Source organism: Piliocolobus tephrosceles, chromosome 8 (assembly GCF_002776525.5).
Source record: "Piliocolobus tephrosceles isolate RC106 chromosome 8, ASM277652v3, whole genome shotgun sequence".
NCBI classification, from domain to species: domain Eukaryota; kingdom Metazoa; phylum Chordata; class Mammalia; order Primates; family Cercopithecidae; genus Piliocolobus; species Piliocolobus tephrosceles.
In genome coordinates, this window is record NC_045441.1 from 43,605,204 (window position 1) to 43,677,292 (window position 72,089).

General features: G+C 44.1%; 1 protein-coding gene and 1 pseudogene across 1 annotated transcript; both read right to left on the reverse strand.

The window, feature by feature from the left end:
- Positions 1 to 19,921: 19,921 nt before the first annotated feature.
- On the reverse strand, positions 19,922 to 20,406 carry LOC111555728 (annotated as a pseudogene).
- A 27,491-nt stretch (positions 20,407 to 47,897) lies between these two features.
- LOC111555734 (40S ribosomal protein S27-like) lies at positions 47,898 to 48,128 on the reverse strand. The gene has a single exon (XM_023232069.2). It carries the CDS (start codon positions 48,108 to 48,110, stop codon positions 47,952 to 47,954), a length of 159 nt encoding a protein of 52 aa, XP_023087837.1. The 5' UTR covers positions 48,111 to 48,128; the 3' UTR covers positions 47,898 to 47,951.
- Positions 48,129 to 72,089: the final 23,961 nt, after the last annotated feature.

Here is a 72,089-nt window from a genome sequence, read left to right on the forward strand (position 1 = left end):
TCTCCTTAGTACATCTTGTCCACTCAGCAGTCTGAGCCATGGGCACACAGGCTCAAGCCACTCCACAAGTCAGACAATACTGCAAACCATACATAATAGTATACTTCATCAATCTATAAGTGTTACAGGTTCAATATTCTGCAAAAAGCAGCAACATTTAACAGCAAGAGGAAAACGAAATAATAAAAAGGGTTAATGAGCCAGTCCAGGGGAAGCGAAGAAGACAAAAAAGAGTCCTGTTCTGGGCCAAGTGGTCCATCAGTCTTGGAAGGAAGAGTCTCAGAGGTGGCAGAGCCTTCAGTGGCAGATGCCAAGTTCTCACCACGAGTGACTGCAAGACAGTGTCAGTTAAGATGACCATTTGGAGCTGCCAAAGGCTTAGTGTTTGTGCCCTTATCTGGTTGGATGCAGTCTTTATTTTTTAATTTGTGTATTCATGTTTTTGTTTTATTTATGTTGCTGTTTTATTGTCTATTGTTTTTTATTTGTTTATTTAGACAAAACATCTTATCCTTGTTGGTACAGTGTTTGTGAAATATGAAATGGAGTGTTTTCTAGGCTGGAGTTAGTTATGTCAGGGATGCTCTATACAGCAGTGGGGAAGAAGCGGATATCAGGCCAAGTGCCTTCCCAGGACAGAACTAAGCCACTGGCTTCCAGGGTGGTGCTAGACCAGCCACCTAGGGTTCCAGCTGAGACTGTGGAACAAGGTTGAGCTTTATTAGCAGATTTTCTGGAGTCAGAAATGTCTTGGCAAGGTGACAGGAGAGCCAGGTGGCTCTGTCCATGGAGATGCGGGGGGTAGGGAGGGGGCCGCAGGTGTTCAGTCTTGCTGGACGGATGCCAGGCTTGCGTTCGTTGTGCTGTGAAGAATTGAGAAGCCCACTGTCAACAGATCAATCTGCTCGGCCCTCCTGTTGCAAGCCTGAACAGAGTAAATCATGAAATGCCAGGCAGAGATGCGTGCTGAAGCCTTTTACAGCACCACACCTGAATTCATGGATGAGGAAGATCTTTTTCTTCACCTATGAAGGCAAAGAAGAGAGACATGACTTCTGGCAATTTCTGGCCAGTCACCCAGACCCCCTCATTTTCATGTTTTCTTGATTGCTCCTCTTTGTCCTCCCTGCCACACCTGCTCAGGCCTTTCTCCTTCTGCCTCTTCTTTTCAGTTTTTCTCTCTTTTGAATCTTCACTGGCATGATCCAGTGAGAACGCTGGCCTTGGGCACACATGGGCTGGAATCCTGACTCAACCCGAGGCAGTCCTGTGATCACAATTGACTTACCCTGATGCATTGTGGTTTTCTCATGTACGAAATGAAGATAATGCCACCAATGACTGGTGTGACAGACTGCAGATTTGTGAGAGACATTACTGGCTGCGTCACCACAGGGCTACCACTTGCACCTCCTCAGTCACTGGTGCTACAGCAGCCAGTTCCCCACCAAAAGCCACCGCCCTGTCCTTTGCTCCTACTGGCCACCTGGGATGTCTCTCCCACCTGTCCTTGAGCATGCAGAAGAGAGGTGTGCCTCCTGCTGAAGTAACACGTGGTCCAGAGGAACACGGAGTCACTGCATCTGATCACACACCCTTGAAAGCAGAGGTTTCCTGCCTCCTGTTCAGCCAGTCATGTTCCTATCACAGGGACAGGTTGCCTGATGTTGGCCAACCCCACCAGGCATGGCGCCTCTGCCACTGTGAGTCCCAGGAGCAGTTGTAAATACAAATTTTAGTCATTGCCATGTAGGTTCTTATTTGTGACAGGAAAAGCTGTAAAAGCAGGGGGTTAGCCCTATGTGGTTGTAAGGAGGGGTCCTGGGCACACACCTCGCAGGTTCACAGTGAACACCGAGTGAGAGAGAGTGTGACAAGGCCAGCATGAGGCCTGGTCCCAGTGAGTGCTGGTCAGTAGTGCTGTCCCTTCCCTATTGTCATTACTTCTTTGTCCTTGTCCATTCAGATGTCAGTGAGGAATACATAACAAAAAACAAACAAACAAAAAGGGCAAAATCAGAACAAAATCCAATGTCGTCCTCTTCATGAGGATCTACCGTATCTCTCGTCCAACTTACAACTTGGACTCCACGAAGGCAGAGACTGCCCTTCTGGCTTGGCAGCTATAGCAGTCAATATATTATCAATGCCCTGTCCAATGTCAGTGCCAAGGAGACTTAAGGAGTGACCCTGAGAGTCCTGCCAGAGAGTGTCTTCTAGACATGCATCTTCATTTTTGTTGAGTCTGTGGAAACAACTTTTGAAACAACTTTTCAGTAGTACATGGGCCAAAATTGTATAATATTATAAATATTGTTGAATGTCCTGAAATGAAAATATTGCACTATGTTACCAACTCATCCCATTCCAGTCAGAGACCAAATGAAACTGAAGGCAGAGAAAATGCCAAGTGAGGGAACAGGACCTGTTCCCTCATGGCTCGGCTTTTCCAGGCTGGGTACAAGGGGGGCTAGCAGCAGGCCCAGCCACCATATAGCCCTGTGGCTTCAGAGCCTGACGCCCGGGTAGGAGCCAGCTGGTGACAGGCACAGGAGGCCTGTCTGCAGCCAGAGGCAGAAACATGGGGCGGAAAGCAGCAGACAAGGGCGAGCTTCACAGGACTTTCTGGCCAAATTCATAACAATCTGAAGAGCCAAATAAATGATGATGGCGAAAGATTATAACCCAGTGCATAAACAGGATTCAGGAGTCCATAGTGACAAACAAATGAAAGTGAAAGCACTTCCTTCAAGTTGAATGCCAACTAGTAATTACAGAATAAAGGGCGGAAAGGTCTCATGTTGACCCTCACCCTGATGGGCAAGGCCACCAGGGCCTGTGCACAAGTCAGGGCCTCGGTGCCGCTGTTCTGATGGGCACTGCACTTTTCGCCACACACGCACCATAGTCAACAATCAGATAGCAACAACAATAGTAAAAAAGCTCAGTCCACTGAAGAATGTTCTTGACAAAGGGCCAAAAATCATTAATTTCATTTTCTTATTTTAAACCATTTTATGGAGGGCTGATGGACTTGTGCAAAGCTATGCATATTTCATGCGTACATTGCAGTGAGTCTGGGGACATGCCTGCAGCCCAGAAACCATCACTTCCACCAAGGCCATAAATGCATCCATCCCCTCCCCATGTTCCTCCCACCCCTTTGCTATTATTATTACTGTTTTGTTGGGGATTTCTTTGTGGCAAGACCACTTAATGTAAGATCTACCCTTGTAGTGAATTTTCAGTACTCAGTACAGAGCTATTAGAGAGAGGCGCCTTGCTGTAAATTAGATCTCCAGAATTTATGCAGCCAGCACAGCAGAAACTGTGTGCCTTTGACCATCTCACCCACACCCAGTCCCAGTAACCACCATTCTACTCTCTGCTTCTATGAGTCTCACCACTTTAGACTGCGAGATCATATGGAATTTGTCTTTCTGTGCCTGGCTTATTTCACTTAATATAATGTGCTCCAGGCTCATCTGTATTGTCACAAAAGATAGGATTTTCTTCTCCTGAAGGATGAGTCACATTCTCTCGTGTATGTGCACCACATTTTCCTTTTCCACTCTTCCATTGGTGGACACAGGTGGATGCCGTATCTTTGCTGTTGTAAGTAGTGCTGCAGTGACCGTGGGAGTGCAGGTGTCTCTGGACACACTGATTCCATTTCCTTTGGGTGTATAGTAGCAGGATTGCGGGATCACATGGCAGTTCTATTTTTAATATTTGGGGAACCTCCATGATGTTTCCACAATGGCTGGACCAAATGTATTTCCACCAACAAAGTAAAGAAGTTCTCTTGTGCTGCGTGCTTGCAGCACTTACCTTTGTTGTTTTTTTTTTTTAATACTAGACATCTAACAGGTGTGAGGTGATAGTTCCTTGTGGTTTTGATTTGCATTTCCTTGGTGGTCAGTGATGCTGAGTATCTTTTCATATACTCCTTGGCCATTTGTATATCGTCTTTGGAGAAACACATGCAAAAGTACTTCTACTGAATACTGAGCCGTGACAGTCATCCCAAGGAAAAGTGCTTGTGCTAATTTTTTTTTTTTTTTTTTTTTTTTTGAGACAGAGTCTCACTCTGTGGCCAGGCTGGAGTGCAATAGCACAATCTTGGCTCAGTACAACCTCCACCTCCCAGGTTCAAGTGATTCTCTTGTCTCAGCCTCCCGAGTAGCTGGGACTACAGGCACGTGCCACCACGCCCAGCTAATTGTTGTATTTTAAGTAGAGACAGGGTTTCACCATGTTGGCCAAGATGGTCTCGATATCTTGACCTCGTGATCCACTCACCTCGGCCTCCCAAAGTGCTGGGATTACAGGCATGAACCACCACTCCCGGCGGCTAAATTTGATTTACAAGCGAAGCTAGCCAGCTTTTTCATGGAACACCAAATTCACTTAGTGAATGACAGACAAATATGCTATTTACACTTGGGTATTAGGCAGACGTGCTCAGAAATGAACAAACTGGGCCTGTTGCTTTAAAGAAAATCACTCTAGTTCCCAATGAGAAAATTCAAGCTTTTTAATGAACACTAAAATGTTGGAAAACCTGCAGTTCACTAGAGGTTCAAAGATCAGAGGCAGCCTCAGGCCAAATTTAGTTTGATTTAACAATTCTCACCCCTTGGAGACTCCCAATTTATTAACAAATTAATGTTTTTGAAGAATCTGGCAGGAAGAAAACAAATGTTTTCCTCCAAGCATACTTGTCCAATGCAGCAATTCTTAAACTTTTTTATCGCAAGATCCCTGTTCATTTTTTAAAATTATTACGTGAAGGAGGATGAGAGATTCCAGCAAGAGAAAAGGGCATTGGGTCTGGGATTTGTAGCAGCCAGTAGCCGGAAGGAGCAGAAATTGGATCTGAAGGCAGAAAGCCAGTCCTGATTCCAGAAAGAAAGAAACTCAAGGCATGGAAGAAACAGCTGTGGATTGTTTCAGAACTTTGCCAAGCAATTCCTCAACGTATCCCACTATGCTCCTCTGCTTACTCAGATTGTTCTCCATGACAAGACCCCTCAGAATCATTCCTTATCCTATATTTATCTGGACCAAGGAAAAACCTGAGCACAGAGATCACAGATGAGGTCCTTCCCGTTTAGACACACTCTGCTCCTGGTGTCTGTCTTCTTGAGTTGCCACAAGCCCATCACCCTCTCATAAGGGGTCTGCTTCATCATTCCCCAGCTGCTGCTCTTGTTGGACTAAGGGATGAAGACCACACAGGCTGTCGAGTTCTCCTCCAGGATACTCACCACCTCCCAGGTGGCCTACTGTATCAACACATGCAGCATGGTCAGCCCTGAGGCACTGCCAGGAAGTGAGAGATCACCATAGGAGTGTCACGCTAACAGCCAACACAGAGGCCCCCATGAAGGCTGACACTTGGCATCCCTGGAGAATGGGTCACACTTTTACTGCATCACATAGCCATAGTCTTTGCCACCACAGGCTTCATTTTCTCACTTTTTCTATCAATGCCCAAGAAAAGCATGTTTTTCCATGCAAAACCCAGCAAAGAAATAAAGAAGTCCCCAAGCCTGTGTTCCAGATTAAAGGAACCTCATGAGAGTGAAGCACTAGACTGTGAAGGGGAGAAACCCATTTGGGAAAAGCCCACCACTTCAGGGAACCTGGATGACGGCCAGCAGAGCATAGTGCCACAAAGAGTGACTCTGAAAGTTTGTGTTCCGTGGTTCCAAGATTTGAAGTACTGCTGCTCCTCAGAGGCCTTTGTTACTAATCCCTACTGCAGACTTTTACCACCACAGGTTTTAACCTCACTTTGAACTATGTTCAAGTCCTATGAGGTTGCAAAGCACCACCCCAATATTCTTATACCCATAATGGGGCAGAGAAGCTACTGCAGCATTTGGTAGGGCTGTGGCTACCTGTGCAGTGGGCTATGTGAAAATCAACTGGAGTCTCCTGGAGAGTGGGCTCTGGAAGTCTCCTCAGTCATCAACATAGGCTCTTGACCTCTCGCGTACTACATGACCAATGTCTGCGCAGGCTATGTGGGCTATTTGTGATTCAAGTTCAACTATGTGCTGCTTCCAACCCAGGCAGTATTCCAGACTGCAGTCAAGCTGAGTGTGGAATGTGTATCCTGGTGTCCGGATTCCATACCTCACTGCCTTGGTGATTCAGCAGACCCTCATCACTGTGCCTGCAGTTCATCAGAGAGGGCTCAGCCTGTAATCAGCATTCAGTTTGTAGTTTACAGGAGTTATTTTGCAGTCATTTCCAAAATTTTCCTAATAAGAAGAGTATCTAATACTATCAGCCAAATGCCAAGAGGAAGGAGCTCAGTCCTGCTATGAGTCTGAACCCAGACAGGCTGCACCCAAAGGAGCTGAGCAGTATCACGCAAACAAAGTTCTAACCCTACAGCATCAACTACTGCAATGCTTTGCAAAGTTACTGAAAGAAAATGCAGGGTTTTGAGATGGATGGCATATGTTTTGCCATAAGTTGGCATGCTTTGCAAGTCTGGATTCTAATGAATCTTTTTTTTTTTTTTTTTTTTTTTGAGATGGAGTCTTTCTCTGTTGTCCAGGCTGAAGTGCAGTGGCACAATTTCGGCCCACTGCAATCTCTGCCTCCCGGGTTCAAGCGACTCTCCTGCCTCAGACTCCCAAGTAACTGAGATTACAGGCATGCACCACCACGCCTGGCTAATTTTTGTATTTTTAGTAGAGACAGAGTTTCACTATGTTGGCCAGGATGGTCTCAAACTCATGACCCCAGGTGATCTGCCCCCCTCGGCCTCCTAAAATGTTGAGATTACAGGTGTGAGCCACCACGCCCAACCTGGATTTTAATGAACCTTTGCAAAACCACAAAAAAAATCTCAGTTTTAGACCAGACAGCTTTGTGTCCGCCTGAACTAAACTCAGTTGACAGGGCCCATTATCACAATTCAACAACTCATGTTGGGGACCCTGTGAAGAGCAGTAACAACAATTCTAGTTGTGATGACTTGCAAGGGCATGCTAATGGCACAGAAACCAACCATGAGAAAACTCCAGCGCTCCTGGAGTTGACGTTCTCCACCTGTCAGCACAAATACGAACTGGACCAACCCTGTTGCTTGGTTTCTACACCTGTTTGATCTTACCAGAGTAGGCAACACATGGACATTTTTGTCTCATGAGCCATTTTCCTCTGTTGAACTTACGGTTCTCTGAGAACCTGAGAATTACAATAACAGCATTATTTACAAGCTGTGATTTGATAATGTGCCACTTAATGTTTTACATGATTATTTTGCATTTTGTGCTTTGCCGAGCTTTGTTGCTGAAGCTCCATGTCAAGAATAGCTCCACACGCCTCTATGTGTCTGCAAAATGACAGCCCCTGCAATTCCCTGAGGCCCGGGAGGGACAATGAGCCTTCTCCCCACATGACCCCAGATGGGGGTTTCAATGCTATGTCAGTGCAATATGTCTACAGGAAGACGCATACAAGGAATTTCCAGAGGTTTCTAGGAGTATTTGTAAGTAAAACAGTAATAGAGGTGAGGATGGTGGGAATAAAACACCTAATTTTTAAATGGCAGAGATTGTGCTAAATAAAATGTATTCAAAAAATTACTAAAGACTCCAAAGAGCTTTGGTTATGTGGTTTAAATCTATCAGTACTCACTGAAGTAGAAATTAAAGGTAAGAAACTTTTCAAGTATTTATTAATTCATTTAAAATAATAATAAACTAATTACATGTAAACATAAATGAAAAAATTATTTTAAAAAACAATGATTTTCAAATGAAAATTTAGTAAGGATAGTGGCACTTTTATGTTTTCACAAATATCTTTAATCTGTTGTGGTATGCTATCATGGTTGAAATATTTGCAGAAAATCCAGAAAAGGGAAGAGTATTTATCTTTTTTGGGTAATTGTGGATATTCTTTTTGATATTACACCAAAATTCAAAAATAGTAGTTTATCAAAAGTTCCTTGCAATGTTGAACGTGAAACTATGTCAATTAAGGCTTCTTATTCTGTCACATTCATATCCATTGCAGCTTGAAAAGATCTTTTACTCAAGCAGCATTTTGTAGCAAAACGCACTGGTCCTTTGGAAAATACTGGATCTTTGAGTTAAGAATTTTTCAAATGTTGTCACATTTCATTATACCATACTCCAAATCATCTGTTCATGCCACTGCTTATCTCATCAGAGAAGTCATTAGGTATCGGGAAACTGTCAAACTCATGCGGGCAGCCATAAGTTTTCCAAAATCGAATTTATTTCTTTATAAAATATAATCACTGATGTTTATTTATTAATCAAAGTCAAAATGGGAAATAAAATATTTACCACATTACTGCACTAATCCCTTTTCTGCTCTGATTCATAATTTAGGATTCCTAGCTGTCAGAGATAGCAGGCAGCCAGCTGGGGTCAGGTTTTCTTTCCGTCTTAGCAGTTCTGTGCTGAAAAATGTAGTTTCTTTACATGGTGTGACCTTTTTATGAGTCCTAAGTATAGACTGGCCATTTGGAGTTGAGCTTCTGTACGGGAGCCTTCTGGTATCTTCAAATACCTGTGTTGTGTGTTTGGGGGAAGAGCTTTCCTTTTCCCACATCGAGGAAAACTCGCTGCTTCCTAGGACTGGTGCATTACTGTCTTCCAGGAACTTCTCTTCAGAGCTCTCTTGGTTTGGATCCACTATTTCCTGCATCGCACAGCTTTTTAAAATTTGCTATTTGTTTTTGCCAGGTTATAGCCTTGCAGTTTTCAAGAAGTTTACAAGTTTTCAAAAAAGATACAGAGGAGTAAAGGCAGAGGTTTCAAGGCCCTCACTTGCATGGGTAGCTTCCAAGCCCTTGGCCTTAAATTAACATGATGAATATTTTTGTCAAATTTGCAAAAATAAAATCATTCCTTTTCTACACTATCAATAAGAAATAAAATTTGGGGCTAGGCACAGTGGCTCATGCCTGTAATCCCAGCGTTTTAGGAGGCCGAGGCAGGTGGATCACAAGGTCAGGAGCTCGAGATCAGTCTGGCCAACATAGTGAAATCCCATCTCTACTAAAAATACAAAAATTAGCCAGGCATGGTGGCGGGCACCTGTAGTCCCAGCTATTCAGGAGGCTGAGGCAGGAGAATCACTTGAACCTGGGAGGTGGAGGTTGCAGTGAGCCGAGATTGTGCCACTGCACTCCAGCCTGGGCGACAGAGCAAGACTCCATCTCAAAAAAAAAAAAAAAAAAAAAAAGAAACAAAATTTTGGTTAATCTTGGTAAAGAAAGGACTGAATATTTCTACTCTATAAAAATATTACAAACTGTCACTATATCAAAAGCAATCAAAGAGTGTGCGAGGAAAATGCTGGCTGCCCTTTTTGGTGGAGTGGGGTCGGCACAGCAGGGCAGGATCTCAGCTGGTCCACACCACATCATCGCTGCACCTGCTGGCCAAGTGCGGAAAGTCTTCTGCACGTCCTTCCCTTGTGGTCTCCTTTGCACTCACCAGCAGGATTAGGGTACTTCCTTCCTAAATGGTCTTTGCATTTTCCTCTTTCATCTGCACACAGATGCCTACATGTCACTTTTGTTTTCTGGAATTATACAGAATTATCCTTTGCATACACTGTGGTGTTTGAAGCCCCATCTGATTTCTAGTTTTGTGTGATGACGTCCACCACCATCATCACTCTTCACGCACCTCATACCCCAATATCTGCTTGACTATTTCCAGAAGCTGTTTCTGCTGCCCATAGGACTTGGCTCACAACCCCTCCTTCTCTATAAAGCTTCCACAGACCCAAGCATCCTCCTCCCCCCAACCAAACTAGCCACACGCCGCCGAACTCTGCTAGCGTATCTGTGGTAGCTACTGCCCTTACATTCACTCATGTGACTGTCTCTCTGTAGGTCATGAGCTTCTGCAGACAACAAACTCTTTACCCTAGGCAACTAGCACAATGGTTTGTAATTAAATAATATTTATCATTTAACTAGAGAGATTAGCAAGAGATAGATATGCTTCTGTGAAAATGACCTCCTTGGATAGAAAGATCAAGAAAAGCCAGAGAACCAGAACTAAGCAGATTTTTTTCCTAGGGAAGCTCAATTATATTTTGAGTTTGCTGAGACTTTGCATCTTTGAATTTCAGAATACTGGAGGAGGAGAAACTAGAGCAGTAGGAGCCTCTTTCCTCTGGTTTCATCATTAAGAGTGACACAGAGCTGCCTCCTTCAGACGATGACCCGAGTTTCAGGTTAAGTGAGGAGGTTCCAGCAAAGCGATCTCTCCACATTCCTCTGAGAGAGGACTGCACAGATTGCAAAGGCAGGAGGCATGCCTGGCCATCTGAGAGCCGTGACTACAGCTCCCTCCAGATGATTTCCAGTGGAGCAGGCCTCATAATGTGGAGGTCGGCATATAGTACAGTCTGCCTCCCCCACCCCAACTCCCACTCCTGCAGTCAAAGAGCCTGCTGGACCTGGGCCCTGAGCTCCATCCAAGGATGAGAAGCAGAGGGAGCACTTTAGGTTTTTGTCCAGGTTTGATCATGAATGAGTAGAAGGCCCAGTAACCACATTCCCCCTAAACAAAAACATTGTATTGGCTCCTCAAAAAGCAGGAATGTAGGAGGAACTGACTCTTCTCTCTCTACCAACACCACCCTTTGACTCCCCTCACTTTGTCTCCTTTGCTCTTCACATGTTGCAGTGAAGGGAAATCCTAGGGTCAAATAGTTTGCAGGAGCGCAGGGCCAGTAGATACAAAGCTCAGTAAGACTTGAAGACTTGGAGAGAGAAAATCAGGGGCAAATCAGGGGCCCAAATGGGACCTCTGCTGTCAGCATTCCAACCTCCTATTGTCAAAACTGTAAAATATTTTCAGAATCTATCAATTATTTTATTTTTTCTGTGATAGGAGAAAATCATGGAAGTCGATAGAGTAAAATTTAAAATAAGTCTCAAATGGTGGAATTTTTTTATGGATGGTAAAAAAGTAATGCATGTAGAAAAAAATACAACACAGAAAACTTGGAAACATTTTTTTCAGTTGAAATAAAAGGTTGAATCATCCATCAGGGGCCCATGTTCTTTCTCTCTACTTTCACTTTGAGACTCAGGCACAGAGCTTCAGCACACAGCCTCCGGGGGGCTGTCCTGATTCTAACCACAGTATTCCCAGAGAAAGGAGGCAAGGGCTGAGAAAGAGTGTGTCGTCCCCACTCTTCAGAGCCCTTCTTGGAGGTGGTGTCCACAAGTCACTCGTGTCCCATCAGAGTGCTCACATGGTCACACCGCACGGAGAAGTAGAGTCTACTCTGGGTGGTTGTTCACCCAACTAAAAATTCCAAATGCATTATTGTAGAGAGAAGGGAGGGCAGGCATGGGAGAGTGCCAGCGGCCTCCAGCTCAGGGTCAAATCCCAAGGACAATCTATGTTAGGACAGCAGCGAATGAGGATGAAGACACAAATGGGAGAGACTAAGAGGAACTGTGCAGGGAAGTCAGGGGCTGCAGCAGCCCAGCCAGAGAGGCCCAGACACAGAGACTCTCAGGAGGAAAACAAGGCTGCTGACTCCAGGAGAGAATTCAGGGGAAAAGATATATTTGGAGGATTTTTAAGTGAAGTTATACCATAGGGTTTGCAGCATAAACCCTCTACACTGAACACCTACAAAATCCCTGATAAAGGCCTCGTGGCTTGTTAATATGGTTTGGAGTGGACCTGTTTGGGTAAAGATTTGGGGAGGCCCATGTCAGGGTGGGCTGAATCGTTGTGCTTAAAACACACCAGAGATTGCATATTGTACTGCAGCGGGTGATTGGTGGGTGAAAGAAAGAGGTACTCATTCATCTCTGAGTGGAGAGATCTCTTTGGGCTGGTCACAATGTATGAAAACAGGGCATGAAGAATGTCTCCAGACCACATGGGCTGCATTCTTGCTGGTTGGGAATGTGTCCCCATGTTCTCCACCTTCCTCATGGCCCTCCTGTACTGGTTAAGAAGGAAGAGCCAGGTACAGTGGCTCGTGCCTGTAATCCCAGATATGCAGGAGGATGGCCTGAGGCCACGAGTTCGAGACGAGCCTGAGACACATAATGAGACCCCCATCTCTAAAGGTAGTTTGTGCCTGTAGTTCCAGCTACTCAGGAGGCTGAGGTACACTTGACGATTGGTTACCATTCACGGTGACATCAGTGAAAGTTTCCTTGGAGACTGGGGTGTGGTTGTCTTTTGTTTCACCCTACTTTGCCATTGCCCATGTTTGTCTTTCCTTGATTCCGTGGTTTTCTGTGGAAACTGAGGGAAGCATGAGTTTGTGCTGCTGTTTGGCATCACAGTGGCCTGAGGTCTGAAAAGGTAGTCAACCTGAGAAATTGTCGGGCAATGAGGAGAGCATTCTAGGCAGAAACAACGACATGAAAAAATACAGAGTTAGGAGCACAAAGCCACAAATCAGAAATCAAGAGTAAAGGGAGCTGGAGAAGACAGGGTGGAATAAAAACATGTCTAGAAAGATCTAGGGTTCAGTGGGTCAGCGCATCTCCTCTGAGGCGTCAGCTCCAGTCAGCTGGGAACTGCAGCCTGGGGGGGGGGGGGGGGCGGGGAGGGCGGGCCTCTCGCACATTGGAAAGAGCACCTGGATTAGTCAATGAGGTTTGCCTTCAGGGGCTGGCTCTCTTTAGGAAGACCAGCAGACACAAGGATAACTCAAGACAAGTTTAAGTTAAGGGCATAGAGGGCCTGGGACGCCACTAAGAAGTCTGAGGTCTGTCTAAAGGGGCTCGTTTCATAACTGAATGCCAAATACCTTCAGTGATCTCAGGGTCCCAGGACCTGCTCTTGACTAAAAATTAAGCTGAGACACCCTCTATTAAAAGTTGGCCAGAGGAGATGGTGGGTTGCATATGGTTCCTGGGCCAAGTTTGCCTCTGGAACAGCAGTGCAGAGCAGCAGGGACAGGAAGAGCCCCAGGGACATCCAGGCTGGGAGGAGAGGCTTCCAGCTGCTTCTGAAAGGGAGCTTTCCTCTTTCCAATGTGCTGTTCTTTCTGTGAAAAGTCCTTCCGGAGCTGGGCTGATGGCATGTGAGTGTCACCATATGTCATTCTGCAAGTGCTCTGCAAATTCCCAGAGATTCTCCCTCACAACCCAGGGGAAAAGCAATTTTTATTGTCCCACTGTGATCCACGAATCTTATCCCCAGTGTCTATGAATCCTGACTGTTGGACTTCAAACCCTCTGGGCCCTTTCTCAAAGAGCTCCATGGAAAGTGAGCTCCTGATGGCTGCACGGACGTCTCAAACTTCCTGAAGTGTCTACTCAAAATAGTCCCTAACCTAATGGCATGACTTTGGAAATGTATGTTTTAAGCTTCCACATGTCAAATTCCCCCATCCACCCAAAACAATTTCCTAAGGGTTAGCTTCCTGGGACCCGCATATTCCCCATCTTTCTGCCTAAGCCCCCATCTGGACATGGCTTGGTTCATTGCTCACAAACGCTCCTACCCTCTCTCCCCACCACCCCCTCATTTGGGCCACGCATCTGTGTCATCTTCCAGCAGCTCCTGGATCTGACATTCATCTGCTGTTTAGGTTACTATTCCCTCCATGCCCATGATGCCATTGTGTTTTGTGCTTCTTCATGTGAAGTTAAAGGAGAAGATATGTAAGAACATAACCTTGAGAGCACTAGCAACCACGGGTGGACTGTGAGGAGGAAGCCAATGAAACATATTGAGGAGAAATAAGCAGAGAAGCAAGCAGGTGGTTTTGCAGGAGTCAGAGGAGAGGAACATTGCGAGGAGTGCACGGTCTGGGTCAAACACCAGAGGGATGGCATGGAAGACAAAGACTGAAAAGTGTCTACTGGATAATTCTATCAAGTGGGGCAGCTGGGCACAACCACAGAAGAACTGGCTCAAGGGGAAATTGTGCAGCCAGTAGTCAGGTGGAATCCAGATGTCAGTAGGACCTAGTGGAAGGGGCTTCAATTTTTGAATCGCTCAAGCTTGGTCAGAAGCTGGCTCTATGGTTTACTAGCTCTGTGATCTTGGACAAATATCGACTTCTCTGAGCCTGTTTCTCTTCTGTAAAATGGACATAAAACACCTTCCTTGCAGAATGTGATGGTTAATACCGAGTGTCAACTTGATTGGATTGAAGGATACAAAGTACTGCTCTGGGTGTGTCTGTGAGGGTGTTGCCAAAGGAGATCAGCATTTGAGTCAGTGGACTGGGAGAGGCAGACCCACCCTCAACTGGGTGGGCACCATCTAATCAGCTGCCAGTGCAGCTAGGATAACAGCAAGCAGAGGAAGGTGGAAGGACTAGACTGGCTGAGTCTTCCCGCCTCCATCTTTCTTCCGAGCTGGATGCTTCCTGCCCTCAAACAGTGGACTCCAAGTTCTTCAGCTTTTGGACTCTTGGGCTTACACCAGTAGTTTGCCAGCCACAGACTGAAGACTGCACTGTCAGCTTCCCTACTTCTGAGGTTTGGGACTCAGACTGGCTACCTTGTTCCTCAGCTTGCAGACAGCCTACTGTGGGACTTCACCTTGTGATCGTGTGAGTCAATATTCCTTAATAAACTTCCCTTCATATATAGGTCTATCCTATTAGTCCTGTCTCTCTAGAGAACCCTGACTAACACAGAGAAGAGTTGTGAAATGACCGTTGGTCTGCCCTCACCCTTTCCCTTCTGCTCCTTTAACGGCATGCGCTCAGTGTTACCTTCTGTGGCACCTGCTCACCGTCATCCCGTGGTGACTCATGTGGGTAACTTCATCAGACAAGACCCTCCCTGCCTGTCACCTCAGGTACAGCCCACTAAGTAAGGTGGCTGCAAGCGCAGATCCTGCACCTGCCAAAAGTGCAACAAATCAGTTCCCAGAGCCTGAGGTGCAAAGGGCAGGAAGCTCCCTGCACACCCCTGCGGCCCCGGTGCGGCTCTCCCAGTCCCGCCGCCTCCCACTCCGAGTCTCTGCTGTCTGGGACCCGCTCCACCTCCCGTTCCCCCTCCCGCTCCCGGGCCCTCGGGGCATCCTGTCTCCATTCCCAGCCCAGTGCCCTCCACTCCCACGGCCTCGGGCACAGCTTCCACAGGGAAAACACCCACATTTCTATCTCTCTCCCTGTTCCCCGTCCTGAGGGTGACGCGTGGCCACTGAGCATACAGACCCAGGACAGCGACCCTCGCTTCTTCGCGCCCGGAGCAGAGGATGAGCCCCAGGCCAGCCCTGTACTCGCGCCGGCAGCCCTGGGCTGGCTCCGCACCCGCGCCTCGTGCTTCCACGGTGGACCCAGGAGACACCCCCCCTCGCCCAGCCCAGCTTCCCTGACGGACTGAGAGGGAGGAGGAGGGAAGGGTCGGGGAGCGAAGGCGGAGGAAGAGCTGGGCGGAGGGAGGAGGCGGGACAGCGGCACCAGCGGGCTGGAGTGGCAGCGTCCCGCGGAGACCGGGCGGATGGAGTGGCGGACTGCGCCCCCTGCCGGCCGAGGCCCCCCCGCAACAGCGTCCCCAACCCGCCAGCCACAACATGACCCTGCGTGGCCAGGAAGGCTGGACCTCCGTTCCCTGCCCCGGGAGCCCGCGGTTCAGCCCGGCCCCGCACGCATCGGCCCCGCAGGGCCAGGTCCCTGACTCCAGGCCCACTCGCAAACGTCCCGGCGGCTGCGGCCCGACCACCATCCAGGCCTCGCCCGCCGGCAGTTGCCCGGGTTCACACAGGAAGGAGCTCGGTCCCCGCTGCTTCCCGCCTGAGCTTCGCCCGGGCCCAGGTGACCCCACGCTGCACGGGGACAGAGCCGCTCCGTGTGACAATGCAAGAAGAAAGGGCGAGCTCTCTTTTCCACCTGTCTCATCTCAATGTGAACCGCGGCCTGGATAACAACTGTTCAGGGATTTCTGAGGAGCTCGGCCAACGCTCGTGCCTGCCTACATTTTCCCGAAATCTGCCTTCAAACAAACTTCCTCTTGTCACAGACGAACTCATCTCCACGTTACAGTGCATCGTGGGGTTTCCTATTTTCATAAAAGCCAGCGCCCTGGAATCGTCGGTCTGTTTTTATACTGAGTGTAACGGCCCTCTGTTAAATCTCAGCAAACACTGGCGCGCCAGAAAGGCCTGCCCCACAGCCGGCGTCCCGGAACGCGACGGACCGCCAGTGCCCTCTGCGGGTGGCGCGCGGCCTGCGCAGCGCAGCGATCAGGCCCTCAAGTCCCGAAGCCCCAGCACCGGCCTTCTCAGAGCTGGCCCAGCAGGAAGGGGCCCAGCTCCTGCCCACTGCCTTCCGACGTACTGTAAGTGGACCCCGCTGCCCGGGCCTCAGTGGTCTGGCCTGGAATGAAGAGTCTGAGCCAGGTGGTGCCAAGCGCTGCCGGGCTCCCGCATTTTCTGACAAGGAAGTAATCAGTCAAGTGCCCTTGCCAAGGTTTGGGCACCAGACTCTTTGACACCTGGTGTAGACTCAGCAAAATCCCATGAACCACTATGTCCTTCAGATCAATAGACTATCACCTACTTCATTTGGAATTTTCAACCTCAGGTGAGACTGGAGAGAAACCCAGAACAGAGGAGACAGCTGACCGAGATTCCCGTTCCTGCATCTGAAGGTTGGAGGGTATGGAGAGTCCCTAGACAGTGGCACTCACCCCTGCCACGCCCCGTGCTGCAGGTTGTACACGATATAAAACATGACACTGACTGCCCGTGAGGATCTTGACAAGTTGTTCTGAAGACTGCACTTTGCTAAGTCCCTGAGGGTCACAGGGCCTCAACGCGGCATGACGGCATGGCGTGGCTGGTTCTGCCACATGCCAGCTGTGTGACTTCTGAGTCTCCACTTCTTCAGTGCTGACAATAAAGGAGTTTTACTAAGGACACAAACAAGATAATGAATGTGAAACTACTCAACGAACCCCAAAGAATTATGCATAGATGCGATCATTAATATGCAAAGCCATCAAGTTACCACCTGGCATGCTTAAACTGTAAAGAGTGGGTCAAAGTAAACTGAAGAGGAGAATCCAAAGTTATGCAGAAAAGAAATAAAGAGGTCTTACGTAGCAATACCAATCTTAGGTCAGGCACTATTTCTCAAAACACAACTCCACTGAGATGCTCCAAGGAAAGAAAGGATTTTGTGGGCAAAAGCTTTATGCCCCTCTAGGGCACTCACAATGCTCGTCAGCACACAGAGCTACAAAGAGTTCAGATTTTGCCACCCAATTTGTTACTAAAAACACTCAATTTTCAGCACTGCTTTGGATTTCAGAATTGCAGATTCAAAACATTGTAAACCCTGTATTAAAATCCATTAAAAGTTTCCTGAGTTGCTCCAGTCTCTGGTCTCTCCAGAAGAATTTATCTTTCTTTTTTGGACAATCATTATTTTATAAGAATTGGTCTTTCAGCCTCCTTTGAGTTCACCTAGTTGTTGGAAATTTAGTAGGAAAAAAATCTTGCCTTTTAGGGTTGACTTAGGTTAAAATGTCTAATCATGTAACAAGGCACACGAGGGTTTATTATGTGGGATACTGCTACCACCTGTGGTGGAAGGGGTTTCTTGTGGCCTCATGCTGGTCATGCTGGAGGGATGCCACCCCGCAACTGCTCCAAAAAAAGCACCCATGCCACAACCTCAGGCCAATATTCTGAACCCCACAGTAGTTACCTAACAAGTGTAAGTAACAGTGAAAATCACAGGACTAGTTGAACTCAGGACTGACCTAGAACATATGATATGCCAGATGACATGAGAGATGTAGATAGATGACATGAGAAAATTAGATCAATTATCTAATAGTTGATTCATCCTTTATATGATTCATGAATAGTTGATTCATGATTTATATGGCAGATAAAAATGCCAGATTTTTATCTGCCATATAATTCTTACTGATTATATAGGCTGAAAGGCAGAGGGGGAATGATGAGTCTATCCAATGAATATAGAGAATGGCTCCAAATTTTAACTCTCTAAAACATCACCACGTGCTGTGTCTTTTCCTATAAATCAAGATCTTTTTTCAACCAGTACATACCTCCTTGACCTGACAACACTTAATATAGGACAAAAAAAAAAACCACTGTTCCCAAGTTGAGTATAATCTATTTGTATTTATATCCATAATCACAAGGATAACCACTGTTCCCATATTAGGTGTACTCATGTAATAGCAGGCCCAGTTCTGGGCTCTCTATGCTTTTCCTTTTATCTGTTTGTTGGTCCTCATGCCTGTGCCACACTGTCTTGACCGCTGTAGGTTTATTGGCTTTCTGTAAGTTTTGAAAGCTGGCAATGTAAGCCTGCCAACTTCTTTTTCCTTTTTTTCAAGATGGCTGTGCAGACTCTAGGTGATTTGCATTTCCATATAGATTTTAATATTTTGTCAGTTCCCACAAAAAGTCCTGCTGGGCTTTTGTGGAATGTATACACCTATTTGGGAAGAATTACTATCTTAGTAATACTGACTCATGGTATATCTTTCCATTTATTTAAGTCTTCTTTAATATTTTCACCACCATTGTGTAGTTTTCAGTATAGAGATCTTACACATTTTTGTTGATGCATTGCAAAACATTGCATGTTTCTGTTATAGTAAACATAATTTTTAAAATTTCATTTTCTAATTCTCTACTGTTAGTATACTAAATTTACATTGATTTTTGCTTATTAATCATATAGACTGCAACTTTTTATTAGCTCTAGTGGTCATTCTGTAGATTCCTTAGAATTTTCTTTTTAAGTTAATGGTCTTTTTATTGGGGAAAAACTAGCATTCACAACTCGGAATGGAAGTAAACTGTAACTTGTTGAACAGCAATGTTGATGACTGTGCTGAAGCCCACAGCCACAGCCTACTCTGCTGGCTCAAAGTCATGGTTCAGAGGGTTTAAAAAACAGAGTCCAAAGATGCTCCCTTGGTAAATGTTTCTTGTTAAAAAAAATTGTGTGAACAGTGACATCCATTTCACTCTAGAACAATGCAGACAACACTAAACCAACATACATGGGCATGCCACCAGGGTATGTCATCATCACCATGGATCACGGCACACAGAAGTACAAGACGACCATCCCACTAGTCGGGCTATGTCTCAAGAGTTTATCCTTCACCCCGTTTTTCTGCACATCATCCTAAGATAAACCAATTTTAAATGTTTGTTTTCCGTAAACCAGTTATGACAATTTATACTAAACAAATTGAACCAGAACCCATTGAATAGGTTTGGATTTTTCTTTCTTTTTTTTTTTTTTTTTTTTTTAATACAAATGGCTGACTGCTGTCAGTTGTCCAGCTACATGCATGAAAAACTGGCCAGCCCAAACAGTGTATTAATCATGACTAAATGGAACTTTAAGGAGTCCTTATTATTAAGGTAGTACATGTACTTACATTGTAAAACTGATGTGTAGCTTGGTCTTTAGCGGACAGGACCACCAACAAATACACGCAGATTTTGTGTGTGTGGATAGAAGGTACTTTTGACATTCAGTTTTGCTATATAGAAACAGAATGAATCAGCTGGGCACAGTGGCTCACGCCTGTAATCCCAGCATTTTAGGAAGCTAAGCTGGTCAGATCATTTGACTCCAGGAGTTTGAGACCAGCCTAGCCAACATAGCAAAACACCGTCTCTACTAAAAATACACAAAAATTAGCTGAATGTAGTGGCACACGCCTGTAATCCCAGCTAATTGGGAGGCTGAGGTATGAGAATCGCTTGAACCCAGGAGGCAAAGGTTGCAGTGAGTCAAGATCACACCACTGCACTCCAGCCTGGGTGACAGAGCAAGATTCTGTCTTAAAAAAAATAAAATAAAAGAAAGAAACAGAAACAGAAAATTATAAACTTTTTTCTTTTTTTGCAAGAGGTAAGTAAAATATTTCATTTGATTCTTCTAGAACAGGGAAAAGGGGCTAGAAGTAGGTCTTCATTTTTGCAGTCATAATCTGTATTAATTTTTCATAGTCAACTTGTCTGTCTCCATCAATATCTGCTTCTCTGATCATTTTAACTACTTCTTCATCTATTAGTTTTTCTTCTAAGTTTGTCATGACATGATGCAGTTCTGCTGCACTGATGTAATCATTGCCACTATCGTCAAAGACTTGGAATACCTCATGATTTCTTCTTTACTATATGTGTCTTTCATTTTTCTAGCCATCGTGGTCAAAAATTCGGGGAACTAAATGGTGCCATTGCCACCATCATCCACTTCATTGATCATGTCCTGCAATTCAGATTCTGTTAAGTTCTGACCCAGTGCTCTCATGATGGTTCCAAGTTCCTTTGCTGTGATGGTGCCATTACCATCTTTATAAGATAAAGATGCGATTATCATCTTTATAAGATAAGCTTCCTTGAATTCAGCAATCTGCTCTTTGGTCAGCTGATCAGCCATGGTGCCAGCGAAGGGAGGAAGAGCAGAAGGGGTAAGGTGGCAGCATTGGCCCAGAGGCTGGGACTGCGGGGAGCCTCCTCTGCTGCTGCTGCTGCTGCTGCTAAGGGCATGCTGTGCACTGTGTACTGTGCCACCACCTGTGTCCCCACCTACTGTGAGTAATGGCACCTCATCCATGACATTCCCAGCACCACTGCACAGAATTTTTTAATATAAGCAATAACAAGTCATGACTATAGATGACTAAAACCCAGGCCAAGCTGTACCCACAAAATTGTGTCTCTCTGTGGAATGTGTGGACCCTGGAGAAATGAAAGGGGGGAAAAACTTAAGATGTTTCATTAAGGCACTAAAACTTTATGTTTACATGACTAACAGAAATGAATACAATAACACAAAGAAGGTGAACCAGATTAGCAAAATTTTTGCCTCTTGATTGCTATTTCCTTCAATTTCAGGGGAGAGGGATTGATAGGATGAATCCCATTCCATCTACATTTGGATAAATCATCTACTCCTTAAACAGCGTTACTGTAAGTAAAAATATTCAGAAGGTCAGTCAGTCTCCCAAGCAAGATGGTGGAACAGGATTTTCCATAGCTGTCCCTTCTCAGAAACATCCATTTGAACGACTATTCATGTGTGAAAATACCTTCATAAGAGCAAAGGAATCCAAGGGAGAGATTTCAGCACCTGGGTGCAGCAGAGAAATAGAAAAGAGGGCAGGAAAGACAGTTTCAGATGACCCACATCACTCGTCCCCCACACCCAGGCAGTGCAGCCTGGAAAGAGATACCCTCCATGTGGGGAAGGGAGAGTTAAGTGAGCACCCAATTTTGCTGTGGACCTTAGCAGTAAAACCCTGGTGTCAAGTCAGACCCCAAAGTCCAAGGCTCCAGGCTGACCCTGCAAATTAAGGCTTCAGGCCCAGCTCAGATTCTGGACTGGCCCCAGCACCAGACCTACTCCCATAGTCCCAGACTTCAGGAATGCCCCAGTGATCAGCTCCTTTAGTGCCAGACCCCAAGTGCCCCCCACCATGACCCTAGGCTCCATGTCTTCTCCAACACCAGGCGGGCCCCTCTGTGGGAAGGAAACTTAATATGTAGCCCTCAGGCTACAGACTTCAGTGGACTCAAGATCCAGGCCCTTCCCTATAAACCCTAACACCAGGCCAGTCACTGTAGACTCAGGTTCCAGGACCACTCCCATGGAACTAGGCTCCAGGCTGGCCCCAGTGGAACCAGGCTCCAGGACCATGCCTAGGGATGCAGTCTCCTGGCCCATCCCCATGGTTTCAGACACCAGACCTGCCCCCATGGGCCAGATGCCAGGTTCTCCCAAGTTAACCCTCGTGTGAGGCCAGCCCCCACAGATTCCAGACCAGGTTAATCTCCATGGACACAGACACCAGGTCCCCCAGCACCAAGTCATCCCTTTGCAGACTCATGCTTAAGTTCCACTCCAGTACCAGATCCTCTCCTGTGGACCCAAGTTCCAGCCAGGCCCTGCAGATATGGGTTCCAAGTCTGCTCCTGAAAACCCAGTCAAAAAGCCCACTGTAGTGGACCCTGGCACCAGGCAAGTCCCCTGTAAATCCAAGAAACAGGCTCACCCACCTGATGACCCAGAACCAGGTCAAACTGCCTGAAGACTCCAGCAACAAGCCTATCCACAGATCCCCACAAGGTGGCCCACCCAAAATCTCTAGATGGCCTGACTGGTGAAAGGTTTTCACTGTCAAAGCCAGGATGTAAAGGTTAGAAGAAGTACCTACTTCTTCAAAGCACAACACCAATGCAAGGCAAATATCACAAGTAATCAGGGAAACATTACACCACCAAAGGAAAAAAATAAGTAACTGACTCTAGAGATATGGAGATCTACTAACTGCCTGACAAAAATCTCAAAATAATCATGCTAAAGAAGCTGAGTGAACTATGGAGAACACAAATTAACAACTAAACAAATCAGAAAAACAGTACATGAGCAAAATTATAAGTTAAATAAAGACATAGAAACCATTTTAAAAAAAAAAAAAAACTGAAATTCTGGACCTAAAGAACAAAAAGAACTAAAAAAAATAACAAAATGACAATAGTAATGCCATACCTAATCAATAATTATTTTAAAGGTAAATGAATTAAAATCTCTAATTAAAAGATGTGGAATACCAAATGAGTAAAAAAAAAAAAAGATGTAACAATATACTGCTTATAAGAGATTCAGTTTAGCTTTAAAAACACACAGAGGTGAAAAGTAAAGAATGGAAAAAGATATCACATGCAAAAGGTGACCAAAAGAGAGAGCAGAGTGGCTATATTTAGACAAAATATACTTTTAAGTTAAAAACTGTCATAAGAGACAAAGAAGTTTATCATATAATGATAAAGTCATCAATTTATTAAGATACTATAACAATTATAAATATGCACCCAACATTGCACCACCTGAGTATATAAAGCAAATATTAGTAGAACTGAAGGGATAAATACCCAGCAATACAATAATAGTAAGAGACTTTAACAACTCACTTTCAACAGTGAACAGACAATTCAGACAGAAAATCAATAAGGAAACACTCAACTTGAACAACACCGTAGACCAAATAAATCTATCCAACATATACAAACATTCTATCCGACAACAGCAAAATATACATTTTCTTCAGGTGTACTTGTAACATTTTCCAGGAAAGACTGTATATCAGGCCACAAAACAAGTCTTAACAAATTTAAGAAAACTGAAATCATAGTAAGTATATTTTCTAGCCATAATGGTATGAGACTAAAAAATCAGTAACAAAAGGAAAACCAGAAAATTCATTTAGAGATGGAAATTAAACACACCCCTGAACAATCAATGGGTCAAATACAAAATTTAAAGAGAAATTAAAAATATTTTGAGACAAATGAAAGCGAAAACACAACATAACCAAAATTTATGGGATGCAGCAAAAACAGTTCTAAGATGGATGTTTTTAGCAATGAATGTCTACATCAGAAAAATCTCAAATAAACAACCTAAGGTTGCATCCCAAGGAACTAGGAAAAGAAGAAAAAACTAAGTCCAAACTTAGCAGAAGGAAAAAATAACAAAGATCAGAACAGAAATTAATTAAATCAAGACTAGAAAAACAATAGAAAAGATCAATTGCAATAAGAGTTTTTTGAAAATATAAAATTGACAAACCCTTAGGCTAACTAAAAAAAAAGAGAAAAGACTCAAATATATAAAATTATAAATGAGAAAGGAGACATTACAGTGGATACCACAGAAATAAAAAAGATTGTAAGAGACTATTAAAAATTGTACTTCAACTAATTGGATAACTTACAAGAAATAGACCCACTGCTAGAAATGTAACAGCCTACCAAGACTAAATAATGAAGAAACTGAAAAATCTTAACAGACTAATGATAAGTAACAAAATTGAATCAGTAATCAAAACCCTCCCATCAAAGAAAAGCCCTAAACCAGATGGCTTCATGGGTGAATTATACCAAACAGTTAAAGAAAAATTAACGTCAATCCTTCTCCAACTATTCCAAAAAACCTGAAGAAAACAGACTATATCTAAACTAATTTTACAAGTCCAGCATTACCCCAATACCAAGACCATCCAAGGACACTATAAGAAAAGAAAATTACAGGCCAATATTCCTGATGAACATAGATGCAAAATCCCTCAACAAAATGCGAGCAAACGGAATTTTACAGTACACACGTGTACCATGATCAAGTGAGTTTCACCCCATGGATGGAAAGATGATTCAACATATACAAATCAATAAATGTCACATACCACATTAATAGAATAAAGGATAAAAAGTACATGATTATCTATATAGACACAGAGAAAACATTTGACAAAAGTCAATATTTTTTTTCGATTTTTTTTTTTTTTTTTTTCTTGAGATGGAGTCTTGCTCTGTTACCCAGGCTGGAGTGCAGTGGCGCAATCTCAGCTCACTGCAACCTCCATCTCCCAGGTTGAAGCAATTCTCTTCCCTCAGCCTCCCTAGTAGCTGGGATTACAGGAATGTGCCACCACACCTGGCTAATTTTTATATTTTTACTAGAGACAGGGTTTTACCATGTTGGCCAGGCTGGTCTCAAACTCCTGACCTCAAGTGATCCATCCGCCTTGGGATTACAGGCGTGAGCCACTATGCCCAGCTCAATATCTTTTCATGATAAAAAATGCTCAGCAAATTAGATGTAGAAGGAACGCATCTCAATATAATAAAAACCATATATGGCAAACTCACAACTCACATCATACTCAAGGGTGAAAAGCTGAAAGCTTTTTCTCTTAGATCAGGAGCAAGACAAGGAGACCTACTCTCACCACTTCTGTTCCATATAGCACTAGATGTCCTAGCCAGAATAACTAGGCTACATAAATGAATAAATAAATGGCATTCAAATCAGAAATGAAGAAGTAAAATTTTCTCCATTTGATGTCATGATCTTATATATAGAAAATCTTAAATACTCCACCAAAAAAAATTGTTAGAACTAATAAACAAGTTCAGTAAAGTTACAGGATACAAAATCAACATACAAAATTTAGTAGGGTTTCTAATACCAATCACAAACTAAGAAGAAAACAAGAAAAAAGCCCATTTACAATAGCTACAAAAAAATAAAATACTTGAGAAAATTTCACTAAGGAAGGAGGTGAAAGAGCAGAACACTAAAGACTATAAAACACTGATGAGAGAAATGAAAGAAAATGCAAATCAATGGGAAGGTATTTCATGCTCATGAATTATTAGAATTAGCATTGTCAAAATGTAGTATCCAAAGTGATCTACAATACAATTCCTATCAAAATTCAAATTTCATTTTTCAAAGAAATAGATAATCCTAAAATTTGCATGGAGCCACAAAAAATGCTAAATAACCAAAATAATCTTGAACAAAAGTAACAGAGCTAGAAACATACTACCTGATTTAAAAATATACTACAAAGTTTTGGAAATTGAAACAACATGGTGGTCACTTAAAAAAAGAAATATAGACTAATTGGCCAGGCAAGGTGGCTCACACCTGTAATCCCAGAACTCTGGAAGGCCGAGGCAGGTGGATCACTTGAGGTCAGGAGTTTGAGATCAGCCTGGCCAATATGGCAAAACCCCACCTTTACTAAAAATACAAAAATTAGCCAGGCTGTGGCAGGCACCTGTAATCCCAGCTACCTGGGAGGCTGAGGCAGGAGAATTGCTTGAACCTGGGGGGGAGATGTTGCAGTGAGCCAAGATGCACTCCAGTGGCGCACTGCACTCCAGCCTGGGCGACAGAGCAAGACTCCGTCTCAAAACAAAAAGAAAAAAAAGAAAGAAATATTGATCAATGGAACAGAGCAGAGTCCAGAAGAAAATCTATGCATTCACAGTTGATTGATCTTCAGCAAATATGCCCAGAACCCACAATGGAAAAAGAACAGTCTCTTCAATAAATGCTGTTGGGAAAACTGGATGTCCACATGCAGAAGAATGAAATTAGACCCTTATGTCATATCAAATACAAAAATAAACTCAAAATGAACTAAAGTCTTAAATGCAATACTTGAAACTGTAAAAGTCTTAGAAGAAAACATAGGAAAAAGCTTCTTGACATTGGTCTGGGCAATGACTTTTTTGATATGTTGGCAAAAGCACAAGCAACAAAAGCAAACATAGATAAATGAGATTGCATCCAACTAAAAAGATTTCGCATAGCAAAGGAAACAAACAAGAGAGCGAAGAGACAACCTGTGAAATGGGAGGAAAATATTTGCAAACCATACAGCTGATAAGGGGTTAACATCCAAAATATACAAGGAACACAACTTAATAGCAAGAAAACACATAACCTGATCTAAAAACAAGCAAAGGATATGAAGAGACTTTTCGGCTCAGAAATCTGCCTTGGACTAGAATAAAAGAACTGCAGGAAAATAATTGAGAAGAATACTGTTTATCTTTACCAACGGATTTTCTCCAAGATTTTGCTTTTATGTAAGCAAGTTGTATAACCTTGTGAAAATTACTTGACCTCTGTTAGCTTTTGTTTCTTTATCTGAGAAAGTAAGAAGCAAAGAAGATGATTCAGTCTGAAGGCTGCTTTCTGATCCCAGTTTCCCATGGGTCACACCAGGGTGTGTGCAAGGTCCTTTACCTCCCTCAATGAACCATTGTCATCAAAACCATGCAGATACTGACAACCTCGAATATTTGAATCAAATGAGATGAATGTAAACATCCTTCAAATGCAACAGAGCAGGGGTCGGAGAGGACAGGAGAGAGACGCCGACCAACCTGGAGATACTACTCTCCTTGCTTTCAGAGGGAGGGATGGGCCATGAGCCAAGGGATACATGTGACCTCCAGAAAGTGGAAAAGGCAAAGGAATGGATCCTCTTCTGGAGCTTCCAGAAGAAACCAGCCCTGCTGGCACTTTGATTTTAGCACCATGAGACTTCTGACCTCCAGAACTCTGAGGTAATAAGTTTGTGTTGTTTTAAGCCATCAGGTTTACAGTAACTTCTTATAGCAGCAATAGGAAAAACTAATACAATCTCCCATTCTGCAAGTATTTTGGAAGCTGTGAAAATTAGGGAATAATCAGAATAATGAGAAACTAAGGAAAAGTTGGAGATCAAAGGAACATACCAAAGGAAATGAGTGAGAAAAGGACACAAAAAGAAATCAAGAAATGTGAGGGGAGAGACTGATAAGACATTCTGAAAGTGCCTTATTCCCTGTAAAGGATGTACACTGGCCTGGGGAAGACTATGATGTTAGGGAATTTAAAATGCAAAGCACATATAATATGATGACATTGGTTGTGGACCCTGAGCCTCTAGAAAAGGAGTCTAGCAATCCATTCAACAAATATTTCCACTATGTCATCTGACTGCACTGACGTGCCAAAGCCCCCTAGCTAGAGCTGTCATGGAAAGACCATATGAGGCCAAAGTTAGCCAGATCTGGAGATGGCCCAGGGTGTGCGTGCCAAGCAGCCACTGACATGGGCAGGGCTTAGTTCTAAGACAGTCCAAGTGAATAATCTGGTCATCATCAGGTGGGAGAGACAATAATAGCTACCTTTTAAGGAGTGCTTACTATGGCCGAGCACTTCAGAGACTGAGTACACAAATGCACAATGGCCAGAGCATCTGTAAGAGTAGAACTCCCACCCAACCCCTGCAGCAGCCAGCCCAGGAGGCCAAGCCGACATCTACAGGAACCAGCCAGGAAGGCCAAGCCATCATCTATAGGAACCAGCCCAAGAGGCCAAGCCGACATCTACAGGAACCAGTCCAGGAGGCCAGCCTGCTCCATGCCAGGCTTGTAAGAATTCAGATTGCTATCTCTAGAAATAATATGAGAAATTAAACAATACATTCTCTAACAATCAGATCCAAAGGGCCAGGACTTGATTAATAACTGACAGTTTTCCTAGTTTTTGTCCCTGCTTCCAATCTAGGACCAACCAGAGAAAGCCCAGTATGTCCCCTAGCCAATCTCATGGGATGCCCACTTCTCACCAGTCGCCTTCAGCTTCCCAGGCCCACAGCCTCCACCAGGCCTCCGAAGCCTCCCCTTTTCCATGATGAAGCTTCTCCACTCCTCACCTGCCTGTGAGTCTGTCAGGACACAAGTGATGGCCGCGGACCCCCTTGCTATAGCAGCTCTGAATAAACAGCCTTTGTTCTCATTTGGGTGGTCTTCATTTATTTCTACCCACTAAGGAAACCGCTTAGGAGACACTCACTCAGAGCTGCACCTGCGCTAGTAACTTACATGACAGGTGACTGCGGAAGCTAGAGGACCACTCTGGCTCCTGAGCTCTGCTCTTAGTCATCTGACACTTGGGTCTCAGAGAAGTTTGGTGAAATTATTCTTCTAAAGCCTACCACCAACCAAGTTTGGAAAAGACTGAGCTAGAGTTTAGAAAACAAAGCTGTAATCTGGGAGCCAGAAAAATCAATTGTTGAATGCCAGAACCGAAGGATTAAACTGGGGAAAACCACTGACTGTTCCCAGAGACCCACTCTGCAGGGATATTCCTTTCCAGCAATGAATATGCTTCAAAATGTGCCCAGGCTCTCCTGAGAGTTCCTCCAGGGTCTGGTCTCAGGCTGCCCAACACACTCCAGGCCTCCATGCCAGCACTAGACCCTCCTAGCCCTCAGGACCCCCAAGACCATAGCCCCCCAGGCTGGGCACACATGACACCACCAGCCTGTCCTTGGGTCTGACTGATTCTGGACCCCACATCTGACCATGAGGCCCTGCCTCAGGATGCTGTGCAGCTGCATGGGGGATGAGACCCCTGTCCATTCCCCAGGGACCACTTTCCCACCTTGGGCCTTGACTGCCTCCGTGAGGCATCTCCACATCCTATACAAGATGACATAGGCTTCCCAAACTTCAGAGGCTGGAACAAACACCCCACCCCTGGGAGATGAGGGCTTTGTCCTCACTCCTATCTTGGGATCACTTCCCTGAGCCCTGCTTCTTGTCCCAGCATTAGTGGCATCTTGGGATGATGGACAATGGGAACTCCCTCTCCCACCACCATCCCCAAAGACCACCAACCCATAGTCTAACATGCTGACATCTCCCATGGTCCTCTTATTGAAATTGGAACAAACAGCTTTTAAATCAATTCCACAACTACTACTCCTACACTACAGCACCCTCCAGTGGAGGAGAATGCCACCGGGAGGCCCTGGGTTTCCATCCAAAGAGCAAAAAATATTTAAAGCCTACAAACCTCCCCTCAAGCTCCACAAAGCCAAGGACACAACTTTAAGGAAACTAAGCCGTAGCAGCTGCCATCCCCACCTTTCCTGGCCCCTCCTTGCTGGCTTGGGCAGAGCCTGAAGGGGGTGAGGACATGCTGGAGAAAAAAATCACAATCGAAAAAAAACACACACACACACACACACAGGCAAGACAAGGAAGACTTGCCAGAAAGTTAAAAGCATGCTGACAGAAGGCCGCCTTGGGATGGGCCAAAGAGCCATATGATTATGGCCAACAAGCACCTCAGGCAAGAAGAGGCCAGGTGTGGGACACCAGTTCCCCTGTGTGGCCCCATGTTCGTGACCATGCTGATCAGCCTGCAAAGACTGCGATGGGGCTGGGAGGAGCATGCTGCACGGGAGGAAGACCACAGCTGAACAGAGGCAGCCACAGCATGCTGGGACCCGGGAATGGGAGGCACATGGTCCAGCTGTCCTGACAGCAGAAGGTTCCTGATGCTCTCTTCTGAGTGTGGGCAATATGGCCAAGCCTGCCCCTCAGATGCACGCCGTGGAGAGGCTGAGGAGCAGGCAAACTTGCACTTGTGTCCACACGCAGCTTCCTCATGGAGACCCCAGCACCAGACACAGTGCTGCCAAGCTGGCGACCCAGGGCCACAGCCTCCTGCATGACAAGACAGGACAATCAGGGTGCCCCATGCCTCCAGACTCCACAGAACAGGATCCAAGCAAAGCAACCAGAATGTTCATGAATAGGGGTAAAGACATTTGAGGACAAAATTCTCCTTCCTTACTCAATTGCCAACTGCAGGAATCGTGTGCACCTGGAGCGCTGGAGTTCTTTTCCACAGCAGGGAAGGTCCAGTCAGTGCACAGCAGAGCTGAGAGAGGGCAGGAGGCTGACTCCTGGCAGGCATTGACAGCCTGACCCCATTGCTGCTGAAGAAACTCACTGAACTAGTTCTGAGAGTCAGGAAGGACCCTTTTGTTCCTGACCTGATTGTATTTGGGCTTATATCATTAGTCCTAGCTAGAACAGAAAGAAATCTGCCCATCTTACATCTAAAATTAGGACATATATTGAGCACAGCCCCCCAGCTCCCACCCCCTTCCCCAGAGTTCATGTGAAACAGTGACCCTGGGGGCAGCAGAGAAAGCGCCCTCACGAGGCCCACTATGCCAGATGGGCTGGGTCACCGGGGCAGGGAGGGGAAGGTGCCGCCTCACATGGGGCACATCAGGTGCCTCGGGCAGCCTCATGGTGCCAAGACAGCCAGAGAAGCAGAAACGCCAGAAATGCCATTTCCCTCCAAAAGGACTGGAGCCTCAGAATCAGGAACATCAGCCCTTTATCCCAGGCTCCTCACTCCAGACAGCAGGACATGCCTGCTCTGAGGTGCCACCCTCAGAAATCCAGCCATTCAGAAGTACAACCAAATATTGCTGGACAGAGCCTGTGTGGGACTCTGTAAGGGGTTTCTTGCACCCAGGTGGAGCTATAGGACTACTATGGGCTGAACTGTGTCTCCCAAAACTCCACCTGCTGAAGCCCTAACTCCTCACATGACTGTATTGGAGACCAAGCCTGTCACCAGATGATTAAGGTTAACTGAGGTCATAAGGGTAAGCCATGATCCAATAGGGCTGGTGTCCTTATAAAAGAGGAAGAGGTGTCAGAGCTCTCTCTCTCCTTCTCTACCATGTGAGAACGCAGCAAAAAGGTGGCAGTCTGCCTGCCAGGAAGAGAGCCCTCACCAGAACCAAACCCTGCTGGAACCTTGATCTTGGACTATTCCAGCCTCCAGGACTATGAGAAAATGTCAGTTAAGCTGCCCAGTCTATCAGGTTTTGTCACGGAAGCCTGAACAGACTGCAGTGAGGACGGCAAAGATCTCTGGGTAAGTATCTCCCAGGGTGATGCCCTCCTGGCACTCGGATTTTCTGGACCTGAGAGAACATACCAGTAGCCTGAACTCTATATGCTAAAAGAAGAGGGCCTGCTGCGCCTGCCGCTGGCTGCCTGTCAGACACCCCAGCATCAGATGGGATTGGCATGGAAGGTCAGGCCCCTGCTACATGACACTTGCAGACCTGCAAGGTGGATTTTACGGCCAGGAGCCCATCTTCCTTCACTGAAGAAGTCAGGGCTGCTGGCACCAACCTTGAAGAAAATCATCAGGCAAGGTCCTGGCTCAGGACCCACTTTGTCAACTGGGCCATGACTTGGGGACCTCAAGTGTACGGAATGAAGACAGTCTTCCAATTCCAAATACTCAGGAGTGTCAGAGGCTGGGCTGCAGCCGGGAACCTTCCTTAAACAGTCAGTCAGCAGGGGAGCCACCCGGGAGAAGTTCACGGAAAGCAGCCTGACCCCGCTCGAGCTCCAGGAAGGTGGGGACTGTGTCTGGCTTGGTTCACTGTTTTCCTCTCGCACTTGCGCAGGAGGCTGCCTGGCTGCTGCCTTCCCTGAGCAGGGGAAATGCTGGGCCCTTAGACAGTTCCTGGCTGCCTTCCTGCCATTGCCATCACTGCAGCTGGGCTCCAGGCAAGTGACAGGGATGCTCCATGTGTTCATACACAGAGGATATCTTCCTGGCCACTCGGTGTGATTTCCCATCCTGTAGCTCTCTTCTGGGTTGTTAGGATGAAGGTCAATTCTCACCTGTTCTGGGTGATTCCTTCTCAGGAAAGCCATCCTGTCAGGGAGAGAGGGACTCAGCACCAAACGGAATTCATCAGGGGCTGCTGGTGCTGACAGCCTCACTGGCTGGATAACAATAAATCCCAAGGCCTGCCCACCTGCCCAGTGACCCTCCATATTTCTAGAATCCATTTGCTCTCCCTTCCCCTGAAGATATTTTTCACAACCGCTCACTGCTCAAAATCCCCAGGCCCTTCCATTCTCCTCACTCTCCAGCCACGGCATCACCTCTTATGTTGCTGAGTGTGCACAGGCAATGATCTTCCACTGCTGCCACCTCTGCAGGACATCCTGCACCTGGGCCTGGTGAGCCCCTGCCCACCCTGTGGCCGCTGGTGAAAGCCCCTTGCTCCTTCCTCAGGCAGCCCATCTCACTCTTGTCAATTCAAGGACTGTGTGCCTAAATCTCCTCTCCCTTGGGCATCATCAGTCCCCCATCTGCTGACACCACTCCAATTATTACCGTAAACACACAACGTGTTCTCGCATCTCCCATCTTTCTAGACCACGTCCCCCTGAGCTGCTGCAGCCTCTGTAGCAGCTCGCTGCTGGACCCTTTGCTGGCCCTCCCCTCTCTCTCATCCACCACCCACCCCTGATGTGAATGAGAGCCAAATGTTCAGATCGTTAAATATCTATTTCTAGCCCCAACATCTTCCCTGAAATCCAAACTCAAATATCCCAATGCCTACTTAGATGTCTAGTAGGTGTCTCAAATTTAGAAAAAACAACCTCTTACCCAATACCTTAAGCTTGTTCCCTCAGCCAACCCCATTTCAGCAGATTACACCTATATTTTCCCTATTGTCTAAGGGGAAATCTTTATTAACTGCTCTCTTTCCCATACATGCTGAAATTCTTGCTGGAATTCAGCAGCAAGTCACGCTCACTCTTCCTTCATGAATTCCAGATCCACAACTGTCCGGACCTGCAGGACAGTCGACACGGACCCTGGAAGGGGGAGTGGGAATGGAGGAGACAAGAAAACACGAGAAATGGAGACAAGACAAATAGCCTGATCAAGTCTCGTTTAACGGTGGCGGTGCAATGCCTTATATAGGCTGGCAGGGGAAGAGGTTGGGCCAGAGCGGTGACGGGGGGCCAGGTTTTCTCAAATAACAATCGCGCATGCGCCGTTAATTGGTATTTTTCCCGGGCATGGAATTGCACCTGTGCTGTAGGCTGCATATCTTCCTGGGCACGAAAAAGTTTCCGCGCATGTGGGAAAAGTTGGCGCGTGCGGGAACAGTTTAGGCGCGCGCGGGAAAAGTTTAGGCACGCACGGGAAAAAGTTTAGGCGCGCGCGGGAAAGGTTGTTAATGAAGAACCCGGAAACGTGCCATCTTGTCTCCGCTTTGCGGAGATCAGGCAACAGAGGTCGGCTAATTCCGGGCCTCATGGCTCCGGACAGGTCCCCCTTTTTTATATATAATAGTGGCTAGAAGATTATCCCTCGGGAACTGCGCCTGTCTTAGGTTGGAGCAATGCATCTCATCACTGGTACCCATCATGGGATTAGGCAGTAGCTTATGACGGCCCTCCTGTCTTAGGTTAGTGAGAGATGATACTCTCTTACCCGTCATTGGCTGTCCAGTTCAGCACATAGGGAAGGTGGTCATAATGGGTGTGAGTATGAACCACCGCGACCTTCTTGTTCTAGGTGATGATAATAGACCTGTATAGGTTTCGCTTGGATAGCCTCCACTTGTTGCTTAAGGAATGTCATGAGCTTATTGAAGACCAAAGGTCCTACAGAGAGTAAGAGCAATAGGCAAAGCAGGGGGCCCAGGAATGGCATAAGATAGGGAAGGAGTCCATGGAACCCAGTCCAAAACGGGTTATCGGTTATTTCTTTTCGTCGTTTCTCTAGGTCTTCTTGTAGACACCTGATTTTATCTCTGATGATCCTGGATTTGTTGGCATAGAAACAGCACTTCTCCTGTAAAGCCAAGCAGATGCCTCCCTGTTCTGCAATTAGTAAATCTAGGCCTCTTCTATTTTGGAGCACTACTTCTGCCAGAGAATCTACCTGATCTTGTAAATCTTGTATAGTACTTGAGATGGCCTGCATATCTGAGATCAATTGGCAAGACAATTTGGTGTTTTGAGTGACAGAGACCCCTAAACTGGTAGTCCCAGTTATTACGGCAGTAGTTATGCCTAATCCTACAAGTAAGGGGATGAATTGTATTGCCCTTTTGTTTCTTCCTAAAAAGTGATCTATAGCTGGGATAGGTACAGGTTCATCTCCAGGGATAACGTCTATGTCTGGCAAAAGTGTGGCTAAGACACAGCGTCCTGTCCAGTTAGTAGGTAAATAGGTATAAGCCCTATTATTGCCACATATAAAAACTGAGTTGTTTGGGGCACACAACGATTGGGAAACATTTGCTATGGTGGAACAATTATTAAACTCATTGAATCCTACATCAAGGTCGTAAGTGTTATTAAGGGGAGGAGAGTAGATGCAAGAGGAACTAGGAAATTCTAAAGGTTGTACTTTAAGGGGAGGGATTATGGTGCAAAGGGTATTGGATGTATAATTTAAGTCATTGCTGGGTATGGCAAGAGGAACGGGATCTCCTGATTGCAGACACAGCCAGCAGTCATTAGCTAGACTAGAGTTGGAATTGTTAAGCAGGTTATGAGTAGCAGTGAGGAGATCAAAGGTCTGGGCATCAATTTTCTCTTTCCCCCGGGCTTTGGGCAAGGCCAAGGGGTGGTAGTGAATTTTCAGGTATAGGGACCTTTGCAACTCTTCAAGTTTTTTGTATACCATAATTTCTCAGACCTTGTCTTGTGGCCCTCCTCCGTCAGAGATATGAAGAGGGGGGCGAGTATTCCAACAGACAGACTGTCCTACAATTCCAGTACAGCCAGCTGATATAAGGTTATTGGTGTTTCCTAAAACGGTAGGGACATTACCGGCCCCTATGGAAGGGGTTCTAGACCTTGTTAAGATAGCAGTATAGTATGTCTTACCGCCAGAGGTACATTCTTGATAAGTAGTATAGCAGGAACTATGCATAGCAGTCTTAAATGTGTCACAAGGGCAGGTTGTGGTACCCCCTCTGCTAAATATTCTTGGGGTTGACACACACCTCCACTTAAAGGAGTTACTAGGCAGGTATGCTGTGTGAGCGGAGCAGGACACAGTTGAGAGGTACTTAATTGGAGGGGAGGTCACATATCCCCCATAACAATCATAGGGCTTACCGTATCGTTGTTGTATATATGTATCGGCCTCATGGGGATTACCGAAGCCGGCATAAACCTGGAATGCTTGGCAAATCAGCACCATGGTCCAGAGGGACTTGTGGTTAGAGTTCATCTCTGCAATAGAGGAAAAGAGTACTCTCAGGGAGAAAATTACTCCCTGGATTGGCTATTGTTAGGCACCTGTCTTACCAGTCGCTCTGGTAGCCATCTGGCTGCATCATGAGTTTGAGAAAAAACACAAACTGAGCCTCTTCCCCAGATTAACACTGGGTCTGGACCATGCCATGTGTTGTCTAAGGGGTCTTTCCACTTAACCATGGCAAATTTTTTTTTGGACTCGGAATGCCAAAATCAATCAGCTGCTGATCTGTTCAGGTTATCCAAATTTAAAAAATTTAAAATAAAAAGTGTGTTATTAAGGATATTTCTAGGGGTGCCCTTAGTAGGGTACCATTCTCCCTTTTTTATTTTGTCAGTGGTGGTTTTTAAGGATAGGTGTGCTCTTTCAACTATTCCTTGTCCTTGAGGGTTATATGGAATTCCAGTAATGTGTTTTATTTGTAATTTAAGACAGAAGTCTTGAAAGGCTTTGGATGTATAGCCAGGACCATTGTCTGTTTTTAGTTGTTTAGGCTTTCCAACTATGGAAAAACAGTGTAGTAAATGAGCTATGACATGTTTGGTAGCTTCTCCTGTTTGTAAGGTGGCTAGTATAAATCCACTAAATGTATCTATACATACATGGATGTATTTTAAGTTACCGAATTCCGAATAATGGGTGACATCCATTTGCCAGATCATGTTGGGAACTAGTCCTCTTGGGTTAATTCCTAAGTGAGGGACTGGCAGGTATGTTATACAGGTCTGACATTGTTTAACTATTTGTCTTGCTTGTTCTCTAATTATTTTAAACATCAGTCTCAAAGTTTGAGCATTAAGATGGTGTAAGGCATGAATAGCCTGTGCTTGGGCTAGGTTTGTATTTGTAGCTATGGCTACCGTCTTGGTTGCCATATCAGCCAGTTGGTTGCCCTGGGATAGAGGTCCTGGTAATCCTGAATGAGCTCTAATGTGTCCAAGAAAGAAGGGAGTTGATCTGTCATGTATTAATTGTTGGCATTGTAAAAATAACTTGGCTGTGTCTGACACATGTTTGATTTGTGCTACGGTCTCAAGTAAAGGTATTGAGTGAGCTAAGTATGCACTGTCGGTATAAATATTAAGGGCCTGATCAGGGAAGGCTGACAGCACCGCGATTAGGGCCTGCAATTCTACTAGCTGAGGCGAGGTATAGCTGGTTTTGAATTTAACAGTGGTGTCAGCAAAGGTATATGCAGCAGTTCCTGTGGATGACCCATCAGTGAATACTAATAAGGCATTGTCTAAAGGCGTTTTACTGATGACATGAGGGAAAACAAAAGCATGTAGTTTACAAAATTGGATAAGCTTATTTGGTGGGTAATGGTTATCTAAGTTACCGGCATAAGAGGCGCAAGCAATCGGCTACGTTTCAGTGTTTTGCATTAGCCAATGGATTTGTGGCTTAGAATAAGGTTGTATGATCATAGAGGGTTCAATTCCAAAATATTTTTTGCTATTGTCTCTACCTAAGATGATTAAATCTGCTATGGCATCATAATAGGGGAGTAATACCTTTTTGGGAGATGAAGGCAAATGGACCCACATAATAGGGTTATTTTGCCAGAATAAACCAGTAGGTGTCAGTGTTGTGTTAAAGATTAAAAAGGTTAATGACTGTGAATAGTCTATGTTAGTAACAAATTGTTCAGCAATGGCCGCCTCTATTTTATTACGTGATAAAAGAGCTTCTTTTGATAAAGACCTAGGGGATTTAGGGTTGGGGTCACCTCTCAGGGTGTCGAATAAAGGTTTTAAGTCTCCCATGGTGAGTTTTAAGTATGGCCGGAGCCAATTTATGTCTCCAAGGAGCTTCTGGAAATCATTAAGGGTTTGTAACTGATCTTTACGGATAACGGCCTTTTGATTGGTAATTTTAGGTCCATTTATTTGAAAACCTAAATATGTATAAGGGTTTTGTAGCTGTATTTTTTCTGGAGCTATTTGTAGTCCTGCTGTGGTTAGTTCTTGTTTGAGTTGAGCAAAACACTGTAAAACTTGTTCTCCCATTTTTCCTGCTATTAGGATATCATCCATGTAATGTATAACGTATATTTGTTTCCATGTCTCTCTAACTAAGTGTATGGCTGTAGCCACATATTTCTGACAAAAGGTGGGACTGTTGGCCATCCCTTGAGGTAATACTTTCCATTGGTATCACTTCATTGGTTCTTTAAAATTTATAGATGGTAAGCTAAAGGTGAATCGTTTTTGGTCAGTAGGATGAAGGGGAATTGTAAAAAAGCAATCCTTAAGGTCTATGATAATTTTAAAATATCTTTGAGGGATTGCAACTGGAGAAGGTAGCCCTGGCTGTAAGGCACCCATAAGGACCATAGTAGCATTTACTGCTCTTAAATCTTGTAAGAGTCTCCACTTTCCGGATTTCTTTTTTATGACAAATATGGGGGTGTTCCAAGGAGAGCTGCTTTCTGTAATATGTCTGCCTCTAATTGTTCCTGCACTAACTGTTGGGCAGCGGCAAGCTTCTCATTCGTTAATGGCCATTGATCAACCCAAACGGGCTCATCTGACTTCCAAGTGATTGGATCAGCAAATTTTTGGGGTGCAGGCATGTCAACGGCCATGGTTAAAAATTTCCAAACCCCTTTTTATCTAATTGTCCTAAGGCTGGGATTGGTTGTAGAATGCCATCTTCTCTTTTTCCTAACCCTTTCCCAGGGTGGTAGCCCTGAGCCAACATTTGTGCAGTGACTATATCATTTGGGCTACACATCATGACCCTCATTTGGGAGAGAAGATCTCTACCCCAAAGGTTAACAGGCAAATCAGGGATAACAAATGGCTTAATGAGACCTGAATTGTTTTCCTTATCTGTCCAGGTGAGGAGCTCTGTCTAGGATTACTGCTTTGCCCGATTCCTCTCAAGCTAGTTAAAGTCTCTGTGGTAGGCCAGGTAGGGGGCCAATCTTGTGTCTATCAGTCCTGTGAATAACTTTCCGTCTAGCCATAAGGTGAGAGAGGGTTTTTGATTAGTAATGGGCTGTACCCAGTAGATGTCTGAGGATCCAAATCCTCCTTCTCCTCTCGAAGGCGATTGAACCTTGTTAGCTGTTTTTAGCAATGGTAACAGGAGTAACTGCACTATTCTATCCCCTTGAGGAATGATAATGATGTTGTCAATAGCCTTGGCCATGATTTTGATTTCTCCTATATAATCACTATCAATTATTCCCGGAAAGACCTGTAGGCCTTTTATAGTGGCACTGCCTCTTCCTAGGATTTATCCAAACATGTTTGAGGGTAGGGGCCCATATACCCCAGTACCTAAGGCTTGGGGTCCCATTTCAGGGGTTAATACTGTGTGGGAGGTGGAACAGAGGTCCAATCCTGCGCTTCCTGGGGTTGCTCTGCTAAGTTGTGAAACGGACTGTTGTTGGTTGGTATAAAACTGACCACCCCATAAGCTTGTTTTGGGGCCTGGGGCTGGCCCCTTAATCCGTTTCCCTGCTGAGGTATCAGGGGGTTTCCTTGATTGTCAGTTTTAGATTTACATTCATTGGCCCAATGTTTCCCTCTTTTACATTTAGGGCAAAGACTTGGAGCTTTCGCCTCTAAGGTCTTAGCTAGCTCTCCCTTACAATCTCTAGCGAAGTGTCCTATCTTTCCGCATTTAAAGCACCCCTTGCTATTTTTATTTTTACTAGCGAGGAAGTCTTTTACGGTTTGTCCACTAAAGGCAGCAGCCATAGCCAAGCCCCGTTGATATGAGGGCCCTATGTCTGAACAGAGGTGGATGTAGCCTGTTAAGTCTGTTTTATTTCTATAAGGTTGGATTGCTGCCTGACAAGCTGGGTTAGCGTTTTCATAAGCAAATTGTTTTACATAATCCACTCCTGCCTCGGCATTTCCAAATATTCTGCTAGCTGTGGTTAGAAGTCTGTGTACAAAGTCTGTGAAAGGCTGATCAGGTCCTTGTTTGACCCCCGTGAGCGAAGCTCCTGGATCCCCTTTAACAGGGAGTTTTCTCCAGGCTTTGGTAGCTGCTGCTTGGATTTGAGAAAACAGTCCGGGATCGTACTGCATCTGAGCATCGGTTTCTGTGTAGTTACCCGAGCCAGTTAGCATATCAAAATCCCAACCATTTCCGGCTTGTTGGTTTCTCTTGGCCGTATCTCTACAATTTTCATAAAATTCTGACTTCCAAATCAGATGGTCGCCTCCGGAAAGAACTGCTCTAACTAAGGTATTCCAGTCTGTGGGAGTGAGCCAATTTTCGGCCACAGATTCGACTATGGCCAGGGTGTACAGGGCAGTAGCTCCGTATTGCGAGACAGTGGTTTTTAGTTCTTTTATTACAGTAAATTCAAACCCATTGTGGTGTCTCCAGGCTCGGCCCTGTGCATCTGTAGTTTCAGTTACTGGAAAGACGTCTCAAGGAGAGGACTCCTCCCTATCCCTGTTACCAAACGGCCTTCCTTTAGGGATATGTTGTCCGGGTCTCTGAGGGTGAGAGTGTTTTTCTATTTCTTTAGGGTATTGAACGCTCTCACTTCCTGTCCTTAATTTCTGCAATCTAGTGATTAAAGACTGATGTAGCTCTTCGAGCTTTATTTGCTCTTCAAGTTGTGCAATCTTTTCTCTAAGCTCCTCTTTTGAGTCTATTACTGCCATAACTGTGGGGGCAGAAGCCTTATTATAGGGAGGGGGATAAGTAAAAGTTTGTGGCCAGTCAGAATTATGATATTTTGCTGCCCCTTCCTCTAAATTATCCCAGTCTACTTCTGAAGGGTTAAGGTTATTTTTACTTTTGTTTTCATTAGTTGTAGGTAAAACTGGGTATTTTTTGGGCTTTTCCTTATTTGATGTTTCTATATTTGTTATTGAGGGGACCCCAGCCTCTTCCTCGTCGCTTCGTAGTGATATAAGGTCTATTTCTTTGTTAGGTGTGGATTTTTCGAGGTCGGTTTTGGAGCTGCCTCTTAATATTTCCTCAGTCTGAGTAACCACCGCCATTACCTCAGGATCTTTTTCTTTTTCCTTTTTATCTATTATATCTTTGATCAGATTCCAATAAGAAAAGGCTGTTACTGGAACCTTCTCTGGTCCAAAAGTACTATAGTAATCTTGAAAACAATCTCCCACTCTACGCCACCTCTTTATGTCAATGGTTCCCTCTTGTGGAAACCAAGGGCAGGTATCTTTTACAAAATCAAAAAATTTAAACAAATCATTACTTTTAACCTTTACTCCTCGTGCTTTTAAAGCCTCTTTTAATTGCCCTACATAAATTTGATTCTGGCTTAATTCTTGTCCCATAATCAGGCACTGTTACTCACCTCTGGTTATGACGTGGCAGGCTCCCGCAGTGTCCGGAGGAGTTTTTCTTCCACTTTTAATTTCGGCCGACTTTAGTGCCTTCTTCCTCACTTTTTCCCCCATGTCCAGGTCCCTGTTCGGGTGCCAGGTGTCCCGACCTGCAGGACAGTCGACACGGACCCTGGAAGGGGGAGTGGGAATGGAGGAGACAAGAAAACACGAGAAATGGAGAAAAGACAAATAGCCTTATCAAGTCTCGTTTAATGGTGGCGGTGCAATGCCTTATATAGGCTGGCAGGGGAAGAGGTTGGGCCAGGGCGGTAACGGGAGGGGGGCCGGGTTTTCTCATATTACAATCGCGCATGTGCCGCTAATTGGTATTTTTCCCGGGCACGGAATTGCACCTGCGCTGTAGGCTGCATATCTTCCTGGGTGCGAAAAAGCTTGCGCACGCGCGGGAACAGTTTAGGCGCGCGCGGGAAAAGTTTAGGCGCGCACAGGAAAAATTTTAGGCGCCCATGGGAAAGGTTGTTAATGAAGAACCCAGAAATGTGCCATCTTGTCTCCACTTTGCGGAGATCAGGCAACAGAGGTCGGCTAATTCCGGGCCTCATGGCTCCGGACACCCAACCCCTTCCCCTAGCCTGCAGCCGAACAGGCCAGGCATGCGGCTGCCTCTCTAAGCCCTGCACCGTGAACACCACAGATCCCAGAGCAGACAGACGATGAAGGATACACAGGAGCAAGAACGAGTCCAACCCAGCTGCCTCACTCAGGATGCAGGGTCACAAAAACTGTAATAGCTCGCCCTAAATCATGAGAGTAACTAGAAGACACAGGGCTTGAATCTGGGAAGTCTGGTTCTCTACCACTACACTAAAATGCAGGCAAGGGCAGGACATGGAGAGGGTTCAGAACATAGAGTATTCCCCAGCTCATCTGCAAAACTCTTATTCTCCAAATGGAAAGGGTCAGGGGTACCCAAATCCCTTTCCCTTCCCACTGCACAGCCCCATGTCCTGGCGGCCACACACGGTTGCTGGCCATATGTGGTTGTGACAGGAGAGGAACACAGGCGTGGCCAGAAAAGGAACAAGGGATACAATGGCTGCTCCTGAACGAACACCAGGCCCCTATTCTGGACTGCAGGGTTCCCCTAATGTGGCCCGGCCCATGGGAGAAGCAGCCAAAGAGGACCCCACCTGGTCAGACACGGAGTGCCAAAACTCTACAGTTACAGATTCCCATGTGATCACCGATACTGCTTTAAGAACCTTTTAAAATACAGATTTCTAGGCCTGATTGCATCCGCGCATCGCAAGTAGCATCTGGGAATCTCTGCTCTTAGAAGTTTCTCATAGGATTCCATTGGTGCAGAGAGTAGATCTGAGGGAGGTGACTGGGGCCTGGTGGAAGGGTCAGCTTCCAAGATGACCCCCAGGGATTCCCACCACCAGATAGCCATGCCCCTGAGGAGCCCCCACCACAGTGAATACCCCTGGCCTGTGTACCAATTGGATCTTGCAAAAATGATACTGTGTGGGTTATGAGGTCAGGTCATAAAAGGACATTGCAGCTTTCCCCTCTGTCTCTCTGGATTGCAAGCTCTGACATACCACGTTGTGGGGAAACTCAGCAACCCTGTGCAGAAGCCCCCATGGTGAGGCGCCAAAGCTGTCTGCCAACAGCGAGTATCAACATGTCAGACTCGTGCGTGCCCCACCATGGAGATGTCTCCCTCAGCCCTAGTCGGGTCATCAGGTGTCTACACTCCTCCCTGACATCTGAATGGCAACTCCAACTCACAGCCACCCAAGCTAAGCCCTCCTTAATTCCTGACCCACAAAATGGGATGAAACAATACATGTTTATTGCTGTTTTAACCTTCTGGGTTTTGCAGTAATTTGTAGTGCAGCAAAATACAACTGATACACCTGGAATGATCAGAAGACCCTTTCCAAAGGAAACGGGTGCCGGGTCTGATAAGAAGAAAGGAGGGCATTAAGTAAAAGAACAAGCTGATGCGGGTATGACATACTTCACTGACACGAAATAGAGAAGAGTAAACATATTCCTGTGCCCAAATTTCTATTTCCCCTGTGAGAGTGCCAGTGCCCCTCCAGAGAGGGGGTGCTGGCATCACTGCACCTGGTGGTGGGGGAGGCTGCCCTTCTACAGCAGGGTGGGCCTGAGCCTCACCCACTCTCTCCATCATTCTCTAGCTGGGCTGCACATTCAGATCCCTGGACAGCTTTGAAACATTGATTTCAGGGCCACACTCACGAAGATTATTATTTAACTGGTCTGGGTTGTAACCTAGGCATAACAATTCTGAAAATCTCCCTGGGTGATTCTTATAAGCAGCTGCGGCTGAGAACCATGGCTACAGACAAAGAGCTTCACGCTCTGACTGTAGCTGAGGCTAAGTGTAAGCCTGGTGAAGGGACACAGCCCTTTCTTTCAATGCAGGCAGGCATGCAGGGGTGCAGGGACCATTCCCACTTAAGTCAGGGTATGGCAGAAAGGGCCTTAGCTAAACAAACAGCCAGTGGAGATTGCTGATTTAGGTATCTATGACCATGGGACATAAACCATAATAATCATTTGTTGGCTGGGCGCGGTGGCTCAAGCCTGTAATCTCAGCACTTTGGGAGGCCGAGATGGGCGGATCACGAGGTCGGGAGATGGAGACCACCCTGGCTAACACGGTGAAACCCCGTTTCTACTAAAAATACAAAAATTAGCCAGGGGCGGTGGCGGGCGCCTGTAGTCCCGGCTACTCGGGAGGCTGAGGCAGGAGAATGGCGTGAACCCGTGAGGCGGAGCTTGCAGTGAGTGGAGATCGCGCCACTGCACTCCAGCCTGGGTGACAGAGCAAGACTCTGTCTCAAAAAATAATAATAATAATAATAATAATAATAATAATAATAATAATAATTTGTTATAATTATGACCCACATGCAGCTCTGGGGCTTGGCTGGACTCTGTCGTGGGGTTCTTACACAGACTCTGTCACGTGATCAGGCAGTGGCTGGGGCTGGAATCCTCTTAGGCTTCTTTCCTACACACCTCACTGGTGGGTGATGCTGGCTGTCAGCTGGGTCTTCTGTTGGGGCTGTTGGTGGGACATCTGTCCACAAACTTTCAGTGAGGCCTGGGCTTCCTCATAGCATGGCTGCTGGGTTCCATAAGTGAGTGTCTCAAGAGAAACCATTAGGACCTGGTTTAGGCCACCCTTGGAAGGCATGTAGCACCATATGGTTAAACTTCGTGAACCCACTCAGATCTCATCTTGAATTGTAATCGCCATAATCCTCACGTCAAGGGAGAGACCAGGTGGAGGTGATTGAATCACAGGGGTGGTTTTCCCCATGCTGTTCTCATGAGAGTGAGTTCTCACGAGTTCTGACAGTTTTATAAGGGGCTCTTCCTCCTTCACTCAGCACTTCTCCTTCCTGCTGCCTTCAACCTGCAAAGAGGGTGCCTTGCTTCCCCTTTGCCTTCTGCTGATTGTAAGTTTCCTGAGGCCTCCCCAGCCATGCTGAACTGTGAGTCAATTAAACCTCTTACCTTTGTTAATTATCTAGTCTCAGTAGTTCTTTACAGCAGTGTGAACACCAACTCATACACAGCATCACCACATTTTACTCATAGAGGGAATTGCAAAGGCTCAAGGTGCTATGAACTGAGGTGTGTCCATGAAATTCACATGCTGAAGACCCGACCCCTGATGTGATGATGTCTGGAGATGAGGCCTTTGAGGTTTAGGTTTGAATGAGGTCATGAGGGTGAGGCCATCATCATGGGATCAGTGCCCTTATAAAGAGATGCCACAGAGCTTGCTCCCTCCCTCTCTCAGCCATGTGAGAAAAAAGCGAGAAGCCACTGTCTGCAAGCCAGGAAGGGCCCATGCCAGAACCTGACCACGCTGGTGTGACTTTCACCCTCCAGAACTTTCTTTCACTCTCCATAACTGCGAGAAATTTCCACTGTTGAAGCCACTCCATCCTTGGTACTTTTTCTGGCAGCCCCAGCTAACCAAGTCACAGGGGAGGAGACATAGGCCTCCCTTCTTGATAGGAGTGTCAAAGAATTCTCAGACATGTTTAAAAACCACCTGAACTAAAAAGGACATATAAACTCCACATCTTGGATATAGAAAGACTCACGCCAGTGAGCCTGAAGCTGTGAAGTTTTCCAGTCATTTAATAGATGGTCAGTGGCAAAATTATTTTGTAATCCATTGAGTTTCTCAAAGTGTAGCTCCTAGACCTTTTCACGCAGAAAGGAGAGATGGAGGTCGACTTGACAGTCTCACCAGCAAAGGAACAGAGTAGATTCTCACTTACTTTTAAAATCCTGTAACATAGCACTATGCCTGGCACATGGGAGGTGCTGTGTAAACATGTTATACCCTCACTCAGCTCCCAATGCCTGTTTCTGTGGCAGCCTCAGCAACCCATGCAGAAGACTCTGGGCTCATTCTGCTTCTCAGGAAACTAGGTGTATTCGTTTTCACTGCTGCTCTAACTACCATAAACCCATGGCTTAAAACGCAGACATGTATTCTGTCAGGGTTCTGGAGACCAAGAGCTCCAAATCAAGGCATCAGCAGGGCCGTGGCCCCTGTCAAGGCTCCAGGGAAGAATCCTCCCTTGCCTCTTCTGAGATTCCGGTGCCTCCCAGCAATACCTGGGCTCCTTGGCTTGTGAAGGCATCACTCCAGCCCCTCCTCCACTATCACACGGACTTCCCCTCTGTGTGTCTCTGCATCTCTTTCCCTCATCTTATAAATCACATTTCAGGGCCCACCCAAATCCAGGATGAACTCAACTAAGTATATCTGCAAAGACCTTATTTCCAAATACGGAAATCTGTCACATTCTGAGGTCCTGGGTGGAGATGGATTTTGGGAGTCATTATTTATCCTATCTTTTTTTTTATTATACTTTAAGTTCTAGGGTACATGTGCACAATGTGCAGGTTACATATGTATACATGTGCCATGTTGGTGTGCTGCACCCATCAACTTGTCAGCAACCATCAACTCGTCATTTACATCAGGTATAACTCCCAATGCCATCCCTCCCCACTTCCCTCTCCCCATAATAGGCCCCGGTGTGTGATGTTCCCCCATGAGCATTTTTTCATGTGTCTGTTGGCTGTATGAATGTCTTCTTATGAGAAATGTCTGTTCATATCCTTTGCCCACTTTTTGATGAGTTTTTTTTTTTTTTTTTTCTTGTAAATTTGTTTTGAGTTCTTTGTAGGTTCTGGATATTAGCCCTTTGTCAGATGAGTAGATTGCAAAAATTTTCTCCCATTCTGTAGGTTGCCTATTCACTCTGATGGTAGTTTCTTTTGCTGTGCAGAAGCTCTTTAATTAGATCCCATTTGTCAATTACACTGAGTCTTTGAGAAGTTTAAGAAATTACCTAAGTTTCCACTACAAATAAAAAGGTGGCTGAAATGGGGTTTGAACTCCCGGAGTGAAGCTGCCCCTGTAGCCCACAGTGGTGTCAGCAGCCCGAGGGCTGAACAGCTCTAACCTCATCCACCCACCCAAGAAACTGCACCACCACCGCCATCATTTTTGAGTCAGAGGGACAACCCAGTAGAGAACACAGGGCAGGTCTCAAGAGAAGAACCCCAGCTGGAATACAGGGCAGGTCTCAGAGCAGGGCCCAGGTTAGAATATAGGGCGAGTCTCAGAGCAGGGCCCAGGCTGGAACACAGAGCAGGTCTCAGAGAAGAACCCAGGCTGGAATACAGGGCGGGTCTCAGAGCAGGGCCCAGGCTGGAACGCAGGGCAGGTCTCGGGAGTAGGGCCCAGGCTGGGACACGGGGCAGGTCTCAGAGTAGAACCCGGACTGAGTCTTAGAGCAGGGCCCAGACTGGAACACGGGGCAAGTCTTGGAGCAGGGCCTGGGCTAGAACACGGGGCAGATCTTGGAGCAGGGTCCAGGCTGGAATGTGGGGCAGATCTCAGAAAAGAACTCAGGCTGGGTCTTGGAGCAAGGCCCAGGCTGGAACCCAGGGTGGGTCTCAGTGCAGGGCCCAGGCTGGAATGCAGGGCAGGTTTCAGAGCAGGGTCCTGGGGACAGCAGCACCAATGGCTCTTCCCGAGTGGACTAAGTGAGCTGGGAGGGCTCTTTTAACTCTGCAAGCCTCAGGTCCATCTTGAGACTCATGGGAGATTCTGTACACCTCCTAGGCATCCCAAGAAGTGTTTTCCCCAGTCACTTGTTTCTTCCTTAAACCTACATTTGCTGCCACCCTCTAATTAATGTGATCTATCAAGAAAATGTATCTTCAGTCTTCTCTCTGGACTCCCCACTTCCTCTGGCAGTCCCGAGCCATTCTAAATTAGATTTCATAATCCTTCCCCAGATGTTTAATTCTCCTAATGAGCATTTTCTAGCTCAGGCCTGCACTGCTCTGGCCTGTAGGGTCCCTGAGGGGTGCCCATGGGGAAGATGGCACTCTTCAGGGCTTGGAGTGGATTTTAATGTTTAAATCTTCACAGCACTGCAGACACTAGAGGGCGGTGGTTCTTAATTATTGGGGGCTCCAGGCAAACTCACCTTCTTCCTGTGCTGCCCAGGGAGGTCGACCCCGGTGTGGAGGTGGGAAGTGAAGCATCCCTACCCCACCAACCCCATCCTGCAGACCCAGACCCAGAGAGCTCAGCCCAGGTGAGGAAGAAAGGAAAGGATTAAGGGAAGCACTGAGAGGAAAGCTGTGAAGCAATGAACTTGACGAGGGGCTGCCGATTTCCTCTCCATGTGCCTCAGTCAGATCCACCCCTGAGAGGCCCTTACAGAATGATCCTCTCCAGGGGAGGCTCAGAAGCTGTGGCCATTGCCTGGCAAGGTTTTAGTAGCCTGCCCTACCTCGCCCCCACCCCTTATCCCCCACAGGTGGGAAAGTCCTTGGGAAAGACAACTCAGCAGAGTTCATCAAAAGCCCCCAAAATGTCATATGATCACTTTATGTGTAGGAATTTGTTGTAAGATTAGAAATCAATAAGAATATATGTTTGGGAAACCAAGGCAGGCAGATTGAGTTCAGGAGTTTGAGACCAGCCTGGACAACATGGCAAAACCCAGTCCCTACCAAAAATACAAAAGTTAGCCAGGTGTGGTGGTGCTTGCCTGTAGTCCCAACTACTTGGGGGCTGAGGTAGGATGATCGCTTGAGCCCAGAAAGTCAAGGTTGCAGTGAGATGAGATCACACCACTGCACTCTAGCCTGGGTAATAGAGTGAGATGTCTCAAAAAAAAATTTAAAAAAGGGAAAGAGAAAGAAAAAAGAAAACAGACTATTCATTGTAGAGTTATTTATAGTAGTGCAAATTTGGAAATTGTATAAATTATACAACTGGTTGTTTACATCCAAAATGTGTTTATTGAGATGGTTTCCCACTCATCTTGATTCAGAGTGCCTTTAGTGCTGCTTCCTCCTAAAGGAACATCCTTCTGTAAGCCTTGCGTTTCCTCCTGTAGGCTGGCAGAGGACAGTGGAGCAGCCAACACACAAAACTACTGTTTGTGCATGGCTAAAGACTGTGGTGATTTTATAGCATCCTGGGCATTTCACATCCATGAAGTAGGAATTGGGGCTCTATACAACTGTTAAAAGGAAAACTTCAGTCAATTAAATTTAAAGGAGTTTATTTGAGAAATGAACCATTCACAAATTGGGCAGTCCCCAGAATCACAGCAGGTTCAGAGAGACCCCGGGGTTGCCTTGTGGTCAGAAAAAAATTATAGACAAAAAAGGGAAATGACGTACAAAGATCAGCGGTGAGGTACAGAACAGCGCGATTGGTTACAGGTTTGCCTTGTTTGAACACAGTTTGAACACTCAGCAGTGCATGAATGGTTAAAGAATGGCTGCTGGGATTGGCCAGGTCTCAGCTATTGTTACAGGCGCATACGCTTAGGTAGACAAGATTAAGAACCTAACTTATTAAGTTAGGTTACAGTTTATCCATAAGGACTCAAATATAGAAGTACAGAGTCCTTCTCAGGCCATATTTCATTAACCTTAACACTTCTCCCCTTTTAGTCATTTTCTCAATTTTCAGCGATTGACCAAAACTTTAGTCATTGATGTCATTATCACCAAGGTAAATGTACTATTCGGCCTTGAAGCCCACTGGGGAACAGTAGAACAATGAGTTTTGCAAAGGTGGGAACAAGGACTGAGTAGAGGGTAGTTCCTTATGCTGGAACGTCCTGTTTACAAAGAAAAACAAAACCTGGTCTGTTATAGGACCTATGTGTTTCCTTAAAATCTTAGTTTGATTATGTCACATTTAGCACAAGCAACTAAATTTTTGTTTGGTTTGGTCTGTTGGAGCCTAGTGCATAAGCTCCAAAACAATGACTTCTCATCATTTTGTTCAAAATTTTTACTTAAGTTCTCACTTAGGTAAGAGTGTGACTAAAACTTGGGCCTTAGTGCCACTCTGTTACCATCATTTTTGGTTTCTCATCTCAGCACTTCATTCATAGCTTATGGTGTCCCCATGGTTGCAGATTCCTTTCAGCTCTTGTCATTCCAGTTTAAGACAGACCATTTGACATTCTAGAGATGGCTGCATGCAAACATTTAAAACCTTTGAGGGAATGAAGCGCACCAGGAATATTACTATTACGGCTATCCGGAGGATAATACCGAGAGTTTGGAGAATGCTCCTTACCCAGGGTCCCCATAAACTAAACCACCTAAAATTAAATAGATCAAAGAATGAGCTAGATAAAGAGTCTACTTGCCTAAGCAGTCTTTTCATTAAAACCCTACAACTGAATCTCTGTAATACCCGATGTTTTCTCCATAGACCATAGTGCCAGCAGCTTCACAGATACTGCTATTTAGCCAGTAAGTAATCTAGAGCAATTCTATTGTTTAGCATAACTTTCATAAAAGAGTTTAAAGTCTGTTGTGTAACCATAGCCTTTACAGTAGAATTTGCTATAGAGCTTATTAAGAGGGATACATTTCTAATCATTGCCTCTTTTACTCCAAACCACGAAAAAGGACATAATAAATGATGCCCTTTTAGAAGAGTGAAAGCCTCCTGGCAATGTTCTCTTTAACTCATGATATAGGTTAAGAGGAGTTCTGTTTCTGACTGATTATGTGGCCTATGTGACATATGTACCATTAAAGTTTCTCACCTACATTGGCCTTCATCTTTTATCTATCAAAGTATAAGGTTATCCATGAATAAGGCTGGCTGCAAAATCCTTCAAAAATAAAAGTATATTCTGTAAGTGCACATTACAGATCCCCTTTTTACTTCTATTATTCATAGAGGCATAAGCAAGGAAAAAAAAAATTCGAAGATAAGAGTCTCGATCCGTGATCTTGGGAAGAGCTGTTCACATCAAGGATGCCATCTTCTTCTGGGGAGAAACTTCCCTGGTTAGATTTACCTTAAGGTTTCTAATGAGTATACAGTTCCATGAGTGTGAAGAAAGCCTTCTCAGTTGTGAGATTACGAACCCAAGTTTCAAGGACCCAAAGTTTTGTTTCAGTGTGGATGGTAAGGGCAGTCTTTCTCTGATGTTCTCCGAAGATCCAATCTTCAGGTTCTAGACTGTGAATGGGTTGACTGTCCTCAATGAACCATAAAAAGCTTTCTTTACCTGGTGAAAACACACTGTGGCATAATAAGCTACTGTTGTAACATCAGCCCTCTTGCATGGGAACATATTTATACAAACAGAAAACAGGCATTGAAAATGACAATTGAATGAAATCCCTTTATAAATGTTTAAATGGCCCATCAAAGAGCAGAATATACCTGAAGTTTTGATTGTCTTCCCAGGAATATGGTTTTTGTATTTGTTAAAATAAACATTTTGACAATGTTTAGTGACAACTAAACATTGTTCATAAACTATGTTAGCAATTTAGAAGTCATCACACCAATATATATTTAATTTGGATCATTCTATCTTTTCCATAATGAGTCTTGGAATACAGAACTTTTTTTTTTTTTTTTTTTTTTGAGACTGAGTTTCACCCTTGTCGCCCAGGCTACAGTGCATGGCACGATCTCAGCTCAATGGAACCTCCATCTCCCGGGTTCAAGTGATTCTCCTGCCTCAGCCTCCTAAGTAGCTGAGATGATAGGCACCTGCCACCGCACCCAGCTCATTATTGTACTTTCAGTACAGATAGGGTTTCACCATGTTGGCCAGGCTGGTCTTGAACTATTGACCTCAGGCGATCCACCTGCCTTGGCCTCCCAAAGTGGTGGCATTACAGGTGTGAGTCACCATGCCTAGCCACTTAAAAATTTTTTAAAAGGCAAAAGCTTTTTCTCATCAGAGGGAAGACTTAGGTTTCCATACAATCTGTCTCTTGTCTTTCCTCTTTTTTTCCTGTAGTTTATTTAACAGGCAAACAAAAATCTTTCATTTTCCTTTAATATTACATGAAAATCTCGTTCAAGAGAGAAAACCAAATTTTACCCTTGCATTAGTCTATTAATGTCAACCCCAATTTTTAATAAAACCTTATAGACAAATCTATCAATCTTAATCAGTTTGACCATAAGGTGAGATTCTCATACACCTTTTATAACCCTTAACAATTTTTGTGAAAGAGCAAGCAGTGCTGCAAGAAAAACCTGTTGTGCTTTTATTCCAATGTTCAATTTACAGAAAACCTTAATAACTCCCACTTGAACTTTAGCCAACATCCACACAGAATTTCTTTTCACAAGATTAATTTTTCGCAAACCATCCACAACTTGTTCAAACCTTTGGCTTTATCTTACATAATTTAAAACAATCCTTAACCCTCTAAACTAGGCAAAAATTTACATTCCCATACTTTCTTATCATCTTTTACTTAAAACACATTTTACTTTTCTAACACACCTTGCATTTAAAACTATTTTTTTAGTAGTCTCAATCGCATGTGATAATGGTAACTCTTAGTAATTTTTAATTTTGGTGAAAAACCTAGTAAGTTATTTTAATTATGTACTTAGGTATGGAGCTTAGGTATGGTTATTTTAATTATGTATCTAGGTATGGAACCTAGTGTACTACACAGAAGTGCAGATAAGACTCTCCAGCATAGCTAGGGATGTGGCTAACTCCACATGTCCCCAGGCCTTACCCAGCTGTAAAGTAGGCAAGTTGAACAATTTTTATAATTTAAAGCAATTTATAATCTTAAAGCAATTAGTAAACCTAATATCTGACCTGCCTAATTTAGATGAAGTATCTTTAATTTACCAATAATCTTTAAAGCTGTTATTTCCCAAAAATTACTAAAGTTATATGAACTAAGAGACATTACACTTTTTATTTTTTCAAAATATTTAAGTGCTTATTTTTCTTTAAACCAATTAGAGCTCTTTTATATAAACATCACACACACAACACATACATAACTACACACAGAGAAAGACAGAAGAAGACCCAGTAGTTGTAAGATTTTTCATTTGCCAGTTTTTAAGGGTTTTTTGTTTGTTTGTTTGTTTGTTTGAGATGGAGTCTCACTCTGTTACCCAGGCTGGAGTGCAGTGACGCTATCTCGGCTCACTGCAACCTCTGCCTCCTGGGTTCAAGTGATTCTCCTGTCTCAGCCTCCTGAGTAGCTGGGACTACAGGCAGATGCCACCACATTCAGCTAATTTTTTATTTTTAGTAAAAACGGGATTTCACCATGTTGGCCAGGCTGGTCTCGAACTCCTGACCTCAGGAGATCCTCCCACCTCAGCCTCCCAAAGTGCTGAGATTACAGGCATGAGCCACCGCGCCTGGCCAGTTTTTAAGTTTTTTTAATTGGATTATTGGCTTTAGGGTGGAGTCCTTGGAGGAACAGGGCCAGGAAATCATGCAGTTTCTAGGGCTTAATAAGCAGGCACAGCTGGAAGACAAAAACGAACCTCCAAAATTAAGGGTCCCATATTTATACCAGATTCTAGATCCCAAAAAAGAGGGAATCAGTCCATCTCCCATGGGAGCCTTCTTTCTCAGTGAGGGGTGGGGACATTCCAGGTGGCTAAGAGCTTGCTTCTCTAATTCAAACATGCAAAGAACTGAGTATCCCTGCCATGACTGCCATCCGCCATCACTAAAGTAGATTTCCTACCTCGTTATTACACACCAAAGTTCTCTCATAATGCAAAGTAGTTTCTGATACCTCCCAAAAGTCAGAACTGTCAGATAACATAATGCAAAACAGAACAGAGCCTTAGATTTTTAAAAGGGATCTATCCGTTTTCAATTCCTGGGGTTCTATGAGAATAACTGATTTTTCCCAAAATGGATTATGTGGCACCTCCTGTTTTCCCAAGGAGTCTCAGGCTATTAGAAGTTATCTCAGGGCCTCTCATGTGTGCATTGAGAATGGCAAGACAAAATAGAGAAAAATAATTCCAGTCAACTGAGAAGAAAAAATCCTTTTTCCAGAAAAATAAGATCTAAGAGAAAAACAAAAAGGTCTTTTAAATGTACCTAAAGCTTGGATATCTACTTTCAATTAAGCTGACATTTAACCATAGCACTCTTTAAAAAATTCTTTTAAATCTCTTATTACCCAACTTCAGCCATGCCAAGTGGCCAATATTTCTGGCTTTTAAACTTTACCAAAGTTAACCTCCCAGGTGCTCAGAGAAAGGAAAATTCACCAGGCACAGTGGCTCAGACCTGTAATGCCAGCTCTTTGGGAGGCCGAGGCAAGCAGATCACCTGAGGTCAGGAGTTCAAGACCAGCCTGGCTAACATGGTGAAACCCCGTTTCTACTAAAAATACAAAAAATTAGCCGGGTGTGGTGGCACACACCTGTAATCCCAGCTACTCAGGAGGCTAAGTCAGGAGAATCACTTGAACCCAGGAGGCGGAGGCTGCAGTGTGCCGAGATCATGCCATTGCACTCCAGCTTGGGCAACAAGAATGAAACACTGTCTCAAATAAATAAAATAAAATAAAATAAAATAAATAAATAAATAAATAAATAAATAAATAAATAAATGGAAAATTCAAGAAGAGAAACCAGAAGTTGTTCAGGGAGGAGAAGAGAATCAATGAATGGTAAAAGTCACACAGATATCAAACCAGGTAGGACTCATTCCCTAAATGAGGATTGAACATGGGCTGCCATTGTAAACTGACAAAGCCTTAGCTGCTGAGCTACAGCACCGGGCAGTATTCATTGCTCTTCCCAGAAGGAGTCTAGAGCAGTTAATTTTAAGCTTGCAAAGGCTTTTACCTACTCAAGATAATTTTAGTGCTAACTATGACACGAACCCCAAAATTCTTGTTCCCCGGAAGGTGAAGACCAAGAGAAAGTATTACCACTTGTTTACAAGGTCAAGCTCCCAAGGACATAAAACAAGATGGAGACCTCATCCAGTTTGTGGTTTCTTTTTTTTTTCTTCAGAGACCTGCAGCAAAGTTTGTAACTGACCAGTATGCCGCACAGGCCCGAACAGCAGGCCTACGGGGTCCTAAGCCCATGTTCTAGCCTAAGGTACTCCTCTTTATGACAGAACCATACAGAAAGACACACAAAGCACAACAGATTCGCTACGGCTTAAGAATAGCCTTAGAATCCTTTTTTGCTTTAATCAAAACTTTATAGAGGATATAAACAGGGATTTTTACCATTCATTCAACCAGTTTGCAGAGAGAGAGAGAGGCCAGAAGCCTGCCTGGTAAGAAATTCATTCCCTTTTGCCAACATGCCAGGCTTCTGGGTTCCCTTTCCCTGGGCAGCCCTAGTGACCCAGCTTGCCATACCACAGCCCTAGGGACCAAGTCATAACACAAAAAATAATTATCTTTTTCCTTTGTGGCGAGAACAAAATACACATGACAAAACATAGACACTAGCCACTCTGCTTAGCACTCAATTTCACACTGGAAAGGCTCAAACTTGCCCCCAGAGGGTCCTGTCATCTCTGAATCTTTTTAGAAGCTTCCACATATTAATAGACACCCTCAGGTGAGATGAATTTGGGGGCCTTCATTTTTAAATGCGTTTCAGTGTGTTGTTGTTCATTTGGAATGTTCCACTGTTAAGTTATCTTTAGTAAGATTTCGCTATTTCTGTAAGGCTTCACTGGTTCCCTGCTTCCCTGGCCTCACACTTATGCGTGTATAAGCTAGAAGGAACTCGTTTCCAGAAATCAAGGATCCCATTTTTACCTAAAATATTGGCTTTGCTCTTATGTTCCCTTGATCAACTAAGCCAGTGATTTTTCCTACCTTAGCATGCAAGAAAAATGAAACAAAGGGATAGAACACAAAAGTCCCTATGAATTTTGAAAAGTCAAATTTTACAAACCCTACAAACATTACCATTTACTATCAGTTTCTTTCTGACCCAGTGAGATGTAAGAGGCCTCAACTAGATCCAAGCCACCGTTTCTGTCAAGACTTCCAAACCCAGTTTTGATCAGAAATTTGCTCAAAGAAACTCAGAGTTCAAAACACAAATCCATGGAGCTCTGAAATCTGAGAGAGAATTACTCACAATTACCAGCCACTCCGAGAGATCAGTGGACACAAGTGGGACTAGCAGGCACCTTGCTTGTTCACTCAGCACTCCTGGGGTCATCAAAGCTCTACCTCGAATCCCACTTCTGACACCATCTGTTAAAAGAAGAACTTCCACCACATTAAATTTAAAGGAGTTTAATTGAGTAATGAATCATTTGTGAATTGGATAGCCCCAAAATCACAGCAGATTCGAGAGATTCCAGGGATGCCTGGTGGTCAGAACAAATTTATAGACAAAAAAAGGGAAGTGGTGTACAGAAATCGAAGGTGAGGTACAGAACAGCCAGATTGGCTACAGGTTGGCATTTGCCTTATTTGAACATAGTTTGAACACTCAGCAGTGTATGAGTGGTTGAAGGATGGCTACTGGGATTGGCCAAGACTCAGCAATTGTGACAGCTGCATACTCCTAGGTTAGGTTTTCAATCTTGTCTACCTATTAAGTTAGGTTACAGTTTGTCCACAAAGACTCAAATATAGAAGTATGAAGTCCTTCTCAAGCCATATTTAATTCACTTTAACACAATAAAATACCACACAGCCATTAAAACTTATCTAGAGGAATAATATGTGTTTACATGGTAAGATATCCAATGTATATATATGGTTAAGTAAAAAACCAGCTCCAAAGAGTGTGTATCATACAATCATACTGTGCATAATTTAAAGGAAATAGAATGAGGCAGGGAAGGACAGAAACAAGGATCAGATGAAGGAATGAAGGAAGGACTGTTAACAGTGATTCATTCTAGTTTGTGGAATTACGAGTAATCTTTGATTTTTATCATGTATATATAATACGATTAAGAAGTCTTTGTTCATAAAAAAGAAAAAGATCATCTAAACAAATTAGTATAAAATAATTTTGTGCATTGGATATATTTTAAAGACAGAAAGTCAAAAATTTAGCTTAGAAATTTAAATTTCCTATAAAGATATGAGGTGTTTTGAGGAAGTCGAGTTTGCCTTTCTGATATCCACAAATCTCTGTGTTTCTTAATTTGAAATCTTAAGTTATTAGTTCTCTTAAATGTAAGAGAACTTACATTTTATCTATAACACTGACCTACAACTCCTAAATATCTAGTTTAGGAATTCTTCTACTTTATTCAATTTACCACCTTTTAAAATTGTTAGCAAAACTACTCACAAAAACTCCTGCACAGGCCAAGTGCAGTGGCTCATGCCCGTAACCCCAATACTTTGGGAGGCCAACGCCACGGGTGAATCATGAAGTCAGGAGTTTGAGACCAGCCTGGTCAACATGATGAAACCCTGTCTCTACTAAAAATACAAAATTAGCCAGACATGGAGGCACACTCCTGTAATCCTAGCTACTCGGGAGGCTGAGGCAGGAGAACTGCTTGAACCCAGGAGGTGGAGGTTGCGGTGAGCTACACACCACTGCACTCCAGCCTGGGCAACAGAGCAAGACTCCAACAAAAAACAAACCAACCAACAAAAAAAAAAAAAAAAAAAACTCTAGCACAAAGATTCCACCCACAACCCCCAGGAAGCAATAGAGATGCTGGGAAATAACTGGAGACAGCTAAGGAGTGACAGATTGTTCCTAGGAGACTAGAGAGCAAATGGTTGGCTGAGAGGCTCTCTGGCTTTGGTGTGCAGCTGCTGCCTTGGCAGACACTTGTTTGAGGTCTTCTTCTCTTTCCTCCCACAGCTCCTGCAAACCACTCCACTCCACCTTAACTCTGGAAGAGTGGGGCATCTTCTCAGGTGATGCCTTGGACTCCCGAAAAGTTTCTCTAGTTCGTCCTAGAGATTGCACTCATTAATAAGCCCATTGTGATTTCAGAGTCCTAATAGAGTTTAAAAAAAAAAAAAAAAATCTTCCTGAATGTTGACTGTTAAGCTAGTTCACTGTTAAGTTAGCGATTGAAAATTAAGCATGCTATTGTATGGCAGAAGTAGCAGCAGCAAATCAAGCCTTCTCTTCAGGTTGGGTGTGGTAGCTTATGCCTGTAATCCCAGCACTGTGGGAAGCTGAGGCAGGCGGATCACTTGAGGTCAGAAGTTTGAGATCAGCCTAGCCAACATGGCAAAACCCCGTCTCTACTAAAAATACAAAAATTAGTCAGGGGTGGTGGTGCACGCCTGTAATCCCAGCTACTCCGGAGGCTGTGGCAGGAGAATCACTTGAACCCTGGAGGTAGAGGTTGCAGTGAGCCGAGATTGTGCCACTGCCCTCCAGCCTGGATGACAAAGTGAGACTCCGTCTCAAAATTAAAAAAATAAAAAGAAAGTCATCTACTTTTGTCAATGGGGAACAGAAAAATCCGGAGCACCTAAAGTGGAGGAGGGTGAGCAGGAGAAGAATATACTGGCAGGAGAAAGCTGTAGAAAAGCAGTGCTGAGAATACCAGAAGCAAACTTCTGTGTCAATCCTGCCTGGGATTCCAGCCAACTTCCATGGTGTGCAGAGGTATTTTTTCAAGTGACTCACTTGCAGCTTAATGAGCTGCAAGTGACCCTGCTGTGTCAAACTAAATGACAGGTCCTTGTAGTGTGTGACTTATGACGCTGTGTGCTTGTTATCTTACTGTAGCCAAGTTTGTCATAGAGGAGCATTCAAACAGCTCCTCGGTTGCGTTATCATTAAACTACCAACAGGCAGAAGACTAGTTTCCACAGAAGGATAAATTTCATTTTATAGCTTGGTAAAAAGCTTTTATAAAAATAATCATTAAGTGATTGTAACAAGAAAGTAGTAAAGATATCAAGAAATTTTGTTTTCAGTTGTGCCCTGACTAAAGTATTTAGCGTTTTTAAATCAAGTTTAGCCTAAAGCTGCCTCCTTACGTATTTTAAGTTCAGCCTAAAAGTTTTTCTGCACATCACGAGCTATAACAAGTGAAGGTGTCACCAGACACCTCCTTGTGCCAATCATGGAGTTCTGGCCAATCAAATGTAGCCAGCTGTTCGAACTCTGTTCAAATAAGGCAAATGACAAGCTGTTTCTGTACCTCACTTCCGTTTTCTGTACATCACTTTCCCTTTTCTGTCATAAATCTTCTTCCACCACAGGGCTGCGCCAAAGTCTGAGCCTATTCTGGCTCAGGAGGCTGCCCCATTTGTGAATAATTCATTGCTCAGTTAAACTCCTTTAAATTTAATTTGGCTGAAGTTTTTCTTCTATCAGGGTATTGATCATGTGTTTTAATGTATATAGAGTCAGATAGAAGTTACAGAGAATACGCAGTGCATAGAATTTCAGTTGTACATTAGAAACTCTGAGTGTGAAGTAGTTAAAATACAAAACCCAATCTGCTCACATATTTACTGAGCAGACACTGACAGACAGGGCTACCTTCTATAATTATACAATTACATGCAGTAACTAACCAGAATGAAAATAGGGCTTGGGAAATGGAGCAGATGGCCACATCATTGCTTACAAGATGCACTTGAAGCACAGATTATGATCCAGCATCTCACCATTTTCAGGGCAAGCTAATTGAATGGCAGATGCCTCCCAGAGGTCCTGCTATGTCCTCCCACCTGGGGCGAAGCATCCCTGTGAAGTCTACCACGCTTCCATAGAGCTCATGCCACCGCCTTCAGCAGGATGTGCTGAAAATGGTTTTATAGCTGCTAACTGAAAACAACTGAAGACGGATATTGAGGCTTTTCTATAGTTTATATATTTCTCAGGTCCACGGAAAGAAATGGTTCTGCATGAACCAGAATAGGTCGAGGATTGTGAAAGGAAACTAAAAACTTGGAACCTCAATTCACTATACCAAAAGAAAAAAAATTAAACTGAAAGCTGAGTCTTGCAAGAAGCTGCCTTTCCTCCTGTTCCTAAGCAGAAAGCTACAGATTAAAGGTTAAGTATCTCCACAGGTAGCTACTATATGTTCACATTATCTTATGTAAAGAGCTGATTTACTGAGCATAAGAATACATGATTGACTATTCCCCTACCTGCTCCTTTCCTCTTACAACACATGCATTCAATAATGTGACCATCCCCTCTCCCCCTCTGCTCCAGCCCACTTTTTCTCTTTAAATACTGAAGCCCTCAGAATCGTCTTTGAAGAAAGGCACAGACCATAGACTGTTGCTGTGATTCCATGTTTATTTCTTCTGGGCATGTCTTTAACTGTCAAAATAAACTTCTGAGACCTGTCTCAGATACTTTCTGATTTAAAGAATCAGTATCAAACACAGAAGATCACCAGTAAACACCACCAGACAAGCAAAATCTACCCCAAGACTAAGGCATTGCTAAAAACTACCCCAAGAGTAAGGCATTGCTAAATCATAAGGTAATTCTGCTTGAGTTTACCAACTCCAAAAATGAGGGATTGGTGTAATCACTCAAGTTTCATTTGCATGAAACTTGAATGACCAGTGATGATGAGCTTTTTCTTATATGTTTGTTGGCTACATAGATGTCTTCTTTTGAGAAGTGTCTGTTGATACCCTTTGCCCGCTTTTTGATGGGATTTTTTTTTTTCTTGTAAATTTAAGTTCATTGTAGATTCTGGATATTAGCCCTTTGCCATATGGACAGAATGCAAAAACGTTCTCCCATTCTATAGGTTACCTGTTCAACCTGATGATAGTTTCTTTTGCTGTGCAGAAAAGTTCTTTAGTTTAATTAAATTCCATTCATCAATTTTGGCTTTTGTTGCCATTGCTTTTGGTGTTTTAGTCATGAAGCCTTTGTCCATGCCTATGTCCTGAATGTTATTGCCCAGGCTTTCTTCTCAGGTTTTTATGGTTTTAGATTTTAGTGTTTAAATCTTTAATTTATCTTGAGTTAATTTTCCTATAAAGTGTAAGGAAGAAGTTCAGTTTCAGTTTTCTGCATATGGCTAGCCAGTTTTCCTAATACCACTTATTAAATAGGGAATCCTCTCCTCATTGCTTATTTTTGTCAGGTTTCTCAAAGATCAGATGGTTGTAGATGTGTGGCATTACTTCTGAGGCCTCAGTTCTGTTCCATTAGTCTATATATTTTGATACCAGTATCACGCTGTTTTGGTTATTGTAGACTTGTATCAGGTGAAGTCAGGTAGCATGATGCCTCCAGTTTTGTTCTTTTTGCTTAGGACTGTCTTGGCTATACTGGCTGTTTTTTGGTTCCATATGAAGTTTAAAGTAGTTTTTCTAATTCTGTGAAGAAAGTCAATGGTAGCTTGATGGGGATAGCATTGAATCTATAAATAACTTTGGGGAGTATGGCAATTTTCACAATATTGATTCTTTCTATCCATGAGCATGGTATGTTTTTCCATTTGTTTGTGTCCTCTCTTACTTCCTTGAGCAGTGGTTCGTAATTCTTCTTGAAGAAGTCCTTCACGTCGTTTGTAAGTTGTATTCCTAGGTATTTTATTCTTTTTGTAGCAATTGTGAATGGGAGTTCATTCACGGATTTGGCTATTATTGGTGTATAGGAATACTTGTGATTTCTGCACACTGATTTTGTATCCTGAAACTATGCTGAAGTTGCTTATCAGCTTAAGGATATTTTGGGCTGAGACAGTAAGATTTTCTAACTATATAATCATGTCATCTACAAACAGGGACAATTTGACTTTCTCTCTTCCTATTTGAATACGCTTTATTTCTTCCTCTTCTCTGATTGCCCTGGCCAGAACTTCCAAAACTGTGTTGAGTAGGAGTAGTAAGAGAGGGCACCCTTGTCTTCTGCTGGTTTTCAAAGGGAACACTTCCAGATTTTGCCCATTCAGTATGATATTGGCTGTGAATTTGTCATAAAATAGCTCTTGTTATTTTGAGATACAGTCCATCGATACCTAGTTTGAGAGTTTTTAGGATAAAAGGGTAGTGAATTTTATCAAAGGCCTTTCTGCATCTATTGAGACAATCATGTGTTTTTTATCATTGGTTCTGTTTATGTGATGGATTACATTGATTCATTTGTGAATGTTGAACCAGCTTTGCATCCCAGGGATGAAGCCAACTTGATCGTGGCGGATAAGCTTTGTGATGATGTGCTGCTAGATTCGGTTTGCCGATATTTTATTGAGGATTTTTGCATCGATGTTCATCAGAGATATTGGCCTGAAATTTTCTTTTGTTGCATTTCTGCCAGTTTTCAGTGTAAGGATGATGCTGGCCTCATAAAATGAATTAGGGAGGAGTCCCTCTTTTTCTATTATTTGAAATAATTTCCTAAAGAATGGTACCAGCTCCTCTTTATGCCTCTGGTAGAATTCGGCTGTGGATCCATCTGGTCCTGGGCTTTTTTGATCGGTAGACTATTAATCATTGCCTCAATTTCAGAACTTGTTATTGGTCTATTCAGGAATTCAATTTCTTCCTACCTTAGCCTTGGAAGGGTATATGTGTCCAGGAGTTTATCAATTTCTTCTAGATTAACTAGTTTATTTGCAAAGAGTTTAGACTAGAGTTTGCAAAGAGTTTAGACTAGTTTATTTGCAAAGAGTTTAGACTAGATTAACTAGTTTATTTGTATTCTCTGATGGTAGTTTGTATTTCTGTGGTATCAGTGGTGATACCCCCTTTAATCAAATAATTTTTTATTGTGTCTATTTGATTCTTCTCTTTTCTTCTTTATTAGTCTGGTCTGTGGTCTATGTGTTTTGTTAATCTTTTCAAAAAACCAGCTCCTGGATTCACTGATTTTGTGAAGGGTTTTTTGTGTCTCTATCTCCTTCATTTCTGCTCTGATCTTAGTTATTTCTTGTCTTCTGGTAGCTTTTGAATTTGTTTGCTCTTACTTCTCTCATTCTTTTAAATGTGATGTTAGGATGTCAATTTGAGATCTTTCCTGCTTTCTCTTGTGGACATTTAGTGCTACAAATTTCCCTCTAAACACTGCTGTAGTTGTGTCCAAGACATTCAGGTACATTTTATCTCTGTTCTCATTAGTTTTTATTTATTTCTGCCTTAATTTCATTATTTACCCAGTAGTCATTCAGGAGCAGGTTGTTCAGTTTCCATGTAGCTGTGTAGCTTCGAGTGAGTTTCTTAATCCTGAGTTCTAATTTGATTGCACTGTGATCTGAGAGACTGTTGTTATGATTTCCACTCCTTTGCATTTGCTGAGGAGTGTTTTACTTCCGATTATATGGTCAGTTTTAGAGTAAGTGTGATGTGGTGCTGAGAAGAATGTATATTCTTTTGATTTGGAGTGTAGAGTTCTGTAGATGTCTACTAGGTCCACTTGGTCCAGAGCTGAGTTCAAGTCCTGAATATCCTTGATAATTTTCTGTCTTGTTGATCTAATATTGACAGTGGGGTGTTAACTTCTCCCACTGTTACTGTGTGGGAGTTTAAGTCTCTTTGTAAGTCTCTAAGAACTTGCTTTATGAATCTGCGTTCTCCTGTATTGGGTACTTATATATTTAGGATAGTTAGCTCTTCTTGCTGCATTGATCCCTTTACCATTATATAATGCCCTCCCCTTTGTCTTTCTTGATCTTTGTTGGCTTGAAGTCTGTTTTATCAGAGACTAGGATTGCAACCCCTTTCTTTTTGCTTTCCATTTGCTTGGTAAACATTCCTCCACCCCTTTATTTTGAGCCTATGTGCCTTTGCACATGAGATGGGTCTCCTGAATATAGCACACTGATAGGTCTTGACTCTTTATCCAATTTGCCAGTCTGTATCTTTTAATTGGGGCATTTATCCTGTTTACATTTAAGGTTAGTATTGTTTAGTGTGAATTTGATCCTATCATTATGCTGCTGGCTGGTTATTTTGCCTGTTAGTTGATGCAGTTTCTTCATAGTATCAATGGTCTTTACAATTTGGCATGTTTTTGCAGTGGCTGGTACCGGTTTCTTCTTTCCATATTTAGTGCTCTCTTCAGGAGCTCTTGTAAGGCAGATCTGGTAGTGACAAAATCTCTCAGCATTTGCTTGTCTAGAAAGGATTTTATTTTTCCTTTACTTCTGAAGCTTAGTTTGGCTGGATATAAAATTCTGGCTTGAAAATTATGTTTTAAGAATGTTGAATATTGGTCCCCACTCTGTTTTGGCTTATAGGGTTTCTGCAGACAGATCCGCTGTTAGTCTAATCAGCTTCCCTTTGTGGGTAACCTGACCTTTCTCTCTGGCTGCCCTTAACATTTTTTCCTTCATTTCAATTTTGGTGAATCTGACTATTGTGTCTTGGGTTTGCTCTTTTCGAGGAGTATCTTTGTGGTTTTCTCTTATTTCCTGAATTTGAATGTTGGTAGGTTGGGGAAGTTCTCCTGGATAATATCCTGAAGACTATTTTCCAAATTGGTTCCATTCTCCCCTTTACTTTCAGGCACACCAATCAAATGTAGGTTTGGTCTTTTCACATAGTCCTGTATTACCTGAAAGCTTTGTTCTTTCCTTTTCATTATTTTTTGTCTAATCTTGTCTTCATGCTTCATTTCATTAAGTTGATCTTCAATCTCTGATATCCTTTTTTCCACTTGATTGATTCAGCTATTGATACTTATGTATGTTTCACGAAGTTCTCGTGCTGTGTTTTTCAGTTTATCAGGTCATTTATGTTCTTCTCTAAACTGGCTATTCTAGTTAGCAATTCCTCTAACCTTTTTTCAAGGTTTTCAAGGTTCTTAGCTTCCTTGCATTGAGTTAGAACATTCTCCTTTAGCTCAGAGGAGTTTGTTATCACCCACCTTCTGAAGCCTACTTCTGTCAATTCATTAAACTCATTCTCCGTCTAGTTTTGTTCCCCTGCTGGTGAGGAACTGTGATCCTTTGGAGCAGAAGAGGCATTCTGGTTTTTGGAATTTTCAGCCTTTCTGTGCTGGTTTTTTCTCATCTTTGTGGATTTATCTACCTTTGGCTTTTAATGTTGGTGACCTTCAGATGGGGCTTTTGTGTGGATGTCCTTTTTGTTGATGTTGATGTCATTCCTCTGTTAGTTTTCCTTGTAGCAGTCAAGCCCCTCTGCCGAAGGTCTGCTGGAGTTTGCTGGAGGCCCCCTCCAGACGCTGGGTATCACCAGCAGAGGCTGCAAAACTGCTAAGATTGTTGCCTGTTCCCTCCTCTGGAAGCTTTGTTCCAGAGGGACACCCACCAGATGCCAGTCAGAGCTCTCCTGTATGAGGTGTCTGTCAACGCCTGCTGAGAGGTATCTCCCAGTCAGGAGGCATGGGAGTCAGGGACACACTTGAGGAGGCAGTCTGTCCGTTAGCAGAACTCGAGCACTGTGCTGGGAGATCTGCCGCTCTCTTCAGAGCCAGCAGGCAGGAACATTTAACTCTGCTGAAGCTGAGCCCACAGCTGCCCCTTCCCCCTGGTGCTCTGTCCCAGGGAGATGGGAGTTTTATCTATAAACCCCTGACTGGGGCTGCTGCCTTTCTTTCAGAGATGCCCTTCCCAGAGAGGAGAAATCTAAAGAGGCAACCTAGCTACAGCAGCCTTGCCATGCTGTGGTGGGCTCTGCCCAGTTTGAACTTCCCAGTGGCTTTTTTTACACTATGAGGGGAAAACCGCCTACTCACGCCTCAGTAATGGCAGACGCCCCTTCCCCCACCAAGCTCTAGCATCCCAGGTCGACTTCAGACTGCTGTGCTGGCAGTGAGAATTTCAATCCAGTGGATCTCAGCTTGCTGGGCTCCATGGGGGTGGGATCCACTGAGCTAGACCACTTGGCTCCCTGGCTTCAGTGCCCTTTCCAGGGGCATAAACAGTTCTGTCTTGCTGGTGTTCCAACCACCACTGGGGTATGAAAAAAAACTCCTGCAGCTAGCTTGGTTACTGCCCAAATGGCCTCCCAGTTTTGTGCTTGAAACCCAGGGTCCTGGTTGTGTAGGCACCTGAGGGAATCTCCTGGTCTGCGGGTTGCAGAGACTGTGGGAAAAGCATAGTATCTAGGCCGGAATGCAACCTCATGGCATGGTCTCTCACAGCTTCCCTTTGCTAGAGGAGGGAGCTCCATGACCCCTGTGCTTCCTGGGTGAGGCGATGCCCCATCCTGCTTCAGCTAACCCTCCATGGGCTACACCCACTGTCTAACCAGTCCCAGTGAGATGAGCCGGGTACCTCAGCTGGAAATGCAGAAATCACCTGCCTTTTGCATTGATCTTGCTGGGAGCTGCAGACCAGAGCTGCTCCTATTCCGTCATCTTGCCAGCCACCTAAGTGCTTTATTTTTCTTTACATCAACTAATTAGAGCCCTTTTATATCTTTTTAGTAGTGGAACATTGTGTACAAACACATAAACACATAAGACTATTGAGTCAGGAGAATACGGTAGGAGAAAGGGAACATAAGGCCCATTCGTGCTGACTTCCTAAAAGAAAAAACACCAAGGCCTGGGGGCAGGGAATCTAAGGCCCATTCAAGCTGACTTCCCAAAGCTGGATAAAAAGGAAAACACCTGGGTCTGTGGGCAGGGAGCCTAAGGTCAACACAAACTTCCTACAGTTAAACTCAAAAGAGAAAAACCCTGTCTCCCACCCCAGGTAACAAAGGATCAAAGGCTACTCTTGCTACAGCCCTCCCCCTTCCACCACATCTCAGGAGGAAAAGGAGGGTGCCTTGGGTTGGCTATGGGCCAAGTGGGGACCATCCGTTCATCTGCACAGGGCGCTAATTCACCTCAGTCTTAAATTAGCCACAGACCAAATCCAGGTAAGCGGTAACCAATAAGAACCTCAAATGGGCCAGGCGCAGCGGTTCAAGCCTGTAATCCCAGCACTTTGGGATGCCGAGGGAGGCAGATCACGAGGTCAAGAATTTGAGACCAACCTGGCCAATGTGGTAAAACCCCATCTCTACTAAAACTACAAAAATTAGCCAGGTGTGGTGGCAGGCGCCTGTAATCCCAGCTACTCGGGAGGCTGAGGCAGGAGAATCACTTGAACCCGGAAAGCAGAGGTTGCAGTTAGCTGAGATCAGGCCACTGCACTCCAGCCTGGGCAAAAGAGCAAAACTCTCAGAGGGGAAAAAAAAAAAAAAAACTCAAATGGGGTACTTAAAGCCCAAAACAATTTGTAACTGAGTCCTTGAGCTGGTTTCTGGGGCCCACTCTCACCCTGTGGAGTGCTTTCTCACTTTAATAAATTCCTGCTTTCACTGCTGTGTTGTTGCGTTTCATTCCTCTGCTACTTTGTGAGTTTTGTTCAATTCTTTGTTCAAAATGCCAAGGACCTGGACAACTTGTAGCCAAGACCCTCCACCGGTAACAGTATTAGGCATAGCAGTAGAAGTACATCTTATAGATTCATAAGACCTGCTTTTTTTTTTCCCCCCCTATCTTAGACTTGCAAACTCTTGGATTTTATGAAACCTGTTTCATTACTCTGGCAGTTGTCAGCTAAATAGCCCTAAATCTGCATATTGAAGGAAATAATTTGAAGGTGAAAAATCAGCAAAATTTACATCTTAAGGTAGAGAGAGAAAAAGTCTGGTGGTGCTAGAGGGAGATTACAGATGGATGCCAAATCAAACATAAAATTATAGAAATCTATCATAGGATTGTCTAAGGAGACTAATTTATTTAGATAGAGACTACGTATATTTTAAGGATCTCTGAGCTCTGGGCAGAGCCGATACTGGAATCCTGAGTCTCCAAAAAGGGAGAATTGTTATGAGGCTAGACCACACGATGCTTTTACAGTGCACTTAAAAATTTTTTAAAACAAAAACATTTATAAGTGTCTAAACTACATTATTCCTTAAACACACAACAGTAGTCTCTGTTGCAATAACTATTTTAGTAAAAATCAGGTAACACAATACAAAAGCAAGCTGTTTAAGAGCTGAGATGAACTTGTCTATTTACACTCTTGGGATTCCATAAAGGAAAACAGAGGTTTCTCCCCAAAAGGGAGTCTGGCACTTTTTCTATTTTCTTTAAGGAATCCCAGTCTACTAAAACTATTTTAGGCCCATCATGCAACAGAGGGTGCAAAAGAAAGGGAAGTAAATGAAGAAAACAGAATTCATTCAACTGAGAAGAAAAAACTTCTGCTGGAAAAAAAAAAAGGTCCTAGGAGAAAAAAACAAAAACAAAAACATGAAAGTCTTTTAAGTACAAACACAACACACAAATCTTGGATGTTAGCTTTTAATTAAGCTGACCTTTAGTCCAATTGGGCTCCTTTAAAAAAATCTTTTAAAATCTCATTACCATATTTCTACTAGGACAAATTGCTGCTATTTCAGAAGTACCAAGTATCAAATGAGAAAGGGCTTAATTTGGGAACCAAATCCAGGCTCCTGTGGTGAAAAGAGAAGGCAGAACTTTAGCTATGGAACCGCAGTGCAGGGCGACAGCCACTGCTCTTTCTGTTTGGCCTGGCTAGCAAAAAGGTGGCCTCGTTACATTAATAAATGCCCTTAAGTATTCAAATTTAAAAACCTTTCCTTTTTTTTTGCCTTTTGCTGGCCATCTTTCTCCCCCCACCTCACTACCTTTTTGTGTGTGTGAATGGGAATTTAGCCACTTTGGAGGCCTCATTCCCATAATTTGAAACTTTCCTTCAGATTTGATCAAGTCAAATAGAGTTGGTCAAACCCAATGGGAGAAAGACTGAAACAGCAGCAACAGGAAACAAACAACCAACAACAACAACAAAAAAAACAGTTAAGCAAAACAAATGATCACACAACTTATGCTATTACTGAGCACTCTTAACAGTAAGGAGAAATTAAACTTTAGCCAAGATAAATCCCAATTCAGTTACTTACCTGGGGACAGGTCTCAGACGGAAGACTGCTCTCCACCATCCTAGATGCAGCAAAAAGCTTAAACTTGTCTTCCCTGTTGGACGAGAGCTCAAACTCCATAGAGCCCAGAAGCTTTCCTTCAACATCAGAGCAGGAAAACTTGCCTTCCTTGTGTTAGAAGCAAGTAAAACTCAAAGAAGTGGGAGTCGTACAGCAAAATAAACTTTAGATCTTGACCAAATTTGGAGAGATCAGGAATTCTCTGGAGTGGGTACTTCCAGGCCTCAGCAAATTGTCTTATTGGCTTGAGCCATAAAGATAAGTCAAATTGATACCAAGAACTGACAGGAGATTTGTCAAAGGCCAGAGGCACCTCCACTCAGAATCCCTCAGTGGTTACCAAAATGTGAACCCCAAACATCTGAGACAGGTCTCAGGTAATTTAGAAAGTTTATTTTGCCAGGGTTGAGGATGCGCACCTGTGACACAGCCTCAGGAGGTCCTGACAATATGTGCCCAAGGTGGTTGGTGTACAGCTTGGTTTTATACATTTCAGTCAGACATGACTAAATCAATATATGTAAGAAGTAGATTGGCTCCATCTGGAAAGACAGGACAAATGGAAGTTGGGAAGAGGCTTCCAGGTTACGGGTAGGTGAAAGACAAAGGGTAGCATTCTTTTGAGTTTCTAATTAGCCTTTCAAAGGGACGCAATCAAACATGCATTTACTCAATGAGCTGAGGGTTGACTTCGAATAGAAGGAGAGGCAGGTTTGCCCTAAGAAGTTCCCAGCTTGACTTTTCCCTTTAGCTTAATGATTTTTGGAGTACCAAGATTTTCCTTTCACACTGTAAATGAGCCAAATGTACCAATTAAAAGGCAAAAGTTTTCAGACTGAATTTTTTAAAAGGCAGACACAACTGTGTGCAGCCTATGAAAAACCTATGCTAAATATAAAGACACAGAGTAAAACGATGGAAATAGATACAGTAACAGTAATCAAACGAAAGCTGTAGAGGCTCTGTCATTTTTAAAATATTATCTAAGAATTTTCAGGGGAAATAATAATGCGAAGAACAAAGAGTGACTTATAATGACAAAAGTATGAATTCAACAAGAGGAGGGCTAGGTGTGGTGGCTCACGCCTGCAATCCCAGCACTTTGGGAGGCTAAGGCGAGTGGATCACTTAAGGCCAAGGAGTTCAAGACCAGCCTAGCCAACATGGCAAAATTCCGTCTCTACTAAAAAATACAAACTTCAGGCAGCATTGTGGTGCACGCCTATAATCTCAGCTATTCAGGTGGCTGAGGCACAATAATCACTTGATCTGGGAGACAGAGTTTGCGGCGAGGCGATATCATGCCACTGCACTCCAGTCTGGGCGAAAGAGCAAGACTCTTTCTCAACAAACAATAAAAACATTGCTAGGTGTGGTGGCTCACACCTGTAATCCCAGTACTTTGGGAGACCGAGGTGGGCGGATCACCTGAGGTCAGGAATTCAAGACCGGCCTGACCAACATGGAGAAACCTTGTCTCTACTAAAAATACAAAATTAGCCAGGCGCGGTGGCACATGCCTGTAATCCCATTACTCGGGAGGCTGAGGCAGGAGAATCCTTGAACACAGGAGGCGGAGGCCGTGGTAAACCAAGATATCCGGCCATTGCTCTCCAGCCTGGGCAACAAGAGCGAAACTCCATCTCAAAAAAAAAAAAAAAAAAAAAAGAAACCTAAAAAATAACAAAAACAAAAACCAAACAAGGGTACATAACAATCTTAATGTTTATGTTCCTAGACTTTCAAATTACATGAAGCAAAACCTGATAACACATAAAGAATAGGCAAAACAGTAATTACAGTCAGAGATGTCAACACCATTCTCTCAATAATCAAAAGGACAAATGATAGTAATAGGAATGTAAAAAAACTTGAACAGCATTTTTATCCAATCTGACCTAATTGACATTTATAGACCTCACCATGCAATAGCAAAATATACACTCTTTTGAAGTATACCCAGAATAAACCATATTCTGGGTCATAAAGCAAATACTGGTAAATTTTTATAAACCCAAATTCTACCAAATACGTCACTCAAATACAATGGAATTAAACTGGAAATCAACAATATATTAAAGATTAAAACATACATACAAAGAAACAAAAGATTTTTGAAAGTGATGAACATGTTTAGCACCTTTGTGCCCAGAATTCGTGGGTTCTTGGTCTCGCTGACTTACAAGAATAAAGCAGCGGACCCTCGCCCTCAGTGTTACAGCTCTTAAAGATGGTGTCCAGAGTTCGTTCCTTCTGATATTCAGACGTGTCACGAGTTTCGTCCTTCGGGTGGGTTCGTGGTCTCGCTGACTTCAGGAATGGAGCCGGACCCAGAGCCGCAGCCACAGCCGCAGACCTTGGCAGGGAGTATTACAGCTTTTAAAGGTGGCGCCAACCCAAACAGTGAGCACCAACAATATTTATTGCAAAGAGCAAAAGCACAAACACTACGCAACACAAAAAAGAATACAGCAGGTTGCCACTGGAGCGTGGGCAGCCTGCTTTTATTCCTTTAGCTGACCCCACCCACATCCTGCTGATTGGTCCACTTTACCAAGAGCTGATTGGCCCATCTTACAGAGAGCTGATTGGTCCATTTTGACTGGGTGCTGACTGGTGCATTTACCAACCTTGAGCTAGACGCAGAGTGCTGATTGGTGCGTTTACAATCCTTTAGCCAGACAGAAAAGTTCTCCAAGTCCCCACCGGCTCCAGAAGCCCAGCCGGCTTCACCTCTCAATGGCACTCCCTGCGGGACTTTGCCGCACCTAGCCCGGGCACTCTGGCAGCCCAGAGAGAGCTCCTACCCCAATTGAGCTTAGCAGGTGCCAGCCGGCTGTACCGAGTGCAGGGCCCACTGAGCGCACCCACCTGGAACCGGGCCAGCCGGAGAGTGCCACGCAGCCCTGGCTCCTGCCCGCGCCTCCCCATCTCCCTGCGAACAGAGGGAGCTGGCTGCAGCCTCGGCCAGCCCCAAAGGGGGTCCCCCACGGCGCAGCGGCGGGCTAAAGGGCTCCTGGAGAACGGCCAGAGCGGACACCTAGGCGGAGGAGGCTCTGAGAGCGAGCAAGAGCTGCTAGCACGTTGTCACCTCTCAGCTTGATTATGGTGATGGTATTATGGGTTTGAACACGTATGTTCAAACTCATCAAAATGTTTACATTAAATATGTGCAATTCTTTGTATATCTAAACATATTCAATAAAGCTTAAAAATAATAAAATCTCGAATAATGAAAGTTATCTGGATAATCTCCAAATATTCGGAAGTAAAATAGCACATTTCTTTCTTATTTTTTTTTATTTTTTTATTTTTATTTGGGACAGAGCCTTGCTTTGTGGCCCAGCCTGAAGTGCAGTGGCATGATCTTAACTCACCACAACCTCTGCCTCCCAGGTTCAAGCAATTCTTGTGCCTCAGCCTCCCTAGTAGCTGGGATTTACAGGCATGCACCACCACGCACGGCGAATTTTTGTATTTGTTAGTAGAGATGGGGTTTCACCATGTTGGCCAGGCTAGTCTTGAATTCCTGACCTCAGGTGATCCACCTGCCTTGTCCTCCCAAGGTGCTGGGATTACAGGCCTTAGCCACTGCACACGGCTAAATAGCACAAGTCTAAATAACACATAGGATTAAAGAATAAATAAAAAAGAGAAATTAGAAATCAGTCTAAATGAAAATTTAAAGAAAACACACAAAAATTGTGGGATGCTCTTAAAGTAGCATTGCCCTCTAGGGCACATTCATAACATTAAACACCTATGTTAGAGGAAATCATGGGTCCAACTCACTTTAAGATCCTAGGGAAAAAAGAACAAATTAAACCCAAACTAAGCAGAAGAAAGAAAATAATAAAAATTAGAGTGGAAATCAATGGAATAGACAGAAAAAAATATGGTCAATGAGATCATGTGCTTTTAAAAATTCTCATGTGCTTTTTTAAAGCACATGAATAAAATTAATAAACCTCTAACCAGACTGATCAGGAGAAAGTAGAGAAGACATAAGTTACCAATATTAGGAATAAGCAATATATCATCATTACAAATTCAGATATTAAAAGAAAGTATTATGAGTGATAATGGAAAAGCCAAACTCTGTAAAATATTTTAAAGAGGGAATTCTGCGCCAACACCAGTGACCACAACCCGGGGAAACACAATCTCAAAGAGTCCTGAAAAAGTGTGTCCACAGTAATTGGATTACAGTTTGGTTTTATACATTTCAGGGAAGCAGGAGTTATAGGCAAAGATACACATCAACTCACAGAAGATATACATTGGTTCAGCGGAAGAGGCAGGATTCAGAGATTCCTTAGTTTGCAATTGATTAAAGAAGTAAGGTTCTGACTAAAA

Excerpts from the sequence above, each read along its gene's own strand:
- LOC111555734 (XM_023232069.2), bottom strand. The coding sequence starts at position 48,110 with ATGGATGTGAAATGCCCAGGATGCTATAAAATCACCACAGTCTTTAGC.